The sequence below is a fragment of the Carassius carassius genome, chromosome 15, assembly GCF_963082965.1.
Source record: "Carassius carassius chromosome 15, fCarCar2.1, whole genome shotgun sequence".
NCBI classification, from domain to species: domain Eukaryota; kingdom Metazoa; phylum Chordata; class Actinopteri; order Cypriniformes; family Cyprinidae; genus Carassius; species Carassius carassius.
In genome coordinates, this window is record NC_081769.1 from 20,881,127 (window position 1) to 20,953,044 (window position 71,918).

At 37.4% G+C, this 71,918-nt stretch overlaps 4 protein-coding genes and 2 non-coding genes across 7 annotated transcripts; 2 read left to right on the forward strand and 4 right to left on the reverse strand.

Annotated features, from left to right (window-relative positions):
- Positions 1-2,865: 2,865 nt before the first annotated feature.
- On the reverse strand, positions 2,866-23,704 carry tex10 (testis expressed 10). The gene is made up of 15 exons (XM_059567933.1): positions 23,479-23,704; positions 22,743-23,251; positions 22,438-22,647; positions 21,748-21,994; positions 21,554-21,666; positions 19,968-20,227; positions 19,740-19,878; positions 19,044-19,213; positions 18,220-18,397; positions 9,737-9,825; positions 9,504-9,637; positions 5,264-5,344; positions 4,997-5,166; positions 3,246-3,456; positions 2,866-3,086 (listed from the first exon to the last, which is right to left on the reverse strand). Exons 1-15 carry the CDS (start codon positions 23,659-23,661, stop codon positions 2,976-2,978), a joined length of 2,805 nt encoding a protein of 934 aa, XP_059423916.1. The 5' UTR covers positions 23,662-23,704; the 3' UTR covers positions 2,866-2,975.
- Positions 23,705-24,550: 846 nt separating this feature from the next.
- Positions 24,551-38,314, forward strand: si:ch211-197h24.6 (uncharacterized). The gene is made up of 12 exons (XM_059567934.1): positions 24,551-24,630; positions 24,924-24,972; positions 32,735-32,765; positions 33,576-33,656; positions 34,084-34,223; positions 34,332-34,457; positions 34,547-34,592; positions 35,929-36,003; positions 36,112-36,506; positions 36,599-36,703; positions 37,337-37,421; positions 37,976-38,314. The coding sequence occupies exons 2-12, from the start codon at positions 24,925-24,927 to the stop codon at positions 37,996-37,998; spliced, it is 1,155 nt and encodes a 384-aa protein (XP_059423917.1). The 5' UTR covers positions 24,551-24,630; position 24,924; the 3' UTR covers positions 37,999-38,314.
- A 782-nt stretch (positions 38,315-39,096) lies between these two features.
- On the reverse strand, positions 39,097-41,511 carry LOC132158506 (RNA-binding protein 12B-like). Its single transcript, XM_059567937.1, has 2 exons — positions 41,383-41,511; positions 39,097-41,200 (listed from the first exon to the last, which is right to left on the reverse strand). The coding sequence occupies exon 2, from the start codon at positions 41,168-41,170 to the stop codon at positions 39,614-39,616; it is 1,557 nt and encodes a 518-aa protein (XP_059423920.1). The 5' UTR covers positions 41,171-41,200; positions 41,383-41,511; the 3' UTR covers positions 39,097-39,613.
- A 19-nt stretch (positions 41,512-41,530) lies between these two features.
- On the forward strand, positions 41,531-49,630 carry tmem67 (transmembrane protein 67). Of its 2 annotated transcripts, none has more exons than XM_059567935.1 (28): positions 41,531-41,817; positions 42,119-42,207; positions 42,308-42,398; positions 42,522-42,621; positions 42,715-42,784; positions 42,904-42,975; positions 43,073-43,135; positions 43,232-43,386; positions 44,075-44,183; positions 44,262-44,348; positions 44,884-44,949; positions 45,054-45,210; positions 45,298-45,421; positions 45,506-45,611; positions 45,789-45,845; positions 45,919-46,017; positions 46,092-46,205; positions 46,656-46,736; positions 46,855-46,954; positions 47,082-47,221; positions 47,673-47,813; positions 47,909-47,989; positions 48,098-48,214; positions 48,290-48,406; positions 48,721-48,825; positions 48,919-49,021; positions 49,107-49,249; positions 49,340-49,630. In XM_059567935.1, exons 1-28 carry the CDS (start codon positions 41,625-41,627, stop codon positions 49,418-49,420), a joined length of 2,961 nt encoding a protein of 986 aa, XP_059423918.1. In that variant the 5' UTR covers positions 41,531-41,624; the 3' UTR covers positions 49,421-49,630. The 2 variants fall into 2 exon arrangements, with proteins under 2 accessions (XP_059423918.1, XP_059423919.1); XM_059567936.1 differs by having other exon boundaries at positions 46,092-46,190; positions 46,650-46,736.
- A 602-nt stretch (positions 49,631-50,232) lies between these two features.
- Positions 50,233-50,305, reverse strand: trnat-ugu (transfer RNA threonine (anticodon UGU)). Its single transcript has one exon. It is a non-coding gene; the product is annotated as a tRNA-Thr (tRNA).
- Positions 50,306-52,306: 2,001 nt separating this feature from the next.
- On the reverse strand, positions 52,307-52,379 carry trnat-ugu (transfer RNA threonine (anticodon UGU)). Its single transcript has one exon. It is a non-coding gene; the product is annotated as a tRNA-Thr (tRNA).
- Positions 52,380-71,918: the final 19,539 nt, after the last annotated feature.

Here is a 71,918-nt window from a genome sequence, read left to right on the forward strand (position 1 = left end):
AATCTTTTTTTTTTGTATTTGTCTTAAGTAATATTCTAATTTTCTGAGATACTGAATTTGGGATTTTCCTTAGTGGTCAGTTATAATCACCAAAATTAAAAGAAATAAACATTTGAAATATATCAGTCTGTGTGTAATGAATTAATGTAATATACAAGTTTTACTTTCTGAATGGAATTAGTGAAATTTTTGATGATATTCTAATTATATGACCAGCACCTGTAAGTATTGATTATGATATAATATAATTAGTACTGACCAAGTGCAGAGGCTGCCATATGTGGATCAACTTACTATGTTGTTTATTTTCATCAGTTTCAATATGAAAAATAACATTCATATTGATTCAATGGATTTATTGCATTTTGAGGGGGAAAAAGTATCATGGATTGATTGATTGAAAGTTTGAAACAGAAAATAGTGGTTTTCATCTTGCCACTTTCTTGGTAAAAGAAAACATTTGTACTCAAAATAATCTAAATGGATTTATTGCATTTTGGACCAAAACTCTCCATATATAATGCCAAGAATACACAATTAATCAAAAATTTATATATATATATATATATATATATATATATATATATATATATATATATATATATATGTATGTATAAATTAGTGCTGTCAAACGATTAACCGCGATTAATTGCATACAAAATAAAAGTTTTTGTCTACATAATATGTATGTATTGTGTACTGTGTGTGTGTGTGTGTGTGTGTGTGTGTATCGTGTATATATATATATATAGGTCTGTCACGATATTAGATTTTTCATATCATGGTTATTGTGGCCATAAGAATTCACGATATCGATATCTAGTGATATCTATAGAAACCTTGGGGGGAGGTTTTTAAAATGGTACAAACGTGGCAGGTAGTGCATTTATACAGTTACATAAGAATTCTAGTTTAAATTTTTTCTTTTTTTCAGAAAAATATGAAGCAGCATGATCTGAGTTTTGATTCCTGTCAATAGCATAAGCAGCCAGATACAAAGCAGGACAAGCATCACTAATAAGATTATTATAGAGCGGTGTTATATTTTTATATGTGACACAGACACACACTATCACCCCTCCCCCTTTTATATCATTTGATAAGGTGGAGTTTCGACCCAGTTTACGCAACTGACCTTCAGCAGACATGAACAGGTGATGATGGCTGAGCAGGCCGGAGACGCTTTCGTTCTCAAACACACACGTACACACACGGACACTTGTTCCCCTCCCCGCTCCACCCTGACAATCCCGACGGTTTGAAAAGTTCATTGCTGTCAGATGGAATGTCGAGCTGTCTCCTCTCTCTCACACACGCTGACCCTACCCTCCCCTCGCCCTGCCAGATGGACGCACGCTCACACACACCTGCACGTTTGATACCAAACTGTCTGTATCTTGTTATTTTAACAACTGTGGTATCAGCCGTGACGTTAACACAAAGATATTGACCCATTCAAGTAAAAAAATTGCATATGACTATGTCCAAACCAATAAACTACAGTTTTTTTTGGTCTAGGTGGCACCCTTTCAAAAGGGGACAGTCTTTGCGGCCTGCAGTGCTTAAACTTAGAACTGAGACATAAACACGCTTGGATTTCTAGTAATTCAATCTTTGGGGATGATGCACTTAAACTAATTTGCTGTTTATTTAAACTATTGCATAAAATACAGTTAACTCACTTGGTCCGTAAATCTGCAGTATCACCTTGATTTTTGCAGAGGTTAGAGGTTAAAACCACAAACACAACAAATGTATTAGATAACCTTTCATTCTGTCAACAACAGGTCATATACCTGTCATAAGGGACTTACATAACAAGACCACCTGCATGGGAGACCAATGTGTTAATGCGCTACAGTAAAGACGTCACATGGCAGTTTTCAGCCTATTTCTGATATTGTCACAGATCTTGACATTGTATTTTCTTATACTCTTATCCCCACACCCGTTTATTGAGTGGGTTGGATTATGATTTTTTTATCTATCACTATAAATCAGTGTACACTTTTTATTATTAATGTATTATTTTTTAAATATATCGTTTTGTAAAAGTGAAGATACCCGTGTTTGTATGTTAAAAAGGAAAGATTTTGCTGCCAATCTTGCCAGAATTGCAGGTCACGTTACTTCACAGACTTTGTCTTCTATTCTGAAAGAGTGATCATATTTTAAACTGGTGAAACATACATTAACATTCAAAAGACTGGGGTCGGTAAGATATAACTAGTTTTTGAAACTCTTATTCTCACAAAGGCTGCATTTGAACAAAAATACAGTAAAAACTAGTAAAAAAAAAAAAAACTGTGAAATAGTATTCCAATTTAAAATAACTTTATATTTGAATACATTTTTAAAATGTAAAATGTTCCTATAATTGCAAAGCTAAATTGTCATACAGTGTTATGTGATCTTCATAAATCATTCTAATATGCAGATCTGGTGCTCAAGAAACATTTCTTATTATTGTCAGTGGAAACTGTAAGAAATATTTTTGGGATTCTTTGATAAATAGAAAGTTCAAAGAACAAAATGTATTTGAAATATATATATTTTTATAATTATAACACTGTTGATCAATTTACTGCATCCTTGCTGAATAAAAGTATTAATTTCATTAAAAGAATCTTACTGATCCCAAACTTTAATACAGTAGTGTCAAAAAACCTAACTTTAAAACAGCAGATGTCTGTTCCAGTTGCTTTGAGTAAATGCCACATTATTTCACACCGCCTACATCTCTGTGGATTACCAGACAAAAACAATGGATATTACAAAAAAAAAATCTCTCCCCAGATCTGTATTAATAAGTGTTTTTAAAAAAAAATATATATATATAAAAAGCAAACAATGAAAGAGCCTAAATCAACTCATTATCACGTGGTTTATTGTCATAATTTTGTACAAAAAAACTGGATTCAGGAAAAGAAAGAACAAAAAAATATATTGTAGCAATGAACACTAATGGTCAGCGATTAATAGATGTCCCTCATGCCCATGTTGGCCCGGTGACCCGACAGTGTGACTCTGTAGCAGTACAACAGGTCAGTCAGCCACTGCTCTCGAGTCTCTCCACTATAGAAATGCTGTAAAACACAAGCACAACAGTCAAAACAGTATCGGGAGCTCAATTCCAAAAGACAAAGTATTATAAAGGTTAATGCTAGTGTCATTTGTTAAAGCAAAGCTGGAATGGATAGTCATAAGCATATTCGTTTGTCGAGGAGCCGTCTGTGTGTTTATACCGTTAAGTCCTGTATGATATGTTGCAGTAGACTGGCGTTGGCCATCATGTGGTTGCGCAATTGAGTATGCTGAAGAAGTAATGACAAAATCTGTGCCAACACGGGGAGCTCCTCCTCACAAAGGTCACACACACGTAAAGACTGCAAGACCAATCGCAGCAGCCTCGGTACAGTGCTCAACGCAGCAAAACATGCCTCCCACATGGCATCCCTGATGGTGAGACAGACAAACAGAACTACTAGATCACCCATTTCTTAAACCACAAGCCCAGATTGTAACCAAGATTATGTGCTATGCTATGTGAAATAAAGTGGCAAAATGTAATTAATTAATATAACTTGTTGATTAATAAATACTATTAATAATTAGTTACATAAATATTTTATTTAAAATAATTGTAATTAACACACTTCTCTCATATTACAGAAACAACTTTTCACCATTTCTCAATTCTTTGATCACTTTTTCAAAACTCTTCACAGAGTGAGCACTACGGTGCCTGTGAGAGGACATGGTCGGTTCATTTGGTTTTGTCGTGGCCTCGAGATTCTATGTTTTGTCGTGGCCACGAGTTTAATGCGTAAACAAACCTGGGTGACCATAGCAACCCGGGATTCATTATAATATTTTATTTTGAATTAAGAAAATATTATATTATTTATTATAGAAAATATTTGATTATTAAATTATTATATTAACCATATGCCTTGGCTACCGGACTTTGTTACATGCCAGTGGCAGCTCTAGGGCAGTGCTTGACGGGACTATAACTAGTTTCATTTGTAAATGAAAACACAACAGGCTTATTTATCATTTATCTGACAATTATGCCAATAAAGTTTTAACGTGATGTGATGATAAATGAGCGTGTTGTGTTTTCATTTACATTCATTATTATAACAGTTTATTTATTCATGATAAAATTCATTTGAATGCTGACTATCACACGTAATAAAGTACCATAGCCAAGGCATATGGTTATTATAATAATTTAATAATCAAATATTTTCTATAATAATTTCGTAATTCAAAATAAAATATGAATGAATACATCTCTGATAATCCCGGGTTGCTATGGTCACACAGGTTTGTTTACGCATTAAACAAGAAATGGATGTCGTTCCCTCAACATAGCATCTTGAGGCCACGACATAATATGACATTCCCACGAGTTAATATGACGTTCCCACTAATTAATATTTCATGGCCACGACATATTATCACGTTCCGAACAACTACATTCTAGTCTTTCGGTTTCATTACTATCTACACAAAAGGGGAAACATGGTAAGAATTTTGTACTGGAATGTAAACATGGACCATGTAACATATACTGCAGTGAATTCTAAACAGTAGAGACGGCATTCTTGTTTTTTATTTTTTAAGTAAATTAACAGGAGAAAACATTGCATGTTATTGTTTTTAGGATGGCAGTGTGTTTGTTGGTTGACAACTTTTGCTTGAATCATGTGTGAAATGTTTTGGTAGTTTTTGTGCATTTTTGGCATGAAATTTTGAATGAATAGTTTCCTGACACAATTTTTAGGAATTCTAGGTGCATCAAAACGATTAACTTTATTATAAAATTCTTTAATTTTCTTTCTTCGTGAGAATGCCCTTTTTGGACTTTCCCCAGTCTTGTTTCGAACTTCTCCTTGCTGTATTATCATGCAGTCTTTCTTTGTGGTGTATAAATGTTACTCTATGCAAATATTAGTGAGTGTGTAGGTGTGTGTGTTTGTGAGCACACCTCTTGCGAGCACTCTGCTCCAGTTGTAGCAGAAGACTGAGCATGCTCAAGCAACAGTCAGACAGGAAGTGGAGGAGTGTGTCGCTGGGCAGGAAGTTTACATCCAGTAACCGGGGAACACACCTTAAAACCGCTGCACAAACACAGTCTGGCACCACCACGAGTCCACACTACAAAGAGATGACAAGAGTGTCACCGCAAACAGTGTCTGGCTCCACTGCCCACTCTTATGCAAAACATTCAACAGAAAAACACACGTTCACTCACCAGATTCTTAATGATGGCATTCTGTATCACATCAAAACACTGTGCACGAGATCCTATAGTGTCCAGGCAGTGGCACACCTCCTACAAACACAGTGTTAATAACAGAGTTAATGCTGCTATGAGTGCCTCCAAATGCTGCATAAATGTGCAATGTTTAATAAATGTAGAACAGCCCAGAGGCGGCTCTGATGCTACTTTGATTCTGTTTATATGAAATGCAGCACCAATGGAGCATTTATGTCTTATGTCACATGAAACAGAAATTGTGATCAATGTTGCTTTAATATTTTGACGTGTGTATATATATATATATATATATCTTATATGTGAAGCAGCTTATTGAAAGGAAAATAGGCAGGACTTTATTTTGTCCACAAGGAATTGATTGGATCATAGAAATTGAGTGTTGCACAAATTAGGCACTTTTTTTTCTTTTCTTTTTTAAGATGATGTGCATAGATAAATTGTTTATGATAATGACTGGAATATTCCAAAATAAATAAAGTGTTTTTCTCTTGGCATGTTTTTCTCATGGCAACTTTAAACTAGGTTTTTAACATTTGTTACAATTTTAAGTTTAAAAATATATATTCTTATATATACACACATTATAAAATATGAAGTCATATGAGAGTATACATTTTGTTCAAAATAAAAACAAGAAATTAGAATCAATTTGAAAACATTCATCGTTATTGTAAATAGAAATGTGAAATAATAAAGCATGTTTTAGTAAAATTAAAAACAATGAAAAATATCTTGATTATAAACAGATATTATTAATTTCTGTTGGAATTATATGAAAATATAAAAATGCATATTCCATTACAAATAAATTTGTAATTAGCCATAGAATTATAAATTTGTAGATGGATGATGGATGGATGGATAGAACATAGGGGCATTAAATACAGGTTATAAACAGTACTTTGTCATTCCTCATGCCCGTGTACATCTACAAAATAATCTGAAATTAATTTCTGCATTGAACCAAACATTTATATATATATAAAAATAAAAAATTCAAGCCAAAGGCTAGGCAAAAGGACTAAATAGATTTTAGGAACATAAGTAATCTTCAGAGAAGAGTCATTTTACAGACTGAAAGCTGATAGAGATGAGACTTTCCTATCTTATTCTACAAAGAACTTTTGAATTATACATCACAACTTCTTAACATCTGACACACACACGGTTTAGGCGAGTCAAAAATAAATCCCTGGTCCCAAAACAAAAGAGACGTCAGCAGAGAACAAAGAATCCTATAGCCCCACACACACACTCGTATACAGTGACAGGCTCAAAGGGTTGTACCTCACTGCTACGGCCGGACTGTCGTAATGGAAGCTGACACTGGACAGATTAGCGATGCCCTGCCACTCTCTGAACTGATATTTTATGAGCACAAACAATAAATAAGTGTGTGTGAGAAAAATCTAATAGTTCTAATAGCATTAGAGCAGATTAGATTAAATAGATGAAGGCGGAGCTGAATGTCATTCAGAGCAGGTTATTATCAGACATTAATCAGGCTAACAGTGTTAAGAACACATTACACATGCTTTAGATTACGGACGCCTGATTGGCAATAAAGGAATGGACCCCCAGCAGCCATGCGTTCTCTCTCTCTCTCTCTCTCTCACACACACACACACACACCACTCACACTTAAATTTGATGCTAATTGCCAAGGTATATATCTGAGAAACAGTAGGTGAGAATTTTCTTTAGGAGTGTGATGTGAAATCCCAATAGGATTAGGACACATTTGAATGTTTTACCACATTAGGATTTCTCAGCAGAGCTGTAATTTAAAAAGGTGCTAAAAATTACTTAAAATATGCATACTAAAATGCAATTGTTCTTATTTACTTATTTATAACATATTCTAACAATGTAAACCTTTTAATATTAATAATGATTATATATATATATATATATATATATATACATACATTATACATTGTAAAATATAAAACACTTTATAACATATTCTAACAATGTATATATACACAATGTTTACATATACAGAGATATTATTATTTAATTAGATTACATATTTACATTTAGTCATTTAGCAGACGCTTTTATCAAAAGCGACTTGCAAACGAGGACAATAGAACTAATCAAAATAACAAGAGTGACAATATACAAGTGCAAATGACAAGACTCCATTAGCCTAATGCAGTACACGTAGCAAGGTTTTTATATATATATATATATATATATATATATATATATATATATATATATATATATATATATAAACACACACACAAAGAAAAAGTAGGGTAAAAGTACTTATACACAATTATATATTAATTATTTATTAGATAAGATTATATATTAAAGAGGTCATATGATGCTTTTTTATTTTGGCGGAAGACGTGCAGGGGGAAGAGGAACAAAGTTTCCTCTTGGCCAGTCTCCTCTTGGCTTATTTCGAAATCCTCCGACATTTTTCTTTACAAATGAGAATGCTTCAAGGGTAGAAGATGGACGAATTTTCATTCTCGGGTGAACTAACCCTTTAAGACTTGTATTCTCTTCTCTTTCTTTCGCTCTCTACATATAAATATGCAATTATTGTAACAAAATTTTACTCATGTATATATAAAAAATTCAATAAATAGTTTTCAATATTATTTAATATCTCCATTTTTTTTTTCAAGGTTGAAAGTGCAATCAATGTGTACCAAAAGTTTTAATTAGCCAAAGTGCTAAATGTGTTTTTGTACAGTAATTTTTTTAATTGTTAAATATAATTTCTAATTAAGCACAAGTGATTAAGTTGAGAGAAAGCGTTTCCTGTGCGCGTGTGTACGTGAGGAGGGCTTTTTTCCTCATTAAGGCCCATTATTCTCCATCAGCCTCACCTGCTGGCATTATCTCCCCCTCACTCCTCATTACCGTATCAACAGTGATGCCAGCCGTTCCTCTACACCTTTACTGGCTGATTGACTTGGACACAAAAAATGAAAGTCCAGAGAAAATTGCATAGAGGAATTATCTGTGTGAGTGTAGTAAAGGAAGGGGGGTTAGTGAGAGTCAGCCCCTGGCCTCAGGGTGTGGTTTTGTTGGGTTTTAATTTCCGTGTAAAATGTCAGGCGGTGATGGTGTCCGCTGGCTGGCATTAGCATTTGCTTTAGCCAAGAGCGCTCTGATAACCAGCCCTTATTGAAATATGGAGACACCTAGTCACATACACCGGTGTGATGTGATAAACCGAACTTGCCGTCTCCGGGGGGGAACTAAAACACACTTGTGTGTTGAATAACAACCCAAGTGGTCCTGCACTGAATCAAGTGAATACCTGCTTCTTGGTAGAAGTTAAAAATTGCACCAGATTGGCATGAAACAAGATTGGTGTGATTAAGGTGAACAGCATGACTGATATATTTTTTTTACATGATGTGCAACAACACTGCTTGTTTTTTTTATTATTTATGTGCAGAAAAAACAGTAAATTTCAAGTGCACAAAAGAAAATCTTGGAAATCTTTTGTTGTGCACAAAAAGAGGGTGAGAAATTTTTTTCAAGTCAGCACAGGAAAACTGCATTATCGCTATCGTTATTAACTCATAAAATTACGGATGAACCACTGATGCCACATGGACTATTTTAACAATGTCCTTACTACCTTCCTTGGCCTTGAATGTGGTAGTTGCATTGCGGTCTATGAAAGCTCACGGATTTCATCAAAAATACCTTAATTTGTTTTCTGAAGATGAACGAAGATCTTATGGGTTAAATCTTAAAACGATTGTGTTGAACAAATTACTGGTATTTGCGACTTTATTTAATGCCCAAAAAAGCACGTCTTACACTATTTTACAATAATGTGATGTCTTTGAATTATATTTTTTCATTTTATTCAGTATTTGGGGTCTTTTCTCAGAAAACCTTCATATATGTGATTAACTGTGACAGAAAATTCTGTGTTTATTCAATGCAAAGAACACATAAAAATTGTGCAAGGTGATAAAACTGTGTAATGCAAATGCATATAACCAACAGCAGACAGACCAGTGGACTGGCACTAAAGCATCCAAATGATTGACACAAGCCAGACAGAGCAGATGCGAGAGGACAGAGACGCTAACAGGGCACAGAGCAAATGACAACAGGATTAGAAACATATGCCAGCGATTGACGGCAGAACAACTGACATAACACAAGTTGTTGAAGCGACTGAAGGTGGTGTAAGAGACTGGCAGATAAAAGAGAGAGAGAAAATCACCTCCACTACATCCCAATGGTGAAGGAACTGCTCCAGGGTGGTGGCGAATACGCTGAGAGGCGAGAGTGTGGAGGAAGGCAACAGGCTGTCTTCATCTGTGTCCTGCAGGACCCGCAGCATCTCAGAGGAGAAACCTGAAGGACAGGATTATGGGAATACTGCTTTATCAATATCAAGTATGACAGTACTCATATATCATTGAATTTGATGTGTGTGTGAGTGTGTGTGTGCACCTGTTAGTGTGGTGAAAAAGAAACTGAGGTAATCTACATCCTTCACCGGCACATCCTGTGAACTGCTCGACCAGCCACTCAGAGGAGACCTGCGGGGAAGCACACATGCATTACTGTGCAGTGGTCCGGCACTGATCCGCTCTCCCGTTACACATCTCACACTGTACTTAAATGTGTGCGTGTGGTGAGAATGTCAGTCTAAAAATACTGGCCATCTGAGCTCCTTCATTTCCTTTGAAATCAACCTCCCTCCACAAACACGCTCACCTTCAGCAAATGAGAACACTCACGGTATTAAGGATACACTGAGGTCATCCTTACAATATGACAGACAACACTTACTGTTCCTTAAGATGAACCCGCAGAGGGTTTTTTGCACAGTAACTCCACATTAAACTCCTTAAAACTCCACCTATTGAATCAAACAACACTTCAACCCAGTGGTATATGCTTTTCATAAACACACACACATTTATATTTTTTGTAAGGATGAATTTAGTGGGTTTTTTTTTACTAAACTTATTTAAAATATCCACTATTTATTTAAAATATTAATATTGGTGCAAAAACACTATTATATTCAGCTTTTATAAAAAACAAAAGGTTTATTCTGATGCATTAAATCGACCAAAATTGGCAGTAAAAGTGTTGACATTGTTACAAAAGATTTGGATTTATATAAAAAAAAGATGTTCTTTTGAACTTTTTATTCATTAAACAAACGCCTTAAAAAAATGCATCAATGTTTTAATAAGTATAACTATTGTCATTAATTTTATATATATTTTATATACATTTATATATATTTAAATGCATAAAATGTTTTTTTAAATATAAAAATACATACATATATTCATATAAACAATAAATTTGAAGTACATAATTTAGCAGCACAGAACAAGGCATCGAAAAAAAAAAAAAAAAAAAAAAACGAAAAAAAGTAAATGTTTCCACAAGAAAGCCAAACTATTAACAGCTATTAACTATAAACTGTTTCTTCGCATAAAGTGGAGATAGAAAAAAGTATTTTAACAACAAAATAATTCACCTTTAATCTATGATATGCTGCCAAATGAAGTAGAAGCAGCTTTTTCTCAGCTGGTTCCTGACAGTTAAAGCCTGCATATGAACCAGATAATTGCTGTGAACAAACACAGAGTGCAGGAGAACCAAGAGGTCACAGCCAAAACTTCAGGTCAGTCCATCACAGGCTCCATGTGTTGCTGTGCTTCTAGATGCATGTTCAAGGCTTCAGTGCGAATTTGATGGCAAGATATTGTCAGAATTGATCATTTTATACTCATGCTTTTCTGAGAAGGAAAAAAGAAAGAAAGAGAGAACCTGTGTGTGTGTGTGTGTCTGTGTAAAAGCTATTCAAGGACAATCCACGCAGTCTTATGATTCTCTCTTATAGATGTGGATCAGTCTCGAGGCCAATAAAGTGAATGAACATCTGATCTTTTACTTGTTTTGATTTCATTTCTCTTGTGATTGTGGAATGAACATGTGCTGGACTTCCTTAATACTTACTGAATGGCTCATTTCCCATCAACCCATTAGTAAAAAGAAGCCAGACAGAAAAACACACACACACACACACACACACACACACACACACACACACACAAACACATACGGAAAGATGCACCAAGGAAACAATTCTACTGTTCATTGTGTCTTTCTGTGTGTCAACCACACACACACTATCACCATACTATTAGCCATTCTTATCTAAGTTTAGCAACACTTTCAGAATCCAATGGCCACTATTCCAACTCCTTAAGAGTTAATAGTTTCGCTGGTGTGATCAAAGCTAAATTCTTGTGAAGGACAGAATGTTCGCTTCATGTTGTTCTGAGGATTGGCTCTCTTAATGGCATGTCACACACAGTTCTGCCATGAACAGAAGCGGTCTTAAGTGATGCTTCACATATCGTGCAGGAATCCTGTCATGCAGCCAGACTTTTTCAAAAGTGCAGTCAGTGTGAATTCACTCGCCATAGCGTTTGTTTTGGAATTTTGGTGGAACTCTGAGCAGGAAACTTAATAATCGTTCCATGTCTCGTCTAAAGAGTAATACTGCCCTCTGCAGGTGTTTGAACACATTTAGCCAAGTCTTGTTTTTATGAACAGAGAGACCAGAGGAAAGGCGGTGTATGCGTCAAGGTACACTCACACACGTCTCTCTGGGACTCAAAGTCACACACTCAGTGTGTTCTCAAACATTGCTCCCTTTAGGATTTGAGGGAAAACCACAAATATAAGAGTGGCTTTAGGCTAGTGACTATAAGAAAAGCAATGGGGACACAGCATGTCACAAAGACACACGCAGGCACATACCCTAAGGCCCTCAGCATGCAGAGGAACTCACAAAAGAATATTCTGTCAATCATCCATGAAAAATTAAAAGTATGTTGATTACCCGTATATACAGTGGATACAGAGAGTATTCAGACCCCCTTAAATTTTTTACTGTGTTATATTGTAGCTATTTGCTAAAATCTGGCGCGTTTTCTCTCAGAATCATTCGCTGATGGAGAGGAAAAGTTAAATAGAGATGAAGACGTTTTCACACTGAGAGAAGCGATCTCGCTCTCATAGACGTGCCAGGCTATATCTGCAGCTAAACTGAATAAAAGCAGAATGAACTGATGAAACTAAAAAATACCCACAAACAATTTATTAATGATGCAGTGCTAATTGACATTTATTGCAGTACAGAAAGTATAAAGTATATTTTCTACCTTATTCTGTGCAGAAAATTTAAATAATTGCTAATTAAATGTAGCCTAGTATATAAAACAATCATAAAATTGCCATTAGGAAAAAAATATATATTACAAATGATTGATTATTGCAGTGTATTTGATTTATTACAGCTAATTAAAAGTAATAAAAAAAATAAGATAATTCCTTGTAAAAATAAAATAAAAAATAATAATAATTATTATTATTATTATTATTATTATATAGGCTACATACATAAAATGATTGTATTTGACATTTCTGTCACTTCTGAAATTATGGCTACGCCCCTGGTGTGACAAAATGTTAGCTTATACATAATACTCTTTAAGCTCTTTTTTAAAAACTTGGCTTACATACATTTTTACGTATGCCATGTCGCATCATTAAACTAGCATTTAACAATGGACAAAAGTTTTTTTTTTTTTTTTTTTTTTTCTAACCTATGGTTCTCTAACCATAAATGCTACTGTAATTTGCCCCCTGACTAAGCATTTAAATAATTTAGTAGAAGCATTTAAAAAATCCCGTGAATGCACTTAAAGAATGCAGAATCGAATCGTTATAATCGAAGTTAATTGTGAATCGAATCGAATCATTCTAAATTTGCAAAAATCGTTATTGAATCGAATCGAAAACCTATGAATCGTAATCGAATCGAATCGCTGCCTTGCCAAAGATTCACATCCCTAATTCAGACCCTTTGCTCAGTATTTAGTAGAAGCACCCTTTTGCTCTAATACAGCCATGAGTCTTTTTGGGAAGTTTTTCACACCTGGATTTGGGGATCCTCTGCCATTCCTCCTTGCAGATCCTCTCCAGTTCTGTCAGGTTGGATGATAAACGTTGGTGGACAGCCATTTTCAGGTCTCTCCTGAGATGCTCAATTGGTTTTAAGTCAGGGCTCTGGCTGGGCCATTCAAGAAAAGTCACGCAGTTGTTGAGAAGCCACTCCTTCGTTATTTTAGCTGTGTGCTTAGGGGTCATTGTCTTGTTGGAAGGTAAACCTTCGACCCAGTCTGAGGTCCTGAGCACTCTGGAGAAGGTTTTTGTCCAGGATATCCCTGTACTTGGCCGCCTTCATCTTTCCTTAGATTGCAACCAGTCGTCCTGTCCCTGCAGCTGAAAAACACCCCCACAGTATGATGCTGCCACCACCATGCTTCACTGTTGGGACTGTATTGGACAGGTGATGAGCAGTGCCTGGTTTTCTCCACACATACCGCTTAGAATTAAGGCCAAAAAGTTGATTTTGGTCTCATCAGACCAGAGAATCCTTCAGGTTTTTTTAGCAAACTCCATGCAGGCTTTCATGTGTCTTGCACTGAGGAGAGGCTTCCGTCGGCCCACACTGCCATAAAGCCCCAACTGGTGGAGGGCTGCAGTGATGGTTGACTTTCTACAACTTTCTCCCACCTCCCGACTGCATCTGTGGAGCTCAGCCACAGTGATCTTTGGGTTCTTCTTTACCTCTCTCACCAAGGCTCTTCTCCCCCGTTAGCTCAGTTTGGCTGGACGGCCAGCTCTAGGAAGGGTTCTGGTCATCCCAAACATCTTCCATTTAAGGATTATGGAGGCCACTGTGCTCTTAGGAACCTTGAGTGCAGCAGAATTTTTTTTTTGTAACCTTGGCCAGATCTGTGCCGTGCCATAGTTCTGTCTCTGAGCTATTCGGGCAGTTCCTTTGATCTCATGATTCTCATTTGCTCTGACATGCACTGTGAGCTGTAAGGTCTTATATAGACAGGTGTGTGGCTTTCCTAATCAAGTCCAATCAGTATAATCAAACACAGCTGGACTCGAATGAAGGTGTAGAACCAAGAAATGGACAGCACCTGAGTTAAATATATGAGTGTCACAGCAAAGGGTCTGACTCTGAATACTTCGAACCATGTGATATTTCAGTTTTTCCTTTTTTAACAAATCTGCAAAAATGTCAACAATTCTGTGTTTTTCTGTCAATGTGGGGTGCTGTTTGTACATTTATGAGGAAAAAATGAATCTAAATGATTTTAGCAATTGGTTGCAATATAGCAAAGAGTGAAAAATTTAAGGGGCTCTGAATACTTTCCGCACCCATGTTAACGGATTCCAGCATTCACGCGGTTGCGGCCCGTCAGTGCATTCCTGGAGCGGTGCGTCTGCAGCAGTGCAGCGATCGTTCACGTACCGAGTAGCTGACTGAAAACGCGTCCTGTATGAAAGCACAATGAGTATGAGTCCGTGCTGCTTCTGCACCACATACGTAACGCACACGGACTGCATACGCACTGCAGACGGAGTATGTGTGAAACAGGCGTGCGTCTTGTCGAGGTTTGCATTGGGAAGCTTCTAAAAAAAAATTCCCTGAAGCAAACCCGGCGGCTTCAGCCACATCCATGTTAGCACGTCACGTTTGATGTGGTAATTTCACAGTAGGCATACACACAGGTTCGAAGACTCGTTCTTGCCCCCTACAGTGCAATTCGGCTAGGTATACATCAGCGCTAAAATATCAAGGTGAAAGTCATCATAGCTCGCCTAGTATAGACCCAGCTATCAACCCAACTCTGAGAATAGATTAACGGCGATATTTTTTTTTTAATCGCCCGATAAGTCTCCCGTTAATGCAGCACGTTAACGCCGATAACGACCCACCACTAATATTCCAACTTGGATGCTTATCATACCAATCCTCTTGTGAGACTTTTTTTTGTAATATGAACATATGAAATTATAAAAATGTCCTTTTTATCATTATAAATTCAGAGCTTTTATATTGACAAGAATTTTGTATGTGTTTTGTATGTGTGATGAGTGTTATTTTAGTATTTTTTATATTCTTTAATGGTTTTTATTGATTTATTGTATTAGCTTTTATTTTTATATTTTAATTTTAGTTTAAGTTTTAGTCATTTTGTTATTACTTTTGTCATTAGAATTTTATATTTTTTTTATTCAGCTTTCATTTTATATTTCAATCTATGGCCCAATCCCAATTCTACCCCTTAGCCCTTTCCTGTCTCGATTCTCTTTTGGTTGGAGGGGTAGGGGTAAGGGGAAGGGCCAGATAGCCCTACAAACTTCGGGACCACACTTCAGACAAAAGGGTATGCATTATCTTGGCAACATGGCTGCTACAGCGAACAAAAAGACACATAAATGTAAGCTTTTCTGGCATAAATAAAGATTTTAACGAAAAGTAATCATTTGTTTTATGTTACATTCAATTGTGAGTACATATTAACAGTCATGTTACTCAAAGAAATGTTTGCAAAAAATCGCTTATATTTGCTAACGTCATATCAATACAGACTGCATGATAGTGCCACACCATATGTCTGATCAGGGCGATAACTGCCGTAGACATTGATGGGGGCTAATCCCCCCAATAATTAGAAATCGCTAAACCATTTTCTCAAATATTGCCTATTCGAGAGAGAGAGAAATGGATGTTGCGTGTATTCGTGTCTGTGCGTTTATCTTTTTAGAGTGAGTTTACTAAAAAACAGCGATTGTATCCTCTCGGCGCTGGAAGATATAATTTAGCGATTCAGTATTTAAACTGTATTTAATAAGTCGTGGTGCAGCGTTGTTGCTTTTTCTCCTGGATGTGTGAGTTGCGCGATTTCCGATATGTGTGTGTGTCAGTAAGTAGCTCGTTAATACAGAACGATAATTAAAGGCTCTAATGCACACCAGTATATGTGTGTATTGTAAGAGCTAGACAACAAGGGGACAGGGGAAGGGGTAGGCGGAGGGGAAGGGGAAGGGGTATAAAATAGAATTGGGATTGGGCCTATGTTTTACAATTTTCAGTGTGCTTTAACTAATTGTATTTCAGTGTCCAAGACAGGATTTAGATTTTTTTTTTAATGTTTAGGTTTTTTATTCCAGCTTTATAGTTTTAGATAACAATAACAACATTGATGAGACAATATCTAAATAAAAAAAGTTGAACTTTTTGTAAATGCATACTGCACTGGCTACCAATAGCTGCTTGCATAAAATTCAAGGTACTGATGTTTGCCTATAAGACCACTGGCTCTGCACCCGTTTACCTAAATTGACTACTTCAGACTTATGTGCCCTCTAGACGTTGTGGTGCCATTCCAAAGAGGGACAAAATCACTCAGAGGAAGTGTCAGCCGCATTAAAAAAGTGAACAGCTTAAGTCATTTGTGGTTTAATGCTTATTGGAGACGAGAACCGTTTCAAACAATTCAGTTCGATTTGGTGAACTGGTTCAAAAAGATCCGGTTACATCGAATGATTCGTTCGCGAACCAGATATCACAAACTGCTTTGTTTTGAACTCTCTCACAACAGACACGGAAGAGAAGACAATGCTGAATAAAGTCATAGTTTTTGTTATTTTTGTACCAAAATGTATTTTCGATGCTTCAACAAGTTTTAACTGACCCTCTGATGTCACATGGACTACTCTGATGATGTTTTTCTTACCTTTCTGGACATGGACAGTATACCGTACACACAGCTTCAATGGAGGGACAGAAAGCTCTCGGACTAAATCCAAAATATCTTAAACTGTGTTCCGAAGATGAACGGAGGTCTTACGGGTTTGGAACGACATGAGGTTAAGTTATTAATGACATAATTTTAATATTTGGCTGAACTAACCCTTTAAAAATGACCTGCCCAACTCAATCCGAGCAGCTCAGTCCTTAGAATCTGCTAAAAACACATCTCTTCCATCTTTATTTGACCCTCTAACTCTAGCACTCTCTATCCTAATCCAATTCTTTAATTAAATCTTTAATTCGATTCTTAAAAAAAAAAACTTGTACCTTATATACTTGCACTCTATTCATTTACTGCTTGTTTTCTTTAAAAAAAAAACCCTAACACTAGCTTCTCTATTCTTTATGTATTCTGTCTATATGTTTTGTTCTATATGTATTCTGTCTATATGTACATGTTCTATCTGAGACTTGTCATAGTATTTACATATCATTGCTCTTTTGTTTATTTTGATTGCTTCCATTGTCCTCATTTGTTAAGTCGCTTTGGATAAAAGCGTCTGCTAAATGACGGTGTTAATTTAAATATACTAAAGTCAACAATAACTCAAGATATTCTAAACTTACTGCAGCATGACCTCGGCCTCACTGCGCAGTGACTCGTGGCTCTGTTCCACCACATTATGGCCAATCACGGTTAATGACTAGTGGTCACGGCAAATCAGAATTAAGTGGGAGAATTGGCCATTCTCTGATCGTGCCGCACAGCGCTTGGCTGTCTCTGATAGGTAAAATTGTTTGATTCTATTATCAGTGAAAACTCTGAGACTGCTGTCTCCTCTCGGCAGTCGTAGAAAACAGAGTCACATTTTAAACATATCAGTCAGATGCAGACAGACTCCTCTCCAGGGACCTAGCTGCACATGCATTACCAGTCTAGTGCACATTATTTTTTTAATTTTTCCAATATATATATTTAGTCCCATCATTTCCAAGATACCTTTTTGATTAGGATGCTGCCTTTGAACATTGTGGCCCTAAACAGTGAAACAGCTTAACAGCAGTATTAAAAAAAAAAAAAAAAAAAAAAAAAAAAAAAAAAAAAAAAGGGGGTTAATGTATTGTAACAATACCAAACATGGATCTTTTTTTTCCCTGACTTTTTTTACACCCATGCCCTGTAGCCGATGGGAAACTGGATCTCTGATGCCCCAGAGCGGAACACTGGAAGCAGACTTTAGGACTGCATTAGTGCAAAGTGATGTCATAACCCTCATACCTCAGGTGTATGGTGCGTATTAGCATGGTGGCCAGGCTAGCCGACACTCTCCCAGTGTTGCAGACCTGACTGAGACATGCCAGAAGCTCTGCGGGAAACATTGGCAGGAAATGGAGAATCTGAACCAGTCTCTTCTGGGACTCCATAGGCAAAACCACCACACAGCCCTCCTGTGGATCTACAAAGTGAGACATGCATATGTATCACACAGATGAACATAAACAGAGAAATGTTAATCTAATAGATCTGCTCAGCTTGGAAACATTTTACAACACAAATTGTCTACAAATAATCCTAACCACTTTATTTTTAATTAAATAAAATCAAATGACAATTTTTTTTTTAATTCCTTGCCCATGGTGAATTACAATTGGGGTTCCACAGCTCTATTTTAAAGATAGATTATTCATTCTGAATATGAAACTTGAGAAAGGAAAGAGCTCCCCCTAGTGACAAATACATATATCTGCTAAAGCTCAACCATGAGGGAATGAATGTCTGTGAGAAAGAGAGGGAGAAAAAAGCAAGAGAGAAAGAGTTTGTCCAGTCAGTGATCACAGATAGACAGACATTCTTAGCTGCTGACGCACGCCACTGATGTCATGAGTGCTAACACACACAAAGAGAGCGCTATGCTCCCGAAACACAAAACTACAGAGAGCTGATATCACACTCAGAACCGGAGACGCCACCGCTCTAATGCTCACCCTGACTACCACCCAGTCTCTTACACAAGACTCTCTCGAGCACACACACGTTACATCACACAATACATCGTATTGAGAGAGGATGTTAGGTAGTTGTTTGTCAGTATATATTCTTACCATAAATACTGCAGGCATTTTTCTGAAGACTCTGAAGAAGGTCTTTATTGGCCCTCGCAGCAGCAGGATGGATCGTCTCCAGCAGTTGTGCTGAGAGCTGAGGATTCCTGCTGCCGAGCTGAACCAACTGCACCGGCAGTGACGCCAGCCAACGCGCCAGAATCCTGCTCCTAAAAGAGAGGGAGACTACAGACTCGTCACATTGTCATAACGTCCATTTCTAGACTCAAATAAAAATGGTCAGTTCACTTAACTACAATTCCTTTCACAACCAAACCTGGACATATGGAAAATAAATTACGGACTACACAAGAAGAATACGTAAACATTAATATTGTGAAACAAAAACAGCAATATTGTGAAATATTATCGCAATTTAAAATACCGGTTTTCTATTTCAATACATTTTGAAATGTACATTTTCCTATGACGGCTCAGCTGAATTTTCAGCTGCCATTAATCCAGGTTTTAGTGTCACATGATCTTTCAGAAATCATTCTAATATGATTCAGTGCTCTAGAAACATTTCTTGTTTTTTATCAATATTGAAAATGGGTTGTGCTGCTTTATATTTTTGTGAAAATCACATCTAAAATAGAAACCTTTTGTAACATTCTAAATGTCTTTCCAGAAAACACTGTTGTTAAAAAAACGAGAGCAATCAGGGCCAGGCAAAAATGGTTGGTGGGTACCTACCGGGCAATATGAGGGTGGTTCTGATGCTCCTGAATGTAGAGCTGACTGAAAAAGCGCAGCAGCAAAGTGCGGACGCTCACAGCCAGGTTCCTCTGCTGGTACTGCACATACACAGCCTGCAGGAGATCGTCTGTCACCACTGAAAAAAAAAAAAAACACACACACACGAACATTTTAAATTCAGCATACCTCTATTTAAAAACAAAACAAAAGGAAAGGGGGCCTCACCGCGGCTGCGCTGGGTGACAATCATCCTCCACACCACCTCCAGTAAGGCTGCCAGGTGCTTTGAGCTCAGCTTGCTCCCACTGGACAATGTCTCCCTAATAAACCCTCTGATTGGTCCGAGCCAGTCAGCATCTTGGGCTTCTACGTGATCCTGGCCCCTAAGACTGAGTGTCACCATAACTTGGCACAATGTCACATTTAGGGCCAACGGTTCCACATTGCCACCAGCAACCGTTCCAGATGCTACCGGCTGCCTAATCCTGAAGACAAATTAGAGAGATAATTACCCCTTACCTCCTGAGATGTATTTTTGCTTTGTGGTGTGTTCTGGTTTTGGTCTGCTGCTACCATTCTCATGGAGGTTATTGGGTTCACTGGTTGCTGATTTGCTGCCAATTCACCTCAGCTCCACTGATTGGATGCAGCCAGGAGAAAGCCAGCATATTAAACCAGCATTGCCTCACAACAAGCTGTGACGGTTGCAGATTATAACCTGCTGCATGGACTTCTTTTCAATTCAATTCAAGTGTATTTGTATAGCGCTTTTTATGATACAAATCATTACAAAGCAACTTTACAGAAAATTACATTTCTACAATATTTAGAAGTAGCTTATAAGTGGTGACTGTCAAGTTTGTGTGCATATGACAGGATTTTTCAGAAAAATGTATACAAGACGTTAGTGTTGTCACGGTACCAGAATTTTCACTTGCTCCAGGTGCTATTGTGAATTTAAGAATTTAAGATTTTCTTTCAAGGAAACCTGTAGGGAGATGGGTGCCTATTTGTTTGAAATTCTCCTGGTTATGTGTAGTCAAGTTCTTCTGTTGTTTGTTTTATTTTGGTTTATGTATAGGTAAATTAGGATTATAACCAAGTTAGAAACTGTTTGTTTGTTTGTTGTGTTGGCCTTTGCCCCCCCTGAAGCTTATTTTTTCCCCTTCATCTTTTTCTTTTGAATCAATAAATATGTTTCAGCTTATTGGTTCTGGATGTCTGTTGCTGGGGCTGGAGATAAGTTCCTGTGCTCTCTCTCTCTCCAAAATGTGTTATTGCTATGCCATTACCCCTAGACAAAGAAAAGGCTAGCATGTAACACCCCTTTATAGATCAGTAGTTCTCAGTCGCTTTTGCATTAGAAAGCTTCCAAGGGGGCTGAAGGATTAAAATGATTTCAATTAATATTAGTATTAGTAATTAACATATGATCATTGCTTTCAGTAAAAAGCTCAGGTTGCTTTGAATACGATTTATAGAGTGTAATTTACTATAATGGGTAACTGGGTAATCTACTATAATGTAATTTGAACTGCATTTTTTATTTTATATATATAATTTTTTTTTTTTACTTGTATATGAGAGATATGGGTATCAAGGGTTTTTTTGTTTGTTTTGTTTATAACATGTGACATGCTTTAAATAAAATACATAAACTGAATTTAAAACGCTAAAATACATCCATTTAAATGTAAATTAATATTCAAGTACATACAATTCTTGAAACTTCTGAAATGTGGTTCATTCATTTACATACACCACAACACGTTTCGGTTTCCATTAACAAAACATGTTGACTTTTTGGTCACCTCTTTCCATCAGCTTTCTTCTTGTGTCTTGCCACCTCCAGCAGGCCATAGGGGAAGTTTTTCATGAAGTGGTGTTTGAAATCTGTCAGGTATGAATTCCGGAACCAGGCGTCCTGCAGGGTGCAGCAGACACAGGGTTTATGTGATATTTATGTGTGGTTTATATGGCTATATAACATTTTAAGTGCATGTACCAGTATGTCCTGTTGATCTCTCTGTGGGGTAAGTCTTCTCAGTAACTGCAGTATGGTGAGGATCTGGAACATAAGAGCCATGGCCTCTGCTGAGAGCAGGTGGCCGCTGTCTGTCTGCACACGATCTCCACCTGCCGCCTCCACCCAGATCTCCAGCATCAGAGGCACCAGGGTTCCTGCAAAGCCCTGCACCGTCTCAGCAGAGCAGAGCTCCTTACTCATTCCAGCCCCTGCCTTAGAGTCCGGCCTGCACAAAACCAACATAACAAGAGCTGTATACTGAACACATGACCTTTCTGTCTTTTGATCAAACTGAAAAGAGTACAAGGTCTCAGCGATATAATGGTACTAAAAAGTACAATACTGCTCAAAACTTTAGCTATGAGGAATTTTAATAAAGAGAAAGTGGTTAACCCTGATTCCTTTTAATTTATTATTTAAATTTAACATAAAAATACTTTGCAATGGGCCAATTTTACTGTACAACAAACCTTACATTATAGTGAATACACAAAAAATATTGACTATGCAAAACAATTTTCTTAAACTTAATGCTTGTCTGTGTGCCACTCCCTAAATCTCCCCATTACTGTCTGGGTGTTAAGTCTGTATTAAGTTTTTCTATATGGAGGACATATTGATAATGGAAAGAGAAATGAGTCTGCAATCATTTACTGTAACAAAACATACCTTAGCCGATAAGTGGAATGTGGGGTGGGAACGGCTCCAGAATTTTCAAACACTTGGATCCTGCCCTTGCCAAAGACATGCTCCTCCCAACTCACATCCACAGATGTCACCGAGCTTTTCTCTCCAGCCCACATTCCAAGGCCAATCAGGCTGGTCACACCTTCCTCCAGAGGTCTTTCCTCAACAACTGCCTGCAGAAAACTCCCCAACCTGAACGAATACACAAATTATTCATAAATGATAAGATAGCAAATGACACAGAAAGAACGGACTGAATTCTATTTTATTTTTTGGCAATGCATCACCTGAGCAGCACAGTGAGTCTCCATTGTTGTGCTGTCACGGAACGATTCGTGCTGATAGTCAGAGCAAAGGCCCCTTTCCCGGATTTATCCTGCCCTGTTCCTACTTTTCGCTTCTGGGAGATAAGCTCTAGAAAATTTGTCAGAAGAACCGTATGCTTCTGAGAAAGAAGTCCAGGATAGTGCTCCAGCAGCACATCCAGGACCCGGAGAGCATCTTCCTGGATTGCTTCTGAGATGTGAGTCATGGCACAAGTGAGGTGGGCGCTGAGCAGAGGGAAGAAGGGAGCTACACGTTCGGCGGAGATGCACTGAGCGATGAAACGCAGCAGACGCACTGCAGCTGCTCGCACAGAGCCGTCTTTATCAGTGAAGAGTGCTGCCACCTCAGAGAGGACCGCTGATGCATGCAGCTCAATCAGAGTAGGCTGAGCTGACAGCAACTCCCGCAAACCCACCAGAGCTCCCTGCTTTATGTTACTGTTGATGTGGTGTAGCTTGGACAACAGATCCTGAGAAAGTGAAAAAAAGAGTTCCAGTTACTCCAGTTGTGCAACTGTCAATGCAGATGGTCAAAATAAATGTGCATCTTTACAATATTATGTTGCATTGATGTATCACACTGTCTGTTATTTGTTTAATTGATGCATTGATTCATATTGATGTATTTTTACACCCTATAATAAACCACTGAAAGACAAAAACGAGTGGAAAGTGTGACATTGTGTGTTTTATGTACCTTAATGTCAAGCTGTCTGTGCTTTGTTGGCCCTGAATCCGCATGCTTTAGCTGCTCTGGTAAATGGATAGCTTTTGATCTGAAGTTGACGTTTGTTGCATTGTCTGCTTTTGGCTTCTTTTTGCCAATCTTTAGCTGAATTTTCTGGAAATCGCCTTGCCTTTTTTGCTTTTTCGTTTTCATTCTTCAATCGTTTGAGGGAAAAAAACTGGAAGGAAAAAAAAGCAACAGTAATATGGCTTTCACATTATTATATTAAAATGTAAATTTTACAATAAATAAACATCTTCAGAATTCTTTAGTGAAGCTATTCATAAAATAAAATCGATATAAAAAAATAGAAGCAAGAAAATGTGAAATTCACAAAGAACATACATACATACATATATATATATATACACACACACACACACACACACACACACATACATAAGCGCGCGCACGTTTGATAACGTATGCATAAGCGTGACTGTATGCAGTCATAATTATCAGCGATTAACCCCATTGTACATCATTTACATATTTACTGAGCTTAAAAACAAATACCACAATAACACTAAGACTAAAGTTATACTTATTTCACTGACCACAGATAATCACTCGTGCTGCTGTTGAGCCATTAGGGGTCCATCAACCTCTGTGGAGAAAATACTCCGGCTAAACAGATGCCTGATTAAATTTAACACAGCAGCATTTTTATTTCAGTGTTTGCTAAATAAATACAGATATCTAAGCACTTATAATGTATTTTATTTTAATTTAAACATCTATATAGATACTGCAAATTAGTCACAAATCATGCTTGTAAGGCAGTCTTTGTCGGGAGTCGAATAAAGCTCGCTTCAGAATAAAGGTTTTAGTTGTGGTTCCATTCCAGTTCTCTTTACTTATGAGTGTTAAAAAAACTCAAATAATTTCATACGTATGTAATAGTAGAAGATATTAACGACAGCAATGATTGAATATAAATTTACTGTATGAGTAAATCATTAAAATAAATGCATTAGTATACGTACAAAACTATACATAGGACTTTTATTTATTCATCCGGAAATAGGCGGAAGCGGACTAGGATCTTTACTATATTATTTCGGCCCAGTTTCTTGTCGCATTTCTATTTTCAAAACCAAACAAGCCTTTGCTAAACACAAGGTAAGTAAAACAAAAGCGAACAGATAAATAATTTAACTAAGCTTGAAATAGCTGCGCTGTAGTAAGCAGAGAAAGCGCGCTTAATGTTACAGCGAGTTTAAATGCGTTAGCTGCGCATGATAAAGGACGAAAGCGCGTGATCTTTGTTACGAGCCACAGTCGCCATCATTTGCTTTCTCTTACAGCCGAAGTTGTGCAGATTAGTTAGGAACAAGTTTCTCATATTCTTCCTTTAAATATGTTTTAATTCCAGCAATGATTAAAATAAGCTAATATGTGTTGTTTTTTTACAGCATGGAAGCTCACCCAAATCCTAAGAAGAAGAGCAGGGGCGGTGGAAAGGTGAGCCCTAATAGCGTCACATCAAATAATATCAGAGCTACCCCATCCCTACCTTACCATCTGGATGTAGAGCATTTGCAGACCGGCAGTAGTTCTCAAACAGTAGACTATGGAGGATTTATTGGGTCAGATTATAAACTAAAAGCCTTAAACTAAATCTAAAAATCTAAATTTGAAACTTAAAGTCCAAGTCGAAAATTAATTTGGTATTTAGGATAGGGCATTTTGTATTTAGGATTGGGCTTTTTCTATTTAGGGTTGGGCATTTGGTCATTTAGCTATTTAGGATTGGGCATTTGGGGATTTAGGATTGGGAATTTGGGTATTTAGGATTGGGCATTTAATCATTTAGCGATTGGGGATTTGGGGATTTAGGATTGGGCATTTGAGGATTGAGTGTATGCAAATTACGAGGCGTGGCCAAAATACTGGAGGCTGGGTTTGAAATGGCTGGTGCGCAGAGGCACCTTATGGACAGCAGAGGGAGCTCACAGTGCTAAGGAGCACACTGTAATGAAAGTAATGTAATTGTAATGTAATTCTGTTTCTGTAATGAAACGGAGCGAGTGAGCGGCTTGAGCGAGGACTGTGTGATAACTTCAACTTAATGACAACTTTGTAACATTTGTGGCCTCAAACACAAAGTCACCAGTGAAAGGAGGGCTATCGGTCTGACGACGAGAAAGCAACAGACAGTGCAGCAGGGAAGATGCTAACATTAGCTACTAGTTATATAAGCTGAAATTGCTAACATGCTTTAGTAGGGTATTATTATATTGGGACATGCTGTTTTGTTTTTTTAAACTGCGGTTAACCCCTCTGACATTAGTAGATAAACTCCTTTCACATTGCCACTAGATGGTCTTGTTTTTGTTTTTTGTTTTTTTTGTGAGAGAAAAGAAATTAGGCTTGTTCGACTTGAACCGGCGCTGCACACTGCAAGACTGATCGGTTTATTAAAATCAAAGTACTCATTAGCGATTCAAAAGCATAAGGAGCGTCTACTCTCTTTGATGTGAAGTGAAAAAGAAAGTGAAGTGACATTCAGCCAAGTATGGTGACCCATACTCAGAATTTGTGCTCTGCATTTAACCCATCCGAAGTGCACACACACAGAGCAGTGAACACACACACTATGAGCACACACCCGGAGCAGTGGGCAGCCATTTATGCTGCGGCGCCCGGGGAGCAGTTGGGGGTTCGATGCCTTGCTCAAGGGCACCTAAGTCGTGGTATTGAAGGTGGAGAGAGAACTGTACATGCACTCCCCCCACCCACAATTCCTGCCGGCCCGGGACTCGAACTCACAACCTTTCGATTGGGAGTTCGACTCTCTAACCATTAGGCCACGACTCCCCCAAATATCATGTCATGCCGTGTGTGTATGTATATACTCAGACCGGCCCGTCTGGCACCAACAATCATGCCATGCTCAAAATTGCTTAAATCACCTTTCTTTCCCATTCTGACATTCAACTAACGATTATTTTGATAATCGATTAATCTGCCGATTATTTTTACGATTAATCGGTTTATGTACTTATATTTTAGTTTTTTTTAAATTTTTCCCCAAGTAAATTATAAATAAAGGGTCTTTATCATTCACCATAGATTTTTAAGAGATTTTAACCATTTTGCATTGTCATATCCTCATCAAAAATTTACCTGGAGTTGTTTTATTATGTGTTAGTAATCCTTTGTCGAACTCTTCTGCAATCAGAACACTGACCCATACTCTAGCAAATTTCACAAGGAGATTTCAAATAATGTTTTCACCATGGCAGTCCTTAGAGCTCCTTAAGTAGTTTAACATCCCGGACAAAGCTTAAGGAAGCTTTCAGAACATATTTTCACAAAGAATAAGGATAAAACAGAATAAGATTGCAGTGCGTTGTATTTAATTATTTACTGGGAAACAGCTTTATAGCTTATGCTGGGAAATTGTAAACAATCCTTCGAATAAAGTGCCAATGGCATGAAACCTGAATGGAACTCACAATTTAAAGTAAAATCCATCAGAAGGTTGTCCAGAAAAAAAAAAATTGGACACACAAAAAAACCTGCTTTGTGAAAAAGAGCAGTGAATACTTAGAAAAAAAAGTGCATTTTAAATATCTTTAAACATTTACCTCTCTCATTCAGTCATAATTAAGCTGCAAGACTGAATTATGAACTGGTAAATGACAAACTGATCACAGAACATGTTTGTAAAGCTTTAAATGTTAACTGTTAAAAAGCAATGTTATCAGCTTTTACAACTAAACATTTGCAAACAACATTGTACTGGAGAAACTGCACAAATGAAAGTCTTAGGGGCCGTTCACAAATCGCGCCTAAAAACGCGTGGAAAACTCTAGGCGCGCCGCTTTCTCCTTCTTTCCAAAGCGCTCGGGCAGAAGCGCCACTGAGGCGTCTGCCTTTGCTAAGCAACCATGACGTGCTCTCTCCTTGAAGACGCGGAAATTTCAGCAAAATGGATTTGCAGCTCTAAAAATCGCTTGTAGCTCTGCTACTAAATTTATTTCAAAATGCAAATCCATATACAGCTATGATCGGCTGTTCCTTCATCTTGGCTGAGCTTTTAACGTTGTTACGGGAAAGGATGAAGCTGATTTAGTTCTTGTCACATGACACGCGGAGCGCTTGCGGCATTCTGAAAAGTTGAAATGTTTTAACTCGATGCGGTGCGGTGTTGGAAATAACGAACTTGAGCGCGCAAAAGTCGCGATATGTGAACGGCCCCTTAAACAGTTCAGTAGTGCAGAGTTTACAGGTTACTCTTCTTTTTTGAAGGCTCAAAGTAAAGTACTCCCACATCCCGCTGACTGCTGCAGAGACGCTGTTCGGGAAGCACGTGACATAAAACGAGGCCAGCTATTGGCTATTCGCTACTTCTCCTGCTGTACTGGCTGAGTAAAACCTCCGGTGGCTCATTACTGCCACACTTTGGTCACCGCAGATTTGAAATATGCCCGAAATGAGCCGCTTACAGCAAATAAGTTATTTAGCAACGAATCGATGACTAAATTAGTTGACAACTATTTTAATAATCGATTTTAATCGATTAAATCAATTCGTTGTTTCAGCTCTATTCCTAATAATCCTTTAGGTGAGTGCATACATATATACATACACACACGACATATGACATCAAAGAAAGTAAACGCTCCTTATGCTTTTGAATCGCTCTCGCAGTACTTTGATGTCATAAACCGATCAGTCTTGCAGTGTGCAGCGCCGGTTCAAGTCGAACAAGCCTAATTTCTTTTCTCTCACAATCTTTATAAAATGTATATAGGCTACATAGCAAAAAAAAAGAAAAAAAAAAATCAGAAACAAGACCATCTAGTGGCAATGTGAAAGGAGTTTATCTACTAATGTCAGAGGGGTTAACCGCAGTTTAAAAAAACAAAACAGCATGTCCCAATATAATAATACCCTACTAAAGCATGTTAGCAATTTCAGCTTATATAACTAGTAGCTAATGTTAGCATCTTCCCTGCTGCACTGTCTGTTGCTTTCTCGTCGTCAGACCGATAGCCCTCCTTTCACTGGTGACTTTGTGTTTGAGGCCACAAATGTTACAAAGCTGTCATTAAGTTGAAGTTATCACACAGTCCTCGCTCAAGCCGCTCACTCACTCTGTTTCATTACAGAAACAGAATTACATTACAATTACATTACTTTCATTACAGTGTGCTCCTTAGCACTGTGAGCTCCCTCTGCTGTCCATAAGGTGCCTCTGCGCACCTCAATCCTAAATGGCTAAATGATTAAATGCCCAATCCTAAATACCCAAATTCCCAATCCTAAATCCCCAAATGCCCAATTCTAAATCCTAAATGACCAAATGCCCAACCCTAAATAGAAAATGCCCAACCCTAAATAGAAAATGCCCAACCCTAAATAGAAAATGCCCAACCCTAAATACAAAATGCCCAACCCTAAATACAAAATGCCCTATCCTAAATACCAAATGCCCAATCCTAAATACCAAATTAATTTTCGACTTGGACTTTAAGTTTCAAATTTAGATTTTTAGATTTGGTTTAAGGCTTTTAGTTTTAGACTTTGTTTATAATCTGACCCAATAAATCCTCCATATTAGACACTCAGGCCGCTGATGGTCCATAAAATATCTATAAGTTGATTGGTGTTTAAAATAACAATCTGGAAAAACTCACCCATTCAAATTTGTAAATGCATGTGATTCGATTTCATTGCAAACATGCATCCATGCATGTTTTTAACTATTACATTTGAATTAAAATTAAGTTTATTTTATAATAAAAAAATTACACAGTTTCATTTAAAGGTGTCATATGATGTTGCTAAAAATAACTTTTTAAATATTCGTGTATTTGGTGTTGTTTATCCGGATTTAGGTGCCAAAAACATTTTCCACAATGTAAATTATTGTTTCTGCTTTATGAATGACGCCTTTCTGGAACACGTAAATTTTTACAAAGCTCATCGGTCTGAAAAGCGTGGTGGGCTCTGATTGACCAGCTATCCAGTGTGTTGTGATTGGACGAATGTCTCAAGCATGTGAGGGAAATGCCCCCCCCCTTTTTTTTTTCCTGTCATGCCTGGTGCGTCGAAATAAAAACATTAAACCCATTATAAACTAGGTGTTTTTTGCCCAATGACAAAAAACACAGATCTTCACAACATGTCGGTGGCTGCAACAATAAAGTTATACCCTCTTTCTTTGCGTGAACATTTGGACGGCATTATGCAAATCTTCCCACGTCGTAACCATAGACTGTATAAAAACATGGACGTAGTGTCCGTCACGTTACCCGTAGACTCCTGAAGAGTTTTTTTGAAGCTTAAAGTGTGCAGAGCGGGCCATTGCCATCTTGGCAGCGCGCCACCGTACGACTCTCCCGGACAAGTGAAAATGGACAAAAAGGCAGGATCTAGTTGCTGAAGTCACGCCCACCTAGCGAGACAGTGGTGTCAGCAGCGGAAATCCACCTGTCACTCAAGTGGCCATGCCCTTAATTATGCAGAACTTTAAGGCTTAATATAATTTAAACTGATGAATTATAACCCCCCCCCCCCCCCTCACAGTTGTCATGAAGGGAACAATTAGCTATATAAACCAAAATATGTTTTTGAACCAGGCAGTAAACGTTTTTTTTTCTGCTGTAAAGTTGGGCATTTTAAAAAGGGGAGTCTTGACTCCCTTTTGCAGCCAGCCTCGAGCGGCCAGTCGATGAATTAGTTTTGGTCACTTCCTTGTTGGCTTCATGAAAGAGAGTGGGAGGTTGCCGCTCGGTCGTAACATAAGGTGCATTCGACTTGAAGCATGGCTACAGACGGTGGTCAACGAGAGCAGCCCCTTGTTTGCATACCTCATCACAGAACAGAAGTGATTTAAATACAATATTTTTCAAATACATACGTTTCAGAAACAAAGCAATAGAAACACTTTTTATATACTGTTCAACATTGTCATATATTATTTAAATACTAATAAAGTGGGGGTATATATATATATATATATATATATATATATATATATATATATATATATATATATATATATATATATATATATATATATATATATATATATATATATATATATACTTGTATCAGTTATATGATAAATGTGACTCATTACAACAGTGCGACTACACGAAAAAAGCTTTTACCTTTCTAAAAACACAGATTTGAGGCCATTATTGGAACTTAAAAGGTTCGAATAACCCGAAACGCACGTGATCGTTGTCATGTGGTGAATCTGGCCAATTGGAAGCGGCGGCGTGTCGGCGCCGTCTAAAGTCAGACAAAACTTCTAACCGAAGACACCGCTTCAAGTCAGATCGGTTTGCACAGAGCTGCATGAAGTCGAACGCACCTGTAGACATTTGGGGGCGTGTTAGAATGAGGCATTTTAGGGGGGCGTGGACGATTATTAACATTTATAAAGAATATCTCTTTGGATTTGAGTCTTTAGTCTTTGCGACTTTAGAGATCTTATCCATTCACGAACCGCATGTAACACTCCAAAGAGAAAGGAAAACTTGAAATCACATCATATGACCCCTTTAATAAAATATAACTAATTTGCTGGAGAAACGACACAATTCTTTCTTGTGACATATGAAGGACAGATGTCACACAACATGTAAGAAAGATATGTTACAAATTCTGTTTCATTGCAACTTTATTTCTAATCACTTTATTGTATCACTTAAATGATGAAACTGACATTTTTAAATTCAGCATATGCAAGCGTTTGGTCCAACTAGGTAGTGCACTGTGCCTTCGTTCCAGTGCTATATAGCTTATAATGAAATCTGGTCATTTGTACTCTACCTAAATCTGATTGTAATTGTTTGGAAGTAGCTAGTGGTTGAATGATTTCACCCACCCACCCATAACTCTGTTATGCCGTGAAGCTCAGATTGACAGAGTGCTGCAAACTGTCTGTCTGAGGGGCTATAGATTTGATTAAAAAGAATCCCCCCTTTTTTGCATACTTAAGTCAGCTTCATCGGTCATCCATTAGGATATAGATTTTCCAGCAAAATGAGCCGATAAAGTGGCGATCACACTGTGACCAATGATAGTTGGCATAGTGTTGGAGAAGTGTGGGAAACCTTGCATTTTGCTGATTTTATGACATTTCTGATGCCTTATAGTTAGTCTCTAAAAGATTAATACTAAAATGGTATTAATCTCTACCCTTGATGTGTTTGAGGGTTAAAAGTATTTGCACTGCAGTAACATGTGCAATCTGAAACTATAATTATTATATGGAAAATGAGAATAACGTATGTAGTATTAACTGAGGAAAATAGTTAATTGGTCATTACACATTCATTGCAGACCTTGTATTGCTTATTTATTAAAGGAAATGAATGGTTTTATTCATCAAGGATGCATAAAAGTAATCAAACGTGGTGGTAAATATATTTTAGGGATGGGACGGTATGAAAATTTAATATCACGATTATAGTGACTAAAATTATCACGATTATCATTATTATCACGGTTTTGTTGAAACGAGATGAAAGTGTTCAAAAATAGTTGATGCTCACACTGAAAACATTTCAGCAAGTTTTATATTTAATAATCAACAAACAACTAATAAAACAAGCAACTCTATGCACTTAATTTAAAGAAAGATTAAATTCTGTGGCATTTCCTTCCTTACAATGAAAAGTGTAGAAGCATAGAAAAGTCACTGACTTTTGCCATTCCTTCTCGAAAAAAAACAAAAAAAACATTGTGCGCTGCGCTTGCGTCAGACTGTTGCTGGCTGGACATGATTTAATAGTGAGTTATTAAAACCGCAATAATCAAACATGGTTTTAATGATAATTCATTTTTAAACGATATTACTAACCTTCAGCACATTTTATCACGGTTATCAATAAAACCGGTTATCGTCCCATCCCTAATATATTTATAATTTTACTAAATATTCTTGTTTCAAAATAAACAGTGGTATTTTAACTTTCTATTTATCACAGAATCTTGAAAAATATCACTTATAGAGCTCCATTCTCAGGAGATTAATTCCAGCATGATTGTTCTTCTAGCATGACAGTGTCTGGCGAAGAGACACTTTGTGTCCTCCCGTCTAAGGACTTTCACCCTCTACTTTTAAGTGGAGAGGAGATTTTAAGGGGGGGAGGAGGAGGAGTAGAGCGGACTCTGCTCTTCACCTCCAGTGCTATTGTATCTCTCTAATTCCTCTCTATTTCTCTCCCCCACCAATGATTTTATTTGTCTTCTGTGACAGAAAAAGCAGCAGCTCTTCAGTGGTGACATAGGTAAGTGCCGCCCTCAGAACCCTTCAGTTCTGCCCCTCAGCTGTGCCTGGCCTTGGTAATCTTATTGCCATGTGCCACTTCTGGGTGTTTCAGAGCTTTGGAGTTTCAACCCTGAACACAACACATGAGCACAGCTCTCAAACTAGCACCTTTTTCAGACCAATGCTTTGCACTATTTGAACTGCGATGTGCTGAACAACATTAGAAACATCAACATTGAGCTCCTTCGAGCAACATTCGAAAAAGCAAGACCTGGTCTTGCCATGTGCTTTAATGTCAGGTCAAGAGCCACGTACCACTCAGAGGTTGGGTATCCCACCTTTAATCCCCTGTATGCCTGCTTAGGGTCTTCTGTCTGTTTTGATTGTGGTGCCTTGCGCAGGACATGCATTAAGCTTCAATTAGAACCGTTACACTGCTGCAATGTGATCAGCTGACGTCTCAACTGTTGTGCTTTTGTCATCGTACTGGGGTTGTGGATAGGAAAACAGCTGGCGCCACAGCAGCTTTTTCAAAGTCTTTATTCAAATCTGTTGAGTTTGTATGTTGTTCAGCGTTTAATCGCAGAGAGTTGTGGCTCACTTGTCTGACCACAGTTTTCCATCAAGTGTGAATTGCCTCTATGTAGGCCTGGGAGTAACTAATGAATGGGTGCTTTAAGCACTCAGCTAGTTTTGTTTTTTGGATACAGTTACCACTTGGTACTGTTTCAGTAGTGTGGAAACACTGTCTTTAGTGCTTTTAAGTCCAGGTTCACAAACTTGTCCGTGTCCATGTTTTGATTTTACTGATTCATGTGTGTTTCATCAGTCTTCACTTCCAAGAATGGATCCATCCAGACTATACCCTGTCTGAACAAAAGGCTCAAGTCAGTCACCGATGCTGTTATTGGTGAGTAATGATGAATATTTTGTTACACCATTATATAAATGGAGGCTAATCGGCTTTTATTTTTACCCTTTTGCTAATGAAATAATTTCTTTTTTTCATGACCTTAATTGAATTGAACCGTGTTCACAAATGTCCAAAATAAAGGTTTAGATGAATACAAATGATCTCTATATTTTATTCAATTTTAAATTATATTTGAGGAAAACGCATAAAATGCTTAAACTGTTATCCCACTTAATTTTAGTTTTTGTAATGTTTTAAATTGTATAATTGTTTTTCTCCCTTAAGATAGCTTTAAAATACTTGAATGATTTTTGTTAGCAACCTATAGCTAACTGCATATTTATATATTTGTATAGATTGTATTTGAAACTTTAAAACTGATTGAATAATCTTATATTTGAATACATGGGCTTTGTGTTCATAGGCCTGCAGTACATATGGGAGTATCGAAGCCCATCTAAGTCGGTTCCTCCCCATTACCAGTGTAAGCTGTGTAAAGTTCAGCGGCTGCAGAATGAAATGGCTGCTCACATCACCGGCTGGAAACATGGCTTCAGATACATGGTATGATCTTCAGTCACTTTTTATCTACATGGATATCACAGATTATCTCTGTCCATGCATCTGATGCAGTACACAGCCTCCTTATGTTGTGTGTTTTTTGGAATACAGAAGCAGAACCACAAAGACAAGGTTCCCCATGAGGAAGAGGATGCACTTAAAGATCCAGCCATCAGGAAAGCTGTTAAAGCTGCTGCTGCTGAAGTGGAGAAAGCTGAGGGAAGAGGTCAAATTAAGGTAAGACTTAATCCTGATGTGCTCTTAAGATCTCACGCTAGAACTTTTTCATTATACATTCTTGTTTTCTGTTTGTTTTTTGTCTTTAGACTGTGCTAAAGGAGCCATTTGAGGTTATGGTGTTTCAGACCATGAGTAAGTCCGTTGTCGTCAACTTGTCATCTCTATAAATATTGTTTCACTTGGAAAGACTGTGGTAGCTTATGTGAGAAATCAAATCCCTGTCGAAGTCTTGAGGTTTTGATGCCAGAAGATAGACTTTATTATCAGAGACAATGAAGTTGAGAAATTCTGCAGAAATTTGTTGTCTGCACACTCTTTATATAGTTTTTCCTCAAGGCGTGTTCAGTATATTTCATTCACAGTCCTTCTACCCTCGCCCTACTCTGGTATAACCGCATTATTGACTGACCCTTACTTCACACACATATACTGTAAATGTCAAAAGAGTGCATTGAAGTAGCAAGAAGTCTTTGTTTTGTGATCATCTTTGCCAGATCATAATCATATGGAGTAGATAAAGGTTTTATTATTATTGCATATTTATCCAGTCTAGACAGGGTTTTCACAGGTCCTTAAAAAGTCATAAATTTAGTTGTATCAAATTTAAGGACATAAAATCTTAAATGGTACAAGAAAGTCAATTTAGATTTTCAAGAGGACTTGTTTTTGGAGACGGAAAGAAAAGAATTGATCTTGCTGAATGTGACGATTAAACATCAAAGGACAAGGATAAAGATATATCAGAAATTTTGCTAATACCTGTTCTCAGTGGCTTTATCATAAAAAATTTCCAACAAAATGTCTTCTTTTAAAGCCGAAAACTGGTTTTAAACAGTAATCCAAATTCACACATTTAACAACTGAAAATGTGAATTATTAAAGCCACTTTTGGATGTTTTGTGTCCACAGAGGACTTATAGTCAAGCAGGAAGTCTGTGTTCAAGCAAAGAATTTAATCAGTAGTAATAAACAGATTTTACAACGGTCTTTTAATTTCTTGTTTGTATCTACCCTGGTTTTTGCTCATTGTCTAATTTAAGAAGCGATCACATCTGTTCTGAACTCTTCTAGCACAATCGCAGTATCACTTCCCTATTAGCAACTGTAAAGTTTCGTTATTTCTGAATGTATAGGGGATATTTCAGACAAGTTTGTACAATATAAGCTTTTTCATTGATTGCATATTTCATGCATCTTTAAGATATTTAATGGGTCATTTAGTTTTTTACGTTTACACCATGTTGATCACTTCATGTGTGCTGCACTTGATGTAGAACTTTCTTTAACTAAAACATGACAAAATTAACCATCTAGTTACATTTAGTTGACTAATTAAATGTAAAAAATAAAATAAAATAAAATCCTGAATCAGTCAATGGTTAAAAATATTTTTCCCGCCATATCACTTAACCCTAGGCAGCAAGATACTTAACCTGATGTTTTTTTTTATTGTTTTTTTGTGTTTCAGAGTCTGCACAGCCCAATCCAGCATTTGCAGGAACTGCTGGTCGTCTTGGGCCACCTCCAAGAGGGTTAAAGCCAGGTTAGTGTCTAACCAGTGTTTGTGTTAATAGAAGTGAATTGTCTAACTTTGATTTGGAATGTCGTGTACAGTTGCTTGACTTTTTTTTTTTTTTCTTCACATCCTCAGGTGGTCCTTATGGAGGTCCAATGTACATGGGGAATTTTCCACCCCGGGGTGGCATGATGCCCGATTTCCCCCCTGGCATGCGTGGGGGTATGGATGAACCCCCCATGAGGAGAGGTTATTCTGATATGGGAGACTTCACTAGCCCAGGTCGCTATGGTAATGGCATGCCTGGACCAGACAGGGGGATGATGGAAACGGATGACATGCAGCATTTCCCTGATGAAGGACCCATGCGCATGGGCCCAGATGGCTTTGGGCCTGGCCAGCATAATGAGGGCAGGGGCAGACCTTTTCCTAATGACATGCCCATGAACAGCAGTGGTGACAGATTGATGGGGCAAGGCCCTAAAGGCCCAGAGAACAATAGCCTCCCGGCAACACTGCTCAAATATCTGGTACTGTTCTCTGCTTATTGAAGCACTTCATGTATTTACTTTATTAGCCATTTGGGGTTAATAACGTGTTTGTGTTTCTGGTTTAATATTAGGACTCTTTCCGTATTGAAAACGAGGACGATGCTCAGATTGTCTTGAAGGTCACACAGAAGCTCACAGATGTTCTGATGGAGTATCGCCTCAGAAGTATTTCATCGGTGAAGGCTCTCATTTATGCTCTACATTATCATTTTATTATAATTTTTTTAATACAAATGCATTTCATAATAATTTTTATTAGCTCAAATCAAATTTAAGGTTATTTAAAGAAAATGAATTCTTAATGCCACACAATCCTGGTCAGTATATGAAAATAAGTGACTGCAGAATATCAGTTGTTCCAGAAAGCAGTGTTTTTTTTTTTTTAAATGGATGACTACTCTGCAGTTGTGTGTAAGGTTCATTTAAAAGACACAAAACCATTTATTCAGTACTTATAGTGTGCAAATTAAACTATTTTAGTTTCAGGCTTGGGTGATTATTCTGAAGTATGTTTGTATTGAGTGTAAACCCTACGGAGTCAAGGAAATGTTGTTTTCTGCAAACACAGGATGTGGCTACTGTTTTATATGCTTGATTTCCTTTTTAAAGAATGACAAAGTTTTCATTGAAGGCTTCAGTGATCTCAAACCATTTTTCTGAAAATTAGTGGCAAAAGAACATGCTGTATAGAACAAGATCACACCATCTGTAATGATTAGCTCTGTGTCCATATAAGTGAAATTTACCTTTTTATTTTTTTTACTGCCATGTTTTAGTTTTGAATTTAATTTTTTTTTTTTTTTTTTTAGGTGCCCAGTGTGAAGCCTCTGCCCCCAATGAATTACTCAAGTCTTCCACACAACTCAAATGAAAGATTCTCTGGCGGCATGCCAGGTATTGCACACCATTTTTTATTTTTGTCAGACTCTACTATTGCTATTTTAAGTCTGAGTTCCAAATAAAATAAGTACCTCTCATTGGTAAAGTTAAAGTACTTGCTTTGCTGGAACACCAAAAATAGGCATTATTACATGTTATATGAAATATAAAAGATTTTTTGTGTGGAATTTCCAATATCATGACCATTACTGTAATATAATGACTCATAGTTTGGTTATGCCACCCATACCTTATTAAAATCTTAGCATATCTAACTGCCATTTGGAACATTTGGTATTGCCTTTATTATATCTGTGGGCAACACACGTTTCCATGGGTTTTTTAATGCGTACACTCTCCAAAACATTGGCTAATTTTGACTTTGCTTATGCAATGAAACTCGCAGTAAGAAATGAATACACTTTTTTTTTTTGCGGGGGCACAGTTCTTTTTATAGAGACAAGTTTAGAGGCTGGTAACATAAGCAGAAATATGCAAACTTAATATAATTTTAACTATTTGGCATAATGCATAAAGTTCGGTTTCACATGACTGCTCTACCTTGACAGGTCCATCGAGATTCTACAACTGAACATTGATCTGATGGAAGAAGCCAAGACTTGGATGCAACCTGCTTTGCCTGTTTTTGACTGTTCATGACCAAATTTTTTTCTTGACTTTTAAGCTGCTTTGTTTTTACAGTGTATACATGAGTAGAATTATTTTAAATGTTACGCTTTTTTTCCTTTTCTCTTCTGATGAAAGAAACTGGTTTGTAGCAACACAGTTTTAGTGAGTTATTTAACCGTCTTTAAGTGAAGTCAGTAAGATCCTCAAACAATGTGACTGCTTGTTTCTAAAGGTCTGTTGCCATAATGTCTAAAATAAATTCATAGTTCCTTACAGAACCTTGTTTCTTTTGTACGATTTGTGGGTAAAGTTTCTATATCCTTCAGATATCCTCGCTTCATTCAGGTTGTCCCGTAGTTTGAATACTGCATCTCCATCAGTTTTAGCTCCTGCATTGTTTTATAAAGTTCAGTGTTCTCGGGTACAATTTAGGCTCTTCAATGGCTCTCCAATGATCTTCTTATATCCTTATTGCTTACACTTGGAAATGAGGGTAGGCACAGGTATACTGATATAACGATATATTTTGAGTTTAACTTGAATAATTGTGTAGGCCACTCCCAACAACTTGTCCACATGATGTAGTGCAGTACCACCTGCACAAATGCCCAATGACAGTATTGCATGGTTATTCCATCTCCATTTTGACTGCTCTCAGTATTCATTATAAGGAATTGTGTGCTGCTGTTGATTTATACAAATATTATAATCAGTTCTTGATGTGCATCTTGGAAAGCAAACTTTAATTTTTTTCCGACATAAAAATTGGAGACTGAAACGGAGTTGAGATTGCATATCAAATTTCTATTAAGTTTAATTACAATATAACATCAAATATACATGTCAGATGAAAAACAAATCTATCTGGTCATCAAGACATCATAACTCAAAATGGTTGTTTTAGTTTTTTTTACAAACGAATGCATATGCAAATGCCAAATCAAATACTGAATCATTTAGTCCAAAGGAAAAAAAAAAGTTTTGTTTGTAACTTATTCCTTCTGTTAAAATATATACTGTTAAACTGAAATAGCTAAATATTAATATGCAATACAAGATATGTGATGTATCTGTTTTTAATGGAAGCCAGTAAGCTGTATGTTCAGCAGCTACAACCAAGGAAAGAAGTGCAAAATGTAATTCAGTTTGCACTTTAAATGTGAACGTAAACCAGTATTATTTATCCACTTGTAGCAGACCTGAATACACTAGTCAACATTTGAAGTTTATCAAAACCTTTCATCAAGTTGTCTTAAAACCAAAACAATACCCGTTTTTGTATTAGGACAACTTTGATCCACTTCAAATGTTGACTACTGTAGTTTGGCAACCATTGTACTGTACAAAAAAACAGTTTTTTTTTGGTACACTCCTTTCATGTGGTACTCAAAATCCTTAATGGGCATCTTCAATTGTTGTACCTATAATATTGCTTTTATATACAGCTCACAGAGCTAATGATAAAGCTTACACTGGATCTTCAAATGATTTAGTTGTCCTCCTTTACGTTTTACACCAGGAGTTTACACTACTGCTGTTGTTTCAAAGTGCTGAGAACATTCCAATTCTTCAGTCATTCACCATGTACCAAGTATCTTCTCCCTCTGTTGACGTGTGATACAAGTGAGTAGAATTTTTGCTCCCATGAAATGCTTCCCATGGAGACTCTGGGCCTGTTTGGCGATTTCCTCACATTCAAACTGCAGGATGGCTTCCCCGACACCACTTCCCTGGCTGTCCACAAGCAATACGATTGCATCTTCACAGACGTTAAAGCGCATGAAAAAGTCTCTCACCTCTACTTTTCTTACATCTGCAGGAAAATTGCGTGCATATACACATGACATGGCTGAATGAGGATTTCCATGAAGTGGTGGCCTCCAGACATTAGCACATCTGTTTTTGCGGAGTATAGCAAGCATTTCTTCTTTAGTAATGGCTGACACTTCAATGTCCTTTAAGCCAACATTTGTGCCATTCATGTTAAGAGCTGAGGCATAGTCTTCTGCATGCTCAAAGGTAATAAATGCAGTGCTTGTCCTCTCTCTCCACTTATTCAATAAATGCTTTATTCTGTAGTTTGGGATTGCATGACAGCCAAAAATATCCTTGATCTCGGTCTTGGTTATATTCTTTGAAAGATTATTGACAATAACACAAAGTTCTGTTTGAGGGGATGGAAAGTTTCTGCTGTATTTTTTTGGAGATCCACGAGAGAGTGACTCCTCTGCACTTCTTTTGGTTGAGAAACCTCTGATTGCATTTCTTTCCGTGTTAACTTCCCTTCGCTCTGAGAAAGTGTGAGGTTTGATGTTTTGCATGCAATTTTTGGACTGCTCCACAGCATCGGTCCACATCTTTTCATGGGCAAGTCTGACCTCAACATTGTATTCTTTGAATTTCCTGTGGCTGTATTTCAGCCCCTCCTCAGCATCTGTGAAATTCATCAGCTTCACAAGACAACACCAACCCAGTGACAGTCTAACTTTTGTGATGACTTCCAACACTGGAAGTCCCAGTAGAAACTGGTAGATCTCTTCTTTGGAAACAGAGTCAGGAAATCCATAAAGCCGAAGATAGCCTGGCTTACAGGAATTGAGGTTTTCTCCACTGCTTTTTTGCTCCTTAGGTGCCATGTCATGAGTTAGACTATGTGGCGCATCCTTAAATGTTTGGTTGTCCGTTGAGGACCATTTATCATTTTCTGGAACATTTTGGTTGAAATTTTCAAGCACTTGGCCTTGATCCACTTTTTCATTTGAATGCAGTCCTTGAATGGCAGTCATTAGACTAAGCAAAAGACCTCTATTGGTGTCAGGTGGGGATGATTGCACTGTTTTAGTCTCCACTGCTGTGGACTTTGGTTTCTTTAATCGCGACTCCATTTTTCTCTTGAGTTCAGCCAGACTGCTAATATGTAATGAAACAGAAGAGCCTCTGAGGAGTTTTCCGGAGTAGCGCATGGCTAGTTGGCCTTCTCTCTCTGAATTAAAAATGATGAAAGCTTCACCCATCTTGCCACCGATAATATGAACACCACCCTCAGGTATGTGCAAGCCATGGAAAAATCTTCGGATGTCTTCAGATCCTGCCTCTGTGTTTAAACCTTGCAAACGCAGAACAACTATTGGCATGGTCAGATTCTTCTTACAAACCAATGGGATCTGTTTAAAAGGCAAAAAGCAAACTTTTGAGACCAGTTTCTAAAATCTAACAAAAAAATCCACTGTAGAAACCAGTGTTTTCTCCCCTTTGTTTAAAACTTTCAAAGAGGACAAAAATCACCTCAGGAAATCCACTTCTAGTTAAACAGTCGATATGAATGCGTCCTCGGAGCCTTACTTACCGTTCGTTTTTTTTCTCTGAAAATAATACCTCAATCTAAACGGTTCCACACGACTTTTTTCTTTGCTTTTTTTTTTTTTTGGTCAGAGAAACCACGCGGTGACCTCCTGAACACCACAGCTCGCGCGTCTTCCTCTCAAAGAAAAACGCAACTTCCTCTCAAAGACTTTTACGAGCGCGCGCACGCTGCAAGCCTCTGAGCTGTAACAGGAACCGGTACGTCATTCACGCGTCATCTGCACCATGGCGACGAGGACGCTGAGAGCATTTGTGTGTAGTTTTTCAATCATATTCCTGTTCAAACTAAACGTTTTTTCCTGCCAGCAGTTCTCTATATCTTTTCAGCAGCCTTCGGATTGTGGTGTGGACAATTATTTTGATATTTCTAGCTTGTCTTGTGTAAAATGCGGGCCGAATCAAGTCAGCAGCAAATCAGGTAACGTTACGCGTAGCACAGATTAGTTTCCTTTGTTTTGACCAACCTAACCTGTAGACGATAGACGTTGTACAATAAACAGCAGTTATTTGCTGATATATTGTCATATTTATTGCTAATGTAACCTAGAGTAAGTAACGTTATTTTAAGAGTGGGTAAACTGCATGCGCGCAGAATTCTGCATTTTCCGCCAAAGTAAACAAATAAATATTTCAAATGAATGTAATTATAATCACGGAACTTTTATAATACACTTAATTGTAAACCAGCTTGTATGTTTATGTGTATTTCTTTCATATAGGACTGGCATGTGAGTGTCAGACAGGTTTCAGGGTGCTGGTCAGCAATGGGGCATCCATCACGTGCCAGCAGTGTCCTGAAGCCAATCAGGTTTTGTATTAAATTTAAATTACAAATTTAAGATCTTGTATTATTAGTAATTAAGGGAACCTGTACTCTCATACATTTATATGATTACTCTCATTCATAGGGGGTCACCCAGGATGGGTATGGCTGTATCCATTGTTCTGGAAGGGTAGGGGAGAATGGCAAGTGTCAGTGTCCTAAGGGAAGTGTGCTGGGTAAGTGCTTTTCATTTCAGTTGCATATAAATAAATATGATTCAAACGTAGGCTGTTTTTTTTTCTCTGAAGTAAGCACTCACAGAATTGTTTATGATTTTATGGCATGTCCGTATTGGTCAGTGGAGAGAGATGGGAATGGGAATCCATTAAATGAATCACGATGTGAAGCATGTAATGCAACAGAGCCCGCTTTTTCTGCCCCAGATAGAACGGGCAACAGGTAACTCCTGTTTCTATCAGTGCCTACAGATTTTCATTTTGACCTTCATGTTGCATAAAGTGATTCATTTTATTTGGTCATGTGTATTCTTAGGTGTGTAAGATGCGAGGACTCCTTCATCAACTCATCTCAGTCTTGTGTTTGCGGTAGTTCAAACGTACAGGTGAGAATCTTAGACATTTTCATTGGCAGTCAAATGTTTATTCCAAACTTTTGACTGGTAGTGTATGCATAAGTTTATGTGATGCATTGATAGTGATTATTGCTTTGTTCTGTTTACAGGCAGGTGGGATGTGCTTCCCTTCAAACAGTCTACCTACCTCAGTTGTCCCAAATGTCATCTTTAGCCAACTGGTAAGATTCAAAGTTAACCTCATGAGTTGTGTTTGTGTACTTCTGTTAGCGTGCTGAGGTTTGTTGCTTTAAAGTGTGATGTATTTGTGTTACACAGGCCAACTCTGTCGTATCAGCATGGTTTTCAAACTTCATGTATTCTTCAGCAGCTGCCTGTTTGGTAAATTTCTACACACATGCACAAGTTTGTTTTACATTTTTACATGTCTGGCTTTGCTTTGGAAAATATATAAGTTTTGCTCATTTGGATCCATAGTCGTTCTCCAACCGGACAGCATGTCAGTCTTTGGGCAACATGTGTGTGATGAACATGCACTCCTTTAGCACCATAAACAATGATGCCTGTGGCCTCTACAACACAGTCTACAGAACAACAGCTGCTCAGGGCAGCAGCCAGGACATCTCCTACTGGTAATGCACATACGGTTACTATATAGTACTTTACTGTTTACAATTGAGCCACTTCAAATAATATAATTAGCTCAGTGTGTTGTGGCACATTCTATTTTTTCTCTCTTGAGAAATAAATCTCTCAAAGCTGTAGTTCCTGGTGTCAAAATTATATTTTACTGGCCACCAACAAATCCCAAATGTCCATCTGAAATCTGAAATCTTGGGTGTCTCAATGCTTTGTTTATATATCATTCTGTGAGTTTATTTTTTTTTTCATCTCTAGCTGTCATCCACAGTTATATTTCATACATCAAGACTTTTTTTTTAATTGTGGCAAACAAGCCTCCTATTATCTCTCTATATGTTACTTTCTGGATTTTTATTTCAATACATATTTCAGGTTAACAGATGACATGTCGGTACACCGTTTGAAGGGAAGCACATCCCACCTGCCTATAAACAGAGCAACAGAATCATCACTATCAATGCATCACATAAACATATGACTTTATATAACCATTACACTTAGCATAGGATTAAAAAGTACATGATCTACAGGCAACCCCTGTCACATGACTTCCATTAACAGCAGCTCTGAAAATACTTCTTTCTCATGATACATCTTTCTTGTGATGCAAGATATGTAATTGGCAGAAGTATCCAGTTTACTTGTATTTGTGACCCTCACTCTCATTTGTGACTCTAGGAGGGCAAACCTGCCTTGGCTCTACTATGGAGACCAGCTTGGATTGGCATCACGGATTCTACAGAGTGAGCCACTTCCTGTTGGATTCAGCTTTAAATGGGCACAAAAGGTAAACACTTCAGACATTTAATCTTGTAAGAATAAGCATACATGTAATAATTTTTACAAACATTCCTCTCAATTTCAGAACTCTAATATCGAGCTGTGGGCTGCTGTTTACTCGGTGCGTGGGGAGTTTCTGAGATGGGAGAGTGTCGGTGGAGGAAACCTCCAGGTAGGCAGGCATGATCATTTTCTGTTCTTTTGTCTAATTCACAAATAATTATTTTTTCAAGATTTATTTTTGCCATTTTACCTTTATTAAGATAGGATAGTGTAGATTAGACAGGAAGCAAAGTGAGAGAGAGAAAAGGGTGTAGGATTAGGAAAGGTCTTCGAGCCGGGATTCGAACAGCGTTATATGTTGACACACTATGCTACTATCGCAAATACAAATTCTTCTTAAGAATTTTTTTTTCTCACCTATTTTATTATTTTCTATCTTAAAAATAAAGTTAAGAATATTTTGTGTTCTTTTAAACGAAACTCCCATCAAGTCAGTTGATACGATTGTTTATTTGAGGTGTTTTTCATTGAGTTGATTGGCAAGTCTTTGCCTTAACCTGTCATACAGGGATGTTCCTAAAAAAATTTAAGATGTTTCTTTTTTCTATTATTACGTTTTTTTTTTTTTTTTTTTTTTTTTTTTTTTTTTAGAATTTGTAAAATTTTTACTAATGTGCAAATATGCTTAATTTAATCCACTATAGCTCTGTCCAGACACACCTACCAGACAACAGTCTGCTTTCACGTTTGGGACAGCCTACAAGCAGAGTGTGAGTCTGACTACGTATTCAATATGTTTCTCCTTTTGGTCAATATACATTTTTTTTTTCAGCTGAATATGTCGATATATATTAAAGTTTTTGTCTTTTCTTAGTGTGTTCTCTCTGTGTCAGAGCTTCTGAATGGGTATCCAGAGCCTGTGTTCTATGACGTATTCCTGGTCATTCAGAAGCCACAGGAGGACAAGCATCTTCTTGCAGTACCTCTCCTAAATACCAAGCAGCAGTTTAATGGGCAGTTCACTAATGAGGGTAAAACGTACAAACCCATTTTCTGATCAAACACTTCCATACCATGGCCTTGCCGCTTTATCACCATGCTGACTTCTCTTGTGTCAGGATCAAACATGAATAACTGGTTACTGACCCGAAGGCTTATGCTTGTGGACACGTTGAGTGGAAGGCAAAACTCTTTGAGTTCTTCACCTGGGGTCATACGTGTGGCCTCTAACATAAAGATCGGGTAAGTACTCTACACTCACAAACACATAAAACACACATAGTGGGAGATCACATCACACTAAGCTTGATGTCCTGCACTGAACAGGTTTCAGCTGGTGCCGAATACACAGAAGGGACAGGTGTACCCCCCTCTGATGACTGTGACTTACTCAGATATACCTGTCACTGACCCCACCACACAGACTGTTACAGTATGTCTCCAGCATATGTTAATGAATTTAATCTAAATCAAAAAATGTTTTATTCTTTTGACAGATAGGTTACATGATGCAGTGTAAATGTAATAATGTGAAATACTTAACAAATTTTAAAGTGTTTATATGATCAGCCAAACAGCTTCATTTAAGTTTTTATGTACATATCTACAGGTGTCATTCTCTCTTGAGTATACGATGGACCAGGAAGAAGCTCGGATCAAAACTGATGTGAGTATGAACAACGAAAATCAGTTTTCTGTTTTCTGTTGGTGAGCTTATTCATATGTGGATTCATATCCAGATTGCTCTTGGTGTGCTGGGTGGGATGGCTGTTGTCCACTCTTTATTAAAGACCGCAAGCTGGAAAAGAAGAATCGCATCTCCTCTCATTGACCTACAGGTGAGGGCTAATATTCAGAACTGATTATTAACAGTTCACGACCCAGATGCATAATAATGTGATTTCTGTTTTAGACCCTTATGAAGTTTCTGGTGTTCTATGCTGGTGACCTGGCAAATGTTTTCTTCATCATCACGGTTGGAACCGGCCTCTACTGGCTCATATTCTTTAAGGTTTGCATTCATCATGTCTGTGAGTGGCAGTGTCTAGTCTATTATTAATATGATTTAGCCTCACATGAGTCTTTCTTTTGCCTTTTCTCCTTTTTCTTTATTTTGCTTTTCCTCTTAATATTTTCCAGACAGTGGAGGCAAGTCTATCACTTTTCTCTGTTGTTAAATGTAGTCTCACCCACTTATCAGGCATCAGTTTAGTATCTATGTTTCTGTGAATTTCTTCCACTGTTCTGTCAAATGAGACACCCACTTGTCACAGAAAAGAAGTCAAACAGTATTTACATGCTATCAAACTGTTTATACTCGGTTTGTGTGCACTCAAGTCATAGTTTTATATAATAGCTGTAGCTCTGCTCATGTGAACAAAAACATGAATCTTATTCATTCGCCAATGGGAACATGCATTAAAACAGAAGTTCAGACCTATAAACAAAAGGCTTTTTTGTATATCTTCAGGCCCAGCTATTTGTGTCTGTGTTGCTGCCATTACCAGCTCAGGAGGAACGCTTTGTTGTTTATGTCGGCTGTGCCTTTGCTTTGAAGGTGAGTACAAATATGAATATTAGCTTATATGCTACAGGATGCTTATTTAAGTATATGTCTGTCTTTTCCCTTCTTTCCCTTTCTTCCCAGGTTAACCCAACTTTATTTTCTGTTACAGACTGTACAATTTCTTCATAAGCTCTTTGTTCAGCTGTCTGTGGATATTTTCTTCATAGACTGGGAAAGACCTCGTGGTAAAGCCAGTAAACATGTGGAGGGTAATTACAGTGTTTCTCTAATGTGCTTCTCAAATGCATGTTCCATTATACCGATACAAACGCTACACTTTTAATCCATTTTTTAATAACACATATATATTCTATAATTATGTTGTAATGTGCTCAGGTTCTGGCGAAGCAAAAAGTCAAGCATCTCCTGTCAGTATCTGGAGAACATATTTTGTGGCCAATGAGTGGAATGAGATTCAGACCATTCGCAAGATCAACCCCACATTTCAGGTCATTGCTGTGCTTTTCTTTCTGGAGGTGAGGCCAGCAACACACTACAGCTCTGTCCCAAAACATCTACAGTTTGCCTCAAAACCTATTCCCAAAATACTTAAAGAGCCATTTGAAGAGCATACTATCATGTTAAGGACTGTATTACAGGTGACAACCTGACTTTGTCCTGTTTAATGGCTATAATCAGAAAACCTAAAAAAGAACAACCCAGTAATTGTTTTTTGTAAGCCTTAGTTTAAGTGTAAGAACTTAGTTTTGTACTCACATGCCATGTGACATTCGCTTTCTGTGCTCGAGCTTCGGATGTGTGGGCTCAGAAAACTGTATATCAGTAGTTTAAACTGATACGGCTTTAAAGGCAAGACTTCAGTGTGATATACATAAAAAACAAAAAAAAAACGTTTTTGTAGCCAAATATCTGAGGCCCTGTCCACACGAACACGTCTTTTTTTAATGTCGAATATTATGCTTGCAGGTGGTGGGCTTCTCAAATTTGGCTTTAAGAGACCCCTCATCCGACCTGCGTCGGACTCCAGAGGCATACAAACCACCATACAGCCTCATACTCCGCTACAGTGTGGCTTCTGCAATGTGGCTCTGCATTGGCTTAATACAGGTGAGAACATGTATACTTAAATAAAACCAGCCTGTCTCTTTGTTTGTGTCACCAATGCGGTTTCACATGTTCCATTTTGTGTCATTTTGCCTTAGATGATATACTTCACAATATTCCATGAACGCTTTGTTGAAGACAAGATTCGTCAGTTCGTGGATCTGTGCTCCATCAGCAATGTAAGTATTAGGTTAGAAATCCTCTTTGCAAATAAACTATAATTCATAGACAATAAGTGTACGATTTTGTCTTTCCTTCTTTTGTATGTACGTGTATGTGTCTGGTAGATCTCCATGCTTCTGCTGTCTCATCGATGTTTCGGCTACTACATTCATGGACGTTCTGTTCATGGTCATGCTGACACTAACATGGATGAAATGAATACAAACCTGAAGAGGGAGGCGGTACGATGAATTTGAGTCTTCCATTTAATAATAGAAGTTTAAATGGAGAACTAATTTTATTTTTATGCATTTTAGGAGAATCTGTGTGGCCAGAGGGGACTTTTGCCGAACTCAGACACTCAGACATTTCAGATTTCAATAACAAACCGCCTGCGAGCACAATATGACCGGATAATTGAGCCAATCAACAGGGTATAATCAACATAGACACTTATATTTACTTATCTAAAAGAGGACATACCATAGACTTTCATTGTTTTTAATCAAAGCAAATAACAATAAAGAATATTATATATTAAGATTTTTTTTTTACATTACAAGAAAACTTTTCCCATTTTTAGGTACAGTTTACTTGTTTTAATGTATAGTTTTTTTCCTTTGGATGTGATCCCTGTTTCACATTTTGCTTACTTCTGAAGACAATTTTTTCCCCAAGGTATAGCAAAGTGATCTCCCACACAAATAACTCTTGGTAAAGGTGGCTAAAAATGTCTCTATCCCTACAGAGAAGCGGGCCCTCTAGGTTGGTGGATGCTTCAGCCAATCCATGTGAGCAGAGCACAAAAGCTTACCATACTATGAACCGATTCCTGGGTTCTGTCATTGATCATGTGAGAATTTCATTTCATTGATTCTTGTGATTTTTCCAGTAGTTTACTATGGTTGGTTTGTGTTTTAATTAGCTCATTCTGTTGTTTTCTCAGGCACATCGTGAGATGGATTACATAGTGAAAGATAAGCTGCTATTTGAGAGACTTATCGGTATGGAGTTTATAGAGCCACTGGATAAAAGCATCTTCTATAACGGTAAAAAACACTGTAAATCTTCTCAAATCATTAGTGTTTTAAGTGATTGATTGATTGATAGAGTTTTTTGTTTATTTTCTCTCAGATGATTCTCACTCATTCGCTGATGTCCTCTTTTATGGTAATGAGGCTGTGCTGTTGGTCTTTGACACCCTATTTTTCTGTGTGGTGGATCTGGGCAGTCAGAACTTCATTCTCGCAGCTGTGTTAACATACCTCCAGCAGCTGGTTAGTATATATGAATATGTGAATGGACTGGTTTAATTCAACGCTCTAGAGTTGATGTTTAAGATGAAGTTTTAATGTGCTCTCCTTCAGGTCTTCAGATTAATCCGAAATGGAATGGGCCGCAGGAACCTAGCAAGCAAAACTCTGGTTGACAAACGATTTCTCATTTAGTTCATCAGCTTAATCTATCTGCTTTCTGTTGTCTTAATGGTGTTTCTGATTTAATCCATGGCAGCCTTCAGATTTTTGTATTGTTTTTGTATAAAAGTATTATTTGTGCAGGATTTTTGTACTTTCTATGCCAAGACAGTTCAGGATTTGATGTATAAATTGTTTGATATTGAAATATTTTTGAACAATTAAATCTGTTCTTGGTTTTTATGATGTATTTCCTGAGCAAATTTGATTCTGCGTATAGGCATAATATAGTTTGCTTTAATTTTTTTTAGAAGTTCTTAATAGCACACAAATGATGCCTCGTAAGTGCTTCTTGTCAGTTCTGTATACGTGGATTTCTTGGAAGTAACGTATGTCTGCAAATGTTTTTGATACTACTACAAAAATAATTCACAGGCCTCAGTGAGGATCGAACTCACTATCGCTGATTTACAAGACCAGTGCTCTAAGCACTGAGCTATGGAGTTTCACCTGGTCTTGTGTTGTCCTTATTACTATATGAAAGGTACTGATAATATTTCTGCATCTGTATGGGGTGTGACTGGCATAACAGAAGGGAATACTAGTCATGTGAGCACCTATGCAGGACAGTCATGCATATGTGTATCACAGATATCAAGTCAATTATATCACAAGAGGAGCAAGTTCTTTCTGGATGGTTGAACATCTGTGATGTGTCTTAGGTTTCATTTTTTGTTTACTCACAGTTGAACACTTCATACCTGACTTGTTCAGTTCTCTTCTGTTTTACCACTAGTCATCTATATCTGTAAACTTTTTTTGATTACTACTCAAAAGTGTTTGATAGGCCCCAGCGAGGATTGAACTCGCGACCCCTGGTTTACAAGACCAGTGCTCTAACCACTGAGCTATGGAGCCTCACCTGTTCAGAAACCATCCTCATTACCATATGAAAAGTACATATGAAGAACCCTTCAAAGGGTGTGTCCAACATTTCCCTGTAGCTTTGATTGTTTGAAATTTGGAGGAATGACAAACACGTGATTCATGTGTCACAAATGACATTCTTCTGTCTGCATAACTTCATTGTTTATCCAATACTAGTACGTTATAATTGTGCTATACAGATTATGACCAAAAAATTACAACAGATTTTTCCACTCAGTGTTTTCCTTCCTTTTTTCCTGTATGCCTATGTTTTTTAATATTCTTTTTCAAACTAATTGGATATTTAAGAAGTGAAAGTTTTAATTAATAATGTGCCTTTACCTTATATTAGATTTTACCTATATGTTTCGTAATAAGAGTAGTCACACAGATACACAGATGTAAATCAATGCAATGATACAACATTTATCCAAAAAAATGTTGCCTATATTCTGTAAAGTGTTTGAAATATCAGATCAGAAAGTTGCAGCACTTGTTTGCACTCACATGTAGGGTGAAGTTCTGCATATAGTCTGAAGACCTTGGTGTCTTTTGTAGAGTTGAACAATAATCAGATCTACAGGTGCATCTCAAAAAAGTAGAATACTGTGTGAAAAAGTTCATATTTTTGTAACTTATTTTTAAAAAAAAACCTTTTGTATATTCTAGATTCATTACATGTAACGTACAACATTTAAAAATGTTTTTTTTTATTTTGATGATTAGAACTTACAGCTCATAAAATTCAAAAATCCAGTTTCTCAAAATATTCAAATATTTCCTACGATCAATAAAAAAAAAAAAGTTCAAGTTCTTTAAAATATGATAATTTATGCACTCAATACTTGGTCAGGGCTCCTTCAGCACAAACTCCAGAATCAGTGAGGTGTGGTATGGTAGCGATCAGTCTTTGGCACTGCTGAGGCACTATTGAACCTTGAGCTCGTCTTTATTGTTGGATCAACTGTTTCTCATCTTTCTCTTGAAAATATCTCATAGATTCCAAATGGGGTTCAGCTCAGGCATGTTGGCTGGCCAATAAAGCACAGTAATATCATGGTAAGCAAACCACTTGGAAGTCCTGATGGAAAAGTAAATCAGCATCTCCATAAAGCTTGTCTGGCAATGGACCAACACCAGCAGACATCACAGCACCCCAAATCATCGCTGACTTCAGAAACTTCACGCTGGACAAAGCAGCTTGGATTCTGTGCCCCGCCAGGCTTCCTCTAGACTCTAGATCTTGATTTCCAAATGAAATTCAAAATTTACTTTGATCTGAAAAGAGGACTTTGGACCACTGAGCAACAATCCAGTTCTTTTTCTCCTTAGCTCAGGTAAGATTCTTCTGACATTGTTTTTGTTTCAGAAGTGGTGCGGTAGCCCTTTTCCAGAAGACATCTGATCGTATGATTCTTGATGCAATGACTCCAGCTTCAGACCACTCCCTGTGAATCTCTCCCAGTATTCTCAAGCTTGCGGTGATCCCTGTTGCTTGTGTGCCTTACCCAATTTCTTCCTTCCAGTCAACTTTGCATTTGAATATACTTTGATACAGCACTCTGTGAACAACCATCCTGTTCAATAATGACCTTCTGCAACTTACCCGCTTTGTGATTGCCTTCTGGACCATTGCCAGGTCAGCAGTCTTCCCCATTATTGTGGTTTCGAAGAAAAAGAGGTTTATACTGTAGGAATTGTCATTTAATGAAACTCAAATGTAAATATTCTAATATTTTGAAATACTTGATTTCTGACTTTCATGAACTGTAAGCTCTAATCATCTAAATGTGAAAAATAATGTAATGAATCTAGAATATATCAAAGATTCACTTTTTGAAATAAGTTACAAAAATAGTAACCTTTTTCTCTATCGTCAAGGTGTTTTTTTCAGATGTACCTGTATTTGATTGATTATGTTCTATGGACAATCGCTTATGTCTTTAAACACTTCTGATAGAATGGTTCAAAAGTGTCTTATCAGTATTAATCAGGCCCCAGCGAGGATCGAACTCGCGACCCCTGGTTTACAAGACCAGTGCTCTAACCACTGAGCTATGGAGCCTCACCTGTTCAGCCAGTCTCCTGATTACTATATAAAAGGTACTGTGTGTGTCTCTATGAGGGGTGTGTCTGTCTGTTGAGTTTCTTTTGTGTACACTATCAAACAATCAAGTTTGCTTGGTTTCAACCAGTATTGGTTTTTGTGTCTGTTTTGTTTGAAGGTTCACTACCTTCATAATTTTCAACTAACTTAACATTTGACCTTGTTTAAAGATGACAAACAGGTGATTGCATGTGATGACTAACATGCTTCTCAGGCCTACCATATATTATGTATTTTATATATACCCTATTATGTATTATCAAAATACTGAAATTTGCAGTTCATAGAAACTATTATATGAGTTTCTACAGTTAAAACCCAAGGACCAGGTGTTGAATGAAGAACAGAGATGTACTTAATTGAAGCAAAATATACTGAAGAAAATAGTTTGCAGTTTCATTAACAGAAGTCAGCTACAATACTTACAATGGAGTTTGTAGGCCGCTTCCTTTACACATCAGAAACACCAGTAATTATTCTCTAACAGCGGTCACTGATTACATCAATACATAGGTGAAATGGATTCTGATTGGTCAGTTTACAGAAAAAACAATTAAACTCTTAAAGGCGCAATATGTAATTTTTCTGCTTTAAAAATAGCAGAAATCACTATATCTATGTTATATATTTTTTTTAGTTGTGTACTTACATTATCCCGACAGTTTCCACGAACTTTCAAATCCGGAGAAATTATAGTTTAATTAGAAGACACAGCACGTTTCTTTTTTTTCCGTTTTGTCGCCCGTCTATGGCGTCATTTAACTTTGACCCCTCTAGTTTATCTAACTTCCTGCGGAACCGCCAAATACAAAGGTGATCAGAAGCAAAGAAGAGACGAAGAAGAAAAAGTAGTAGCTAGCCTTGATCGAGACTATTATATCTTGATCGAGAATATTATATTTTATATTTATATTGTTTATATTCGTATTTATACCTCAATCAATAACTCAATATGATTACAATAATCAATAATCAATAATTACAATAAACAATAATCAATATGATTATGCTTTGCCTGCACGTTCTGTGAAGCGCAAATGTAAGGGTGAAATAAATGACCCGAGAAGGTTTTGGGACAAGAGAACAAACAAGACACGGGTAAATATTGGAGTTGCATTTCCAAGATAGAGAGAGCTTCGTGACAAGCTGAAACTACAGAGAGATGCCGAACTCGCTTGCATTCTAATAAACAGGTATGCATCCATTCAGCTAACTATATCTATCCGTATATTTTGTGAAACGATGATGTCTTGTGTAAAATGTAGACGGACTAGCTCTCATGTATAGTATAATGTAAATCCACATTTGTTCTATATCTAGCTGGATAAAGTAGCTTCAAATGCAGTTCACTATCTTGTTCGATATCATAGTATAAACGTAATTATAATTATTAACGAAAGGCGACCATGTGTTTTTTAACATATATTACTACTAGCTAGATGGAATATTGATTTGATAGGGGTCTGATAATTCATATACAGTGTTGGGAAGGTTACTTTGGAAATGTAATAGGTTACAGATTACAAGTTACCCTGTTTAAAATGTAATAGTAGTGTAACTTTTTCAATTACTTTATTAAAGTAATGTAACTAATTACTTTTGAGTACTTTTTGATTACTTTTCTAAATTTGTGAAAATTAAAGAATAATAAATAAAAGCATATACATCAACTTAAATACAGTTATCTAATAAGCATGTGACGTATTCTGTGTAATAAACTCCTGAAACATTGGTGTTTTTTTTAAACTGCTTTCTCTGTATATGATGATAGTTTTCTCAAAATAAGTAAAATGCACATGAAGTGACACAGAGCATTTCTAGAAATTATGTTTATGTGCTCGTGTACTCCTATATTGAGGCAGCAGAGGTTGAAAACACTGCGAGCTTCAGTAGGCCTATGTGTAGTAGATGAAACCATGTCTTTGCCATCAATTTACAGGAGGGGCGGACTGGGAAAAAAAATTCAGACTGGAAAATTCATACAAACAAATTCATGGACAAAACTATTTTTTGTATGGACCTGACATAAAAAAAGGTTTAAATCTTTAATTTGGGGACATGCAAAATAATTAAAAGTTCTCTCCTGAACTGCACCTTCACTTCCATTTTTCTCTTCAGTCTCTTTATTTTGCCCTGTTATCCATCTCTCTCATGACTTTAATACTCAAGATTGAACAAAACTATACTTTACAATACAATACTCTACAATACTACAATATCTTTATAGAAAAATCCTAATACTGTACACGAGTCATGTTTTTCCCTTACAAAAATTGACCATGCTTTTATTAGCCTATATAAAAGTAAAATAACCTTGTTTTTTGTTTGTTTTTTGCAAATGGATTTGTATTTATTTGTAAATAAATACATTTGTAAAATAATTTTACATTTTTGGTTATCACAGTTAAACAATAGTAACCATTTTCTCTGGATTTATAGTTAAATATTAAAATGTTAATTTTCGTAAGGGTTGTGTTGTTGTCTGTCGTAGCTCCCCCTAAACCTATAAAAAAAATCGGAATTTTTTTTCAGCTAAATTACTACTGTAACATTACAACAGATAATAATGATGTCCTTTATATAGTATTTTGAGTGATGACTGATGAGCAACGTGCTGCTGCTTGATTAAATAAATAAAAAAACAAAGACATAAAAGCATCTTTACAGATGAAACTGACCTGAAACCCTGAACAGTAGTTCTGCTTCTCTGCTTCAGCAGTCCACTGTATTCTCTCTCTCTCTCTCTCTCGCATTGATTACTCTGAGTCTGATCCAAACCGTTTGGCGGAGGCGCGGAGAGCGCGAGTCACAACTAACACTTCATGACTTGTTAAAGATTTAATTATCAAATGGCGGATTCGCAAATGATCGCTTTAGTACATTCGGCAGGCAATTATACAATAATGATATTAAATAGTGGGGCAAAATCGGCTGCCAGGCCACCGGGTATTGTCCCGGTTCTCCCGGTGTCCAGTCCACGCCTGATTTCCACAGACACTATATTGCATTTTTGGGGCTTTATATTCACAGACACTAGTCCATGTCATGTTTTGATTCAAGTGTACTGACCTACTTTTGATTTAGTCATCCAAAATGTGGCATATTCCGTCCGCGTTAGGCATTTCGTTTTTATGACTGGATTCTACGAACCAAACTGTGTTTGCGCATCCCGGAAATTATTAGGGCGGTATGTCTCAGAATAGTCAGTGCAATTTGGGAAAGAAATCAGTTAAATCTGTATGTGGATCAGAGGTGGGTAGTAACGAGTTACATTTACTTCGTTACATTTACTTGAGTAATTTTTTGGGTTAACGAATACTTTTCGGAGTATATTTAAAGATGGGTACTTTATACTCTTACTTGGGTAAATTTTTGGGGAAAAATCTGTACTTTTACTTCGTTACTGTGGGCGACGCTCCTCTCGTTACTTTATCTTAATGCAATAAATGTTATAATGCTTCAGTTTATTCCAAACGCGCCGTCTACTTTTCTCTGGGCAATGAGCGATGCCCATTCGCGAATGATTCATTCTTTTGAGTCAATTCTGTTCAAAGGCTTGATCAAACCAATTGGCAAACGAGTGAATTGGTTCATGAATCAGTTTGAATGAGTCGTTCAGTTGCCTGCCGCACGCGCTGAGCGTCTGAAGTGGTTCACTCGGAGTTGTAACGTTTAAGAACAGAAAGAGCGTTGAAAACGTGGCTGGAACTGCACTGAATTGAAATCTGCAAAGGTTATTATTTGCTAGCGATGGAGATCCTTATTAGATGAACACCGCGTGTGCTGTCTACTGTTTAACAGGTAATAACTTGGGCTACATTCGATTACAGTACACGATACCACTGTGACATTAGTTTGTTGTACGTGTGTGGCTTATAACAGAGGGGAGTCAAGTTGAATGCAGCTTCCAAAAGACAAAAAATAGCCGATTAAGATTTTATTAATTTTAATACAATCACACTGGTGCAAGTACGTTCAGCGAGTCATATTATCAGCTGCTAAATTCAGATCTGTGATTGCTTGCTGGCGCTTAGCCAGAGATAGATGCGTTTATACAGCGCTGCGCATTATAACAAATCACACATGATTCTTTTGAGCTTATTAAAGCATTGGCCAATCAGAGGCGTTCAGATGAGTCATCGCTAAAATGCCGGTGCTTCCTTCACTCGCTCACTGACTGAATACCTCTTTCTGGCGAATTCTCTCGTCAGAAACAACAAAGTGCAGATGTGTGTACGAGTCTTTAATTAAGATATTGATTTCACAGTGTTATCAGTTTCAGTGATTTTAATGGGAGTTTCTGAGAGTGATTGAAATCTAGACTGTCAGTGAAAATTATCTTTAATAATGTAAATGTTATTTGCTCTCTTTCTGAACAATGAAAGATTAGTAGCAATATTTATATCACATTAACTTTCAATGTTAAATTCACATTTAATATAAAGTCAGTCGTATTAAAAATATGTTATGGCATGACACCTATATCTGTTACTTAAGTAAAGGAATAGTTCGCCTAAAAATGATATTCAAGCCATGATTTACTCACCCTCAAGCCATTCGAGATGCATATGTCGATCTTTTTTCAGACGAACACATTTTCAGTTATTTTAGAAAATGTTTTAGATCTTTCAGTGGTTATAATGTGTAGCTATGGGGCTCACCTCTTTGAAGTTCCGAAATGTGCATGCATCCTTCTCAAAAGTAATCCATCCGGCTCCAGGGGGGTAAACGAAGGCCTCTTGATGGTAATCCGTGCGGTTTTGTCGTAAAAATATACATATTTTAAACTTTATAAACGAAAATATCTGGCTTCCGGTCACGGTCGACGCGCGTTCACGGGAGAAGGATGTCGGCGTATGACGTATGGCGTATCGTAGGAAGCGTCGTGACGTAGAACGAACGCGCCAGCGCAGCCAGAGAGCAGAGCAAAACAAAACTACACTTGGGATTTCCGTGAAGAGTTATATAAAAGAGTATTTAAAAGAAAATGTCGGAGGATTTTGATATTAGAGAAGAGGATATTCAGTTTTTGGCTCAGCCCTATCTGTTTGAACCGGAGTACAGTGATGAAGAACTCAGGCATATGGAGGCGGCTGCATCAGCAGTGGCACAACTAACAGCCTCAAATAGACAGAGAGTCCGGGAGACATGGTGGTGCTCATGCAGGAGATGTGAGGCCATGCCAACAGAGGTCGAGAGTGTTTGCTGCCATGAATGGAAAACTGGAATGCCAACTTTGGAAGCCATTGATGCCGCTATTGAGATGACTGAGTCCAATTGTGTTACAGAAGATGATGGCTTTCCGCCTTTGTTGAGCCAAAGTGTTCTTGAAGTTATCTTCCGTTTACCTCGCATAAACTGGAGACGTCGTCCAAGGCCTGAAGGAACCGGGGGCAGACTAACGGTGGAGTAAGTTTCGTTTTGTGCAAGTAATATGTTATTACAGGTGCGGCTGATCTATGTTATTCACAAATTGCATTTATTTTACAGTCAATTTCGTCTGGTAGCATACCGAGTTGTGCTTGAATGGATGCTGAAAGGAGAAAAACTAGGAAGAGGAAACCGTAAAGTTCTTCCCTCCTGTGTTGTTAAAGCCATAAGGGAAAAATACCCATCCCAATCTGGATCCTATGTGGGTTTCAGAGAAGCAGATGATGCCTTTGCCATGATGTAGTGTACAAGTCTGCTACCTACTACATTATTTTTTTTTGAATAAATACATATATTTCATATACTTTGTTTCCTGTGATGTTTAATTCAACAACTACATTGATTCAACCATGTTTATTTTGTGTTTAACTGGTAAACAAAATTTGTTTCAATTTTTGTAAATACAAATTTTTAAAAAATTTCTGTGTGGCTTTTGAAGTTCAGAAATAAATAATATTACACATACTTTTTAAAAAAAAGAAATGTTACTGATTTTAATTTCTAAACTGTTGCTATTATCACATCAATGCTTTTTCTTCAAGACAACAGTAATGTAACATGACATATAATAAAAAAAACAAGGAAATGTTAGATAAAAATAACTTTAAACTAAAAAAGATAATAAACAGTGCCCAATAATACTTTTATTAAATTCCCACTAAGGCACAAGAGTCTATGTAAAGCATTGTGTAGAGCCTTTACTTAGAAAATCTTGACTGGTGCTTTGAAATGGCATCTTCTTAGGCAGGTTTTGGCTTTCGTGCAATGTTTGCTGGTAATGTGGGAACAGTGAGTTGAGATGACTCGTCTGGAACAACAATGTTTGGGTTTCTACGGTACTCCAGAACTACATTAACCAGTTCATCTCTAAATGTTTGTGTGGTTGGTTCAAACAGTTTCTTAGCTACCCACTCCTTGGAGTGCTTGGGAAACACAACATTGTAGCGTTGTACTCCTAGAAAGAAACAAGACATACATGTTACTGTACTATATATTATTAGACTAATGTTAAACTACTGACCCATAAAAAAAAGCACTTTGCATTAAATTTCATAATTTGGAATTCACTATTGTTTTAAACTTTTGTTGTTGTAATGTTCTTTACTTACCAGAGGTGGTTGTGGCCTGTTTGCGATGTACATTTTCATTATGATCCATAATTGCAAGCTGTGTGCGTGCAAACATGGAAGAGTAATGAAAGTGCAAGTTCTTCGGACAGTACTTAAGTAGCATGGAGTGGAAAACTTCAAGCTTGCCTGTAAAATAAGGAAACATAATTAGTCTGGTGTTCTAAATAATCACTTTCCATATATACACACAATGTGATTTTGGTGTAACATACCTGTATGCTTAAACAGGGACATTTGCTGCAGGTCCTTCAAAATACCTTTGTCCAGAACTATTTTCTCCAGCGTATGGTATGCACGAGACTCTTTCATAATCCACCTCTTCCGTCTCTGTTGGTCAGGATTGAGGGCAGGATGGAGACATCTCTGTTCTAGGCCATCTTCGGTCCAACTATGTTCCCCAGAGATGTGATGAAGTATTGACTTCCATTTCCAGATTAAGTCCTACAAAACATAAGTTAAACAATTCATTATTTAATTTTAATTAAATCTACATCATCTTTGTAATGTTATATGGTGTACAAATTAAAACTTACTTCAGGGTCACCTCCACAACTAGAGCAGCAATACCACAAATGGTTGCAGATGCACTTGATCCAGGGCTGGAGATCTCTGTTGTCTTTGTATCTTGACAAGGACAGTAATTTCTTTAGCAACCCTGAGAAAACATTATTGATACGGTAATTACACAAAATATAATTGAATGTATATATACAAAGTACTTTTTTAATTACTAAAAGTAATCCTTGAGTAAAGGTTCACATTCAAACTAATTTTGAAAATTAAAAACAGTGTAGTTCATTTACAGATTTAAATTTGATCTGACACAATTTCTTACCCTTCACCACATGCCAAATGTCAAACTCATGGTGAATTAATGGATAATCCTCCCGCATGATCTTTCTTATGGATGGTGATCTGTCAGTGGTCAACACATCTACTTTGATGCCTTTCTCCAAAATTTGATTTAGGCCTCTTTTAAACCCAATGGGCTCCATGGCCGCTGAGCTAGATGCTTCTGTCACCTAAAAAAATTTAAGACACAACAAATATATTCTTTATATTAAGTATAAACAGGTTTTGTCTTTCTTTATAGTGTTTTCATTTAGGGTGTAATAAGTATAATATTCTGTATGTTTGTACATTACTTTACAAAGTATATTACCATTTGTGGTGTTTACTAATTAAAACTTTGCATAATTTTATACTGTATATATCAACATGTACACTCAACTGCACCAACTCAAAGTGTACAATTGTATCCGTTGTGTCATCCATAAGGCTGTATGTGTTATATTTTGCTGAAAAACCAGGGCTGTAGCAGGTAGGACATAAGATGAAACAATAAACTTTTTGTTTTTCATATTTCTTTTAATTATTGTAAGAAAGGTGTCTCATTTACCTGTCTGATCTCCCATCCCCAGATAAATGCACCTCATTCTGTAATGCATTTTGAAGCTGTAAATCGTTCAGAATCCCAGCTTGTTTTTCTTTGTAAGTAGCATCAACTGCAGGAATGAGGTATGAAGACTGCATTGAATAGAAAGCGGTTTTCTTTGGCACCTGTAAGTTCAGCAGTGCAGCCCAATCAGCAATGTTGACATAAGTTGCACCACTGAATAGGACACTTGCAGAAACCAGAAGATTGTTTAAAGGCATTCCCCGAACATCTTCACATGAACTCCAATGGCCCTGATGTTTGTTCTCGCATTCCCACAGCACTTCGATACGGCTCCCATTGGATTTTTTCTCGGTTCCAGTAATTAGTGCTCCACAATCCTGACATCTTCTAAACATCTTCATCACATTTGATTCGTTTACGATCCATTTTCTTTCCTTCCACTTCTCATTTTCTCTATCGTCCTCTGTAGTTGTAGTTGACGTTGATGATGTTGAGCTGGCAGGAACAAAACTTGAGTCCTTGTCTGATGGACATTGCATTGAAAGCATGCTGATATCGAGATCACAATCTTCAGATTGTAGTTCAGTCTGTGATGTCTGATCCTATGTGACAGACAGTAAATTGTAATCACAATTTTTAATTATAAAAATAGTGTGTAAAATCACACATTATTATAATCTACACATAGATACATTTTTCTAGTAATAATTAGAATTTTTTTTTAGATATTTAGATATCACAACTGACATAACTATCATAACTTGAAAAAAATGTTTGCATGATAAAACACTTACTAAGTACTTACCGACTGATATAAACTTATGGGGGGTAAGGCTATGTATGTCCCAGATGTTGATGGACCTGTCCTTCTGTCAAATGATTCTGGACTTATAAGCGTGAACTTGATTCCAGCCATAATTCCTTGATTCTCTTCTTTGCTTCTATGTTTAACTGGAGTTGACTGTGGAACACCCTCTAGTGCTGATATATCCAGGACAACTTTCTCCTGATCTTTTTCAGGTGATGTGCAAAGCAGATTTGGCTGAGCCTGTACAGCAGGATCCCTTGGTGTTTCCTAAAACAATTCATAATGCAATAGTACATGTTTACATACAACCCGAATTCCGGAAAAGTTGGGACGTTTTTTAAATTTTAATAAAATGAAAACTAAAGGAATTTCAAATCACATGAGCCAATATTTTATTCACAATAGAACATAGATAACGTAGCAAATGTTTAAACTGAGAAATTATACACTTTTATCCACTTAATTAGCTCATTTAAAATTTAATGCGTGCTACAGGTCTCAAAAAAGTTGGCACGGGGGCAACAAATGGCTAAAAAAGCAAGCAGTTTTGAAAAGATTCAGCTGGGAGAACATCTAGTGATTAATTAAGTTAATTGATATCAGGTCTGTAACATGATTAGCTATAAAAGCTTTGTCTTAGAGAAGCAGAGTCTCTCAGAAGTAAAGATGGGCAGAGGCTCTCCAATCTGTGAAAGACTGCGTAAAAAAATTGTGGAAAACTTTGTTCCTCAACGTCAAATTGCAAAGGCTTTGCAAATCTCATCATCTACAGTGCATAAGATCATCAAAAGATTCAGAGAAACTGGAGAAATCTCTGTGCGTAAGGGACAAGGCCGGAGACCTTTATTGGATGCCCGTGGTCTTCGGGCTCTCAGACGACACTGCATCACTCATCGGCATGATTGTGTCAATGACATTACTAAATGGGCCCAGGAATACTTTCAGAAACCACTGTCGGTAAACACAATCCGCCGTGCCATCAGCAGATGCCAACTAAAGCTCTATCATGCAAAAAGGAAGCCATATGTGAACATGGTCCAGAAGCGCCGTCGTGTCCTGTGGGCCAAGGCTCATTTAAAATGGACTATTTCAAAGTGGAATAGTGTTTTATGGTCAGACGAGTCCAAATTTGACATTCTTGTTGGAAATCACGGACGCCGTGTCCTCCGGGCTAAAGAGGAGGGAGACCTTCCAGCATGTTATCAGCGTTCAGTTCAAAAGCCAGCATCTCTGATGGTATGGGGGTGCATAAGTGCATACGGTATGGGCAGCTTGCATGTTTTGGAAGGCTCTGTGAATGCTGAAAGGTATATAAAGGTTTTAGAGCAACATATGCTTCCCTCCAAACAACGTCTATTTCAGGGAAGTTCTTGTTTATTTCAGCAGGACAATGCAAAACCACATACTGCAGCTATAACAACAGCATGGCTTCGTCGTAGAAGAGTCCGGGTGCTAACCTGGCCTGCCTGCAGTCCAGATCTTTCACCTATAGAGAACATTTGGCGCATCATTAAACGAAAAATACGTCAAAGACGACCATGAACTCTTCAGCAGCTGAAAATCTATATAAGGCAAGAATGGGACCAAATTCCAACAGCAAAACTCCAGCAACTCATAGCCTCAATGCCCAGACGTCTTCAAACTGTTTTGAAAAGAAAAGGAGATGCTACACCATGGTAAACATGCCCCGTCCCAACTATTTTGAGACCTGTAGCAGAAATCAAAATTGAAATGAGCTCATTTTGTGCATAAAATTGTAAACTTTCTCAGTTTAAACATTTGCTATGTTATCTATGTTCTATTGTGAATAAAATATTGGCTCATGTGATTTGAAAGTCTTTTAGTTTTCATTTTATTCAAATTTAAAAAACGTCCCAACTTTTCCGGAATTCGGGTTGTACATGTAGAGGTTAAAGTGAAAGTAATTTAACTAAAAGTAATTATGTAAACCACTGTTTGACAACATAATCCAAACAACACGACAACTGGGCAAAACATTGCGTGACAAAACGCATATGAGTACTTACTGACTGATAGAAACGTATTGGGGGGAAGGCAATGTATGTCCCAGATGTTGATGGACCTGTCCTTCTTGGAATTGATTCTGGACTTTTAAGCATCAATTTGAGTCCTGCCACAACTCCTTCATTCTCTTCTTTGCTGCTATGTTTGACTGGAGTTGACTGTGGAACACCTTCAAAAAATGCTGATGCACCCAGGACAACTGTCTCCTGATCCTTTTGTGTAACTGTGTAACAGAGACTTGACTGAGTAGAAACATCAGGATCCCCCTGTGCTTCCTACAACAATAGATTGTACATGATTACATTTTAAAAGAAAAATTAAATATTTATACAACAGAAAAGTGTGTCCATGATATTTTAACGTCATGTCTTATCTTAAAACGTTAACTAGAACTTAATTAGTATTCGGTAAAATTAGGAAATAAAATGTTTAATGTCCCTTAACTTACTTATTATGATGTAATGTACAGACAGACGATTGTAATCGTGAAATAAGTCCCTAATGTGTGATACAAGACTGTATGGACTTATATAACAACCTGCTGCATATACATTATCCCTTACATGTAGCATCACAATCAATACACAAAATAATACACACTACAGTACAGAGTACTCAATACATACCGGATTTTGCGGGAAAAGCAGCACAGGTACAGGCACGGCTGACGATTTCAGAAGTGGTTTTGTTTTTCCAATCTTTGCCTCGTAATCGTCTGGACTGAAATGTTCACTGCACATCCAATATTGCAAGAGTTTTTCCTTTGGTGTATTTATATCCCAACCAATAGCGAGCAGCCATAACTGCAATCGCTCAGAATCATGTACTGGGAATCGGTGAAATGCTACTGGTGCATCTTCCTTTGATGCCCGCGCGCGTAACCTTACAGTTTTACATATGTTTAAGCATCCAGGGTAGATGCAGGCCCGAACCATTTTAAGCCTAATAAAAAACTTAAGTATAGCTAAATCAAATAACTCTTCACGGAAATCCCGAGTGGAGTTTTGTTTTGCTCTGCTCTCTGGCTGCGCTGGCGCGTTCGTTCTACGTCACGACACTTCCTACGATACGCCATACGTCATACGCCGACATCCTTCTCCCATGAACGCGCGTCGACCGTGGCCGGAAGCCAGATATTTTCGTTTATAAAGTTTAAAATATGTATATTTTTACGACAAAACCGCACGGATTACCATCAAGAGGCCTTCGTTTACCCCCCTGGAGCCGGATGGATTACTTTTGAGAAGGATGCATGCACATTTCGGAACTTCAAAGAGGTGAGCCCCATAGCTACACATTATAACCACTGAAAGATCTAAAACATTTTCTAAAATAACTGAAAATGTGTTCGTCTGAAAAAAGATTGACATATGCATCTCGAATGGCTTGAGGGTGAGTAAATCATGGCTTGAATATCATTTTTAGGCGAACTATTCCTTTAAGTAAACAGACAGGGTTTTATAATAAATTACATAAATTGGAGTAAAGGCTGATGAAATATATACATTTATACACGCACACATACATTACATACATTTTATCTATATATCTAAATAAAAATAGGCTCAGTATATATGACCCAAAGTAACTAGTAACTAACTACTTGAGTAGATTTTTTATCCGATACTCTTTTACTCTTACTCAAGTAACTATTCAAGACTAGTACTTTTACTTTTACTTGAGTAAATATTTCTAGAAGTACTTTTACTTTTACTTGAGTACAGTTTTTGGGTACTCTACCCACCTCTGATGTGGATGTGGGTAAATATTCAAATGTAATCCCCTTTGTAATCGTAAAAAATTTCATAAGTAACTGTAATTTAATTACTCATTTTTTCTTAGTAACTGTAACTAATTACAGTTACAATAGTTTTGTAATTAAATTACGTAACGCCGTTACATGTAAGGAGTTACTCCCCAACACTGTTCATATATATCTCCGTTCGAAAAGACGTGATAGTCAAAATAGAATGAGTGAGGAATGTGGGGAGCGACAGAGCGCGTGTTCCAATGAACAACAACTCCCATGAGCCCACGCTCTTTCCCGACGTCATCAAAGTACGTCTTTTGTTATTATTTTGATTGAGTGACCCCTGGTGGCCAAAAATCCCATACTGTACGTTTAACAGATGTACATGCTTTACAAAGTTGGTAAAGCATCTCTCTGAAAGTTATTTACATGACTAGTGATTAAAGGTCACACGCAACATACTTCTCCTAAGACGTATATCTGCCAACCGGACACCAGGGTTGTATGGGTTCTCAGGTTTGGTCACCAGTATGAAAGTCATTTGTTATTCCTTAAATGAGTTTGATCTATCTCTGACATGCATCATTATTGTCCTTCTGCCTGGACCACACTGTATCACCAGTGTTTTCAATATCTTCTAATAAACAAAATAAGCAAGCTTGACAAAATTTTTTTTTTTTGTGTGTGTAGTGTAGCACAGTTCCACAGAAGAGACTGTTAGCATGTCAGCCTTCAAATAATCATAACACAAAGTTCTGTCTATGGGACAGACCTTTAAGTCTGAAAACAAATGTTACAAACAATAGATACTTGGAGATTCTGCAATACACAAGATGAGTAGTTATCAAACTAATCTAATATGGATACTCTAACATTCTGAGGAACACTGTCCCTTTGTTGTTTTAATTGTATGGACAAATTACTAAACCCCTTTACAGACACAAACAGAAAGACTGTTAGGGCTATATGGGCTAACCCTAGCTGCGACAGAATGCATGAAGTGTCCATTATTCTACACACAGTTTTTTTGGGGGGTAAGTTTCAGTTTGGAATTTTTTTTTTTTTTTGTAAGTTTCAGTTTGGATTTGTTTTTTTTTGTTTTTTGGTAAGTTTCAGTTTGGAATTTTTAGTGTGAACACAGTCACACTATTTATACCACAAAATGGTATAGAATAGTGCATAAGTACACAATTTAAAACACATACAGTATAATCTTATAGATAAGCGTTGACATAATGCTTCAGAGTGCCTGTCTCCTGTATGATTGTCTTTTCCATATTTGCAACTATTTTATTGTATTTACAGTCATATTGTCTTCAAATTCCTCACAGGAAACATTGTGCATTTTTAGATTCGTCTTGCTTAAAATGTCTTTTAGGCTTTATTCAGACGAGGATCGAACTCACAACCCCTGGTTTACGAGACCAATGCTCTTTTACGCCCCATCTAGGGGTAAAGGCATAACATGAAAAGAGAAGGGAGGAAACGGGGATTCTTTCGAAATGCACCTCACCTGCACTGTTACAGCTACCCTACACCTAAAGCTACCCCTCACAGGACACATTGTCCATTTTTAGATTTTCTGAGGAATACTGCCCATTTGTTGTTCTAATTGTAAGGACCAATTAGTTCACACCTTTACTGACAAGAGACTGCATCAAAGGTCTTTTAAAGCTGTTAGGATACTGTAAGTCAGTCTGTTAAAAAACTAAAACAAAAAAACTTTCATTCCCCAGGACTGTCCAACAGTAAAGTTTAATAAATGATAGTTTGCAACTTATGGCTCTCAGTCCCTTACAGCCTTCATAGTGTTTCTGGCTCTCATAAGACTACTTCTACAAATGTAATATATACAAACCTCATTTCAAAAAAGTTGGGACACTGTACAAATTGTGAGTAAAAAAGGAATGGAATAATTTACAAATCTTATAAACTTCGAAATTTTATTCACAATAGAATATCAAATGTTGAAAGTGAGACATTTTGAAATGTCATGCCAAATATTGGCTCATTCTGGATTTCATGAGAGCTACACATTGCAAAAAAGTTAGGACAGGTAGCAATAAGAGGCGGAAAAGTTAAATGTACATATAAGGAACAGCTGGAGGACTAATTTGCAACTTATTAGGTCAATAGGCAACATGATTGGGTATAAAAAGAGCCTCTCAGGTTGGCAGTGTCTCTCAGAAGTCAAGATGGGCAGAGGATCACCTATTCCCCAAATGCTGCGGCGAAAAATAGTGGAGCAATATCAGAAAGAAGTTTCTTAGAGAAAAATTGGGCTCAGAAATACAATCCTCCGTGCCATTCGCCATTCCTGGCTAAAACTCTATAGGTCAAAAAAGAAGCCATATCTAAACATGATCCAGAAGCACAGGCGTTTTCTCTGGACCAAGGCTCATTTAAAATGGACTGTGGCAAAGTGGAAAACTGTTCTGTGGTCAGACAAATCAAAATTTGAAGTTCTTTTTTGGAAAACTGGGACGCCATGTCATCCGGACTAAACAGGACAAGGACAACCAAAGTTGTCATCAGCACTCAGTTCAGAAGCCTGCATCTCTGATGGTACGGGGTTGCATGAGTGCGTGTGGCACGGGCAGCTTACACATCTGTAAAGGCACCATCAATGCTGAAAGGTATTTCCAAGTTCTAGAACAACATATGCTCCCATCCAGACATCGTCTCTTTCAGGGAAGACCTTGCATTTTCCAACATGACAATGCCAGACTACATACTGAAAGTACAACATCATGGCTGCGTAGAAGAAGGATCCGGGTACTTAAATGGCCAGCATGCAGTCCAGATCTTTCACCCATAGAATACATTTGGCGCATCATAGAGAGGAAGATGCAACAAAGAAGACCTAAGAAAGAAGACCTGTATTAGACAAGAGTGGGACAACATTCTTCAACTTGAGCAGCTTGTCTCCTCAGTCCCCAGACGTTTGCAGACTGTTATAAAAAGAAGAGGTTCATATACATGTAAGAAAAATAAAACAAAACTTTTTTTTTTAAAACACTCTACTATATTTTGTGTTGGGGTAGTAGTAATAAGAAACAGACAAAGTGAGAAAAGTGCCTGCATAGCATTGAAAATTAATATAAAATGGCAGTGAATTCAAAACTGAAATTACTCTTCATTCATTTTACACTCTTGAGATAAGTTAACACAGGAACCAGAACATTACTTATTTGAAAAAAAAATGTGTTTGCCAGAAATGACAGCAAACTATTTAGCCACTCATTTTCTTTGTTCATGCATATGGCTTTTATTTTGAAGTTACATCATTACGACTCTTGAAGAAACCCTTTTCTACATGAATTGTTCATGGTTTGCTTTGACTCTGAATGTACAAGACAAAGAAACAGGATATCAGCCAGTTGGTAAGTGAATGATAATATTTATTTTTTTATAAAGCCTGTTTAATTTTTACTACACAGAAAAGAATTCATGTAGGCCTATTTAAAGATGGTAGATCTAGTAATTGGCATAAATTATTAAAACTCTATGAAAGAGCCTATTTCAAAAATCGTGATTACTATTATATAGTAGCACCTTGTAGGCCTAATACAGAATGTGTAAATTGTTATTAGAAGCAATATTTCAAGTTTTTGTTTTTTTAGTTGATGATTTGTTTATTTATTTTAAATGAACATGGACTGGAAATAAGGTTGTTTAAAATTTACAAGAATGTATGCTGTCACGCAGCCATGAGAAAAAGAAATGCTCTCCAAATTCTTTAGTGAAACTTTTGTTACCTTTTTTCCTTGCTTTTGGACATGTTTAGTATGTTAGGCATGTCCTCAGTTTTGATTTCCACAGAAACAGTCTACTACCAGCCCATTTCTTATTACGTCAAATAACTTAAATTATTTAATCTTTCTTTAAATAACACAACTATATTATTGTACATCTAATAGTAAGTTTTTAGCTGAGATAAATTAATTTAATCCTTAGCATGAATATCTGAATGTTATTGGCTGTTAGGTAGGCTACAAATGCAAACATTTTTGTCAACTTCCTGAACATCGACACCAACTACCCTACTATTATTTTTATATATATATATATATATATATATATATATATATATATATATATATATATATATATATATATATATATATATATATATATATATAAAATAATAATAATAATATTTTATTTTATTTCTTGTGAGGATTTAGTAAGGTTAATAATTACCAAAGCAGCTTTTTACCTCATGTAAGTACGATATTAAGTTAATGCTGATCAAAAACTGAATAAGGTAAAAATATTAAGCCATTTGCTGTTGTGGGCTATGATAATTGTATTTCCAGCAGGCACTGGAGATGTTACAATGCTCAACCGTGAGCGTGTGAGATAACGGTAGAAGGAAAAAGTGCGCGCGAGCATTTGTTTCCAGATTGGCTCTTGCAAGGTGATTTTTTTTTTCGGTGACAACAGCGGCCTTACTTAACAAGAATGAGTTCGAGAATCACCGTATTTTTTACAAATTAAATATGAAAATGCTCAAACTGCCTGGTAGGCTACTTTACATAGCGCAAACATTTCAATTAACTTTTTGCGTCAGCTCAGGTATTCAAACATAACAGTTTGTTTAATTGTACGTTTTGTAGTTCTGTCTATATATATAAAAGACTGTTCTGAGATTGGTTACTTTCCAGCCTTTTATTGCACATTAATTGAGGCAAATAATGGTTGATTTTATTAGCCTAATTAAGCAGCTTTCTTGTGGGTGCTCGAGCAACATGACTTGTAAAAAATACAGAAATCCAGTGAAGATAATAACCTCAGTGACTAAAGGACTGCAGTTTTGACAGCATGTAAATGAATAGCAATCTCGGCCATTTCAAGAAGAGATAGATCACAAATATCGTAACAAATACTTTACAGACTTCACGAAAACGATGGTGAAAAATAGGCTATTTCTGAACATGCTTGACTGTAATAATTCAGATCTTCAGGTCTTTTTCAATTTTAAAAATAAATTTGTTCATGTTGTTGACATTCAAGAGTTGCCTTGAGAATTTGATAAAAATATTACATATCAATTTGAGAATGCTAATATGATAAAATGTACAACATTTACATTCTTACAATGCAACAAGTCATCACACTCCCATTTCAGAAGTGATTTCATCTTGACTGACACTGACACAGAAAAATCTTTCCTGTACAAGTTCACCACTTCCCCTGTCTTTTTGTCATCTTCTCGCATGGGGAACTTCCATTGCAGCATGTCAATCCATGAGTTGTTAAGAAGTTACAAACAGCAGTTCTGTGCAGGCCAGAAGCCCAACATTCGCATTTTTGAGACTGTTGTTAACAAGCAGGAAGTGATGTATTCTATTGTGATTCAGTCGCCTCGTGCACGTAAGCTGTTCTCGAAGTATCCCCTGCTCGAGGATACCCAGGATGCAGCGTGTGGGTTCCATGAAAAAATCATTATCTGGCGTCCACAGGCAATGAGTAAAACACACCGTTTCAGGCTGTCTCGTAACATGAAAGCCATTCGGATACCTGTAAAAGACAGAAGAGTATATGTGGGATAACATCGGAGTGGCATTCCATGTTCCACATGGAGAAATTTTCCAATTCAACAAGGAAATTCTGAATAAGAGTCTCAGGCTCTGTGAGGGAGCTCAGCCAAAACTTAACACTGAAGAGTTTGTTAAGTGTGAGTTTGATGCTATCAGGCTTTAGAGAAAATATCCCAGAGTATCCATTACTTCCAGCCAGCACGTTTAGGTATTAAAAGTGATAAAATGGACTTCCGGTTTGAACGTCATCGTGATGGCAGCACTATGAACGGGCTCCCAAGGAAACCTACGAAATGTAAAACTCTACCCCGTTAAGACAACGCAATTTAATTCCTGGAGGAAGAGAAGTGAGGGGGTAAGCGAAATACACCTAAACTAACGTATTGACGGAGCAACATAGTGGGTGCTTAAACCTGAAAATAGCGCTAGCTTCCCTGCTAACGTTAATGTGATTCACCGCTCGACACGAGGCCGTATACTGGTGGACTGTTACTGCTCAGTGGGACGATATGGCAAGCATAGACGTGGTACTTCAGGAATTGAGGGACTTTCGCCAAGAAAACAGCGTGAGTTTGGCGGAAATTAAGGAAGAAATGTCTAAGATGAGCGCGAGAATGGACGAGGCTGAAGGGCGGATTGAGAAGACGGAGGAGAGGATTCAGAACACGGAGGATGTCATGACGGAAATAATAAAGTTACAAATAAGGATGGAGGATAAATTAATGGACTTGGAGAGCCGTACAAGAAGAGAAAACGTCCGCATCTATGGTATACCCGAGACAGCAGAGCGGGACTCTCCAACAATGAGTGATTTTGTGGAGAAGCTGCTGCGTGACGGTTTGGGGCTGTCCCAGGATGAGCTTGACATAAGCATCGAACGGGCGCATCGCTCTCTAGGTCCACCACCGCCGGACGATGCACCCCCGCGCTCGATTATTGTGAAATTCCTCAGCTTTAAGACCAAAGAACTTTTGCTCCGCAAGGCATGGCAGAAAAAAGGATTCACATGGAATGGCAAACAAGTAAGTTTAGACCATGACTATCCTCCTCTCATCCTAAAGAGACGAAGAGAATATGCGGAGGTGCGCAAGATTCTGAAAGAGCAGCAGATCCCCTTTCAGACTCTCTTTCCAGCTAGGCTGAAGGTGAAATACACTGAAGAAACTAAAATTTACAACACAGTGGCGGAAGCTACGGCAGATATGTCCAGGAGAGGCTATGCGGTGAAGGTCATCGGATCGCCAGAAACAGCGTTGGAGCAACTGAAGCAGCTGACCTGGACCAGAGTTGGTAGAGGAGCGGGGAGCAGCGCAACGAACAAGAGGCGAGACCCCATTTACAAAGAAAAGCTCAGAGCCTTCAAGAGGACCTCACCTACGCCTTCGGGAAATTGAGGTCTACCCACTTTGTTG

Coding starts and splice junctions, on each gene's coding strand:
- tmem67 (XM_059567935.1), top strand. CDS start 41,625: ATGGCGACGAGGACGCTGAGAGCATTTGTGTGTAGTTTTTCAATCATA. Junction 45,612..45,788: donor CCACCACACAGACTGTTACA/GTATGTCTCCAG, acceptor ACATATCTACAG/GTGTCATTCTCTCTTGAGTA. Junction 48,407..48,720: donor TAATTGAGCCAATCAACAGG/GTATAATCAACA, acceptor CTATCCCTACAG/AGAAGCGGGCCCTCTAGGTT.
- LOC132158506 (XM_059567937.1), bottom strand. CDS start 41,170: ATGCCAATAGTTGTTCTGCGTTTGCAAGGTTTAAACACAGAGGCAGGA.
- si:ch211-197h24.6 (XM_059567934.1), top strand. CDS start 24,925: ATGGAAGCTCACCCAAATCCTAAGAAGAAGAGCAGGGGCGGTGGAAAG. Junction 36,004..36,111: donor TCCAAGAGGGTTAAAGCCAG/GTTAGTGTCTAA, acceptor TCACATCCTCAG/GTGGTCCTTATGGAGGTCCA. Junction 36,507..36,598: donor CAACACTGCTCAAATATCTG/GTACTGTTCTCT, acceptor GTTTAATATTAG/GACTCTTTCCGTATTGAAAA.
- tex10 (XM_059567933.1), bottom strand. CDS start 23,661: ATGAAAACGAAAAAGCAAAAAAGGCAAGGCGATTTCCAGAAAATTCAG. Junction 20,228..21,553: donor AAGAAAGCTGATGGAAAGAG/GTGACCAAAAAG, acceptor ATTTGTCTTCAG/GATTAGGCAGCCGGTAGCAT. Junction 5,167..5,263: donor ATGCCATCATTAAGAATCTG/GTGAGTGAACGT, acceptor ATCTCTTTGTAG/TGTGGACTCGTGGTGGTGCC.